This window comes from Alnus glutinosa, chromosome 12, assembly GCF_958979055.1.
Source record: "Alnus glutinosa chromosome 12, dhAlnGlut1.1, whole genome shotgun sequence".
In the NCBI taxonomy this organism is placed as follows: domain Eukaryota; kingdom Viridiplantae; phylum Streptophyta; class Magnoliopsida; order Fagales; family Betulaceae; genus Alnus; species Alnus glutinosa.
This window is the reverse complement of record NC_084897.1, coordinates 1,758,094-1,810,169: the sequence shown is the minus strand read 5'-3', so window position 1 is coordinate 1,810,169 and position 52,076 is coordinate 1,758,094. Positions and strand designations below refer to the sequence as shown.

At 36.5% G+C, this 52,076-nt stretch overlaps 4 protein-coding genes, 1 long non-coding RNA gene and 1 other non-coding gene across 8 annotated transcripts; 1 reads left to right on the top strand and 5 right to left on the bottom strand.

Moving 5' to 3' along the window:
- Nucleotides 1-2,035: 2,035 nt before the first annotated feature.
- On the top strand, nt 2,036-4,556 carry LOC133852738 (uncharacterized). The gene is made up of 3 exons (XR_009895969.1): nt 2,036-2,425; nt 2,672-2,806; nt 4,027-4,556. It is a non-coding gene; the product is annotated as an uncharacterized LOC133852738 (long non-coding RNA).
- A 1,097-nt stretch (nt 4,557-5,653) lies between these two features.
- Nucleotides 5,654-7,822, bottom strand: LOC133852496 (ribosomal RNA small subunit methyltransferase). Its single transcript, XM_062289263.1, has 2 exons — nt 7,412-7,822; nt 5,654-6,687 (listed from the first exon to the last, which is right to left on the bottom strand). The coding sequence occupies exons 1-2, from the start codon at nt 7,727-7,729 to the stop codon at nt 5,944-5,946; spliced, it is 1,062 nt and encodes a 353-aa protein (XP_062145247.1). The 5' UTR covers nt 7,730-7,822; the 3' UTR covers nt 5,654-5,943.
- Nucleotides 7,823-8,888: 1,066 nt separating this feature from the next.
- Nucleotides 8,889-27,350, bottom strand: LOC133851186 (uncharacterized). Of its 3 annotated transcripts, XM_062287516.1 has the most exons (27): nt 27,225-27,350; nt 26,990-27,069; nt 24,918-25,037; nt 23,367-23,730; nt 22,062-22,216; nt 19,473-19,712; nt 18,923-19,032; nt 18,741-18,818; nt 18,552-18,658; nt 18,228-18,322; nt 18,011-18,141; nt 16,654-16,757; nt 16,487-16,564; nt 16,194-16,272; nt 15,851-16,019; nt 14,970-15,040; nt 14,050-14,130; nt 13,888-13,958; nt 13,403-13,499; nt 13,237-13,296; nt 12,838-12,892; nt 12,346-12,746; nt 11,432-12,276; nt 10,372-11,350; nt 9,690-10,259; nt 9,492-9,550; nt 8,889-9,298 (listed from the first exon to the last, which is right to left on the bottom strand). In XM_062287516.1, the coding sequence occupies exons 3-27, from the start codon at nt 24,955-24,957 to the stop codon at nt 9,109-9,111; spliced, it is 5,229 nt and encodes a 1,742-aa protein (XP_062143500.1). In that variant the 5' UTR covers nt 24,958-25,037; nt 26,990-27,069; nt 27,225-27,350; the 3' UTR covers nt 8,889-9,108. The 3 variants fall into 3 exon arrangements, with proteins under 3 accessions (XP_062143500.1, XP_062143501.1, XP_062143499.1); XM_062287517.1 differs by lacking the exon at nt 24,918-25,037; XM_062287515.1 differs by lacking the exons at nt 26,990-27,069; nt 27,225-27,350 and having other exon boundaries at nt 24,918-25,043.
- A 1,681-nt stretch (nt 27,351-29,031) lies between these two features.
- On the bottom strand, nt 29,032-36,892 carry LOC133883100 (DNA replication licensing factor MCM7). The gene is made up of 15 exons (XM_062322310.1): nt 36,720-36,892; nt 36,587-36,654; nt 36,199-36,258; nt 35,852-36,075; nt 35,198-35,375; nt 34,788-34,910; nt 34,525-34,614; nt 33,901-34,043; nt 33,426-33,603; nt 32,911-33,102; nt 32,445-32,617; nt 32,074-32,277; nt 30,695-30,860; nt 30,027-30,248; nt 29,032-29,431 (listed from the first exon to the last, which is right to left on the bottom strand). The coding sequence occupies exons 1-15, from the start codon at nt 36,757-36,759 to the stop codon at nt 29,327-29,329; spliced, it is 2,166 nt and encodes a 721-aa protein (XP_062178294.1). The 5' UTR covers nt 36,760-36,892; the 3' UTR covers nt 29,032-29,326.
- Nucleotides 36,893-37,033: 141 nt separating this feature from the next.
- Nucleotides 37,034-37,105, bottom strand: TRNAH-GUG (transfer RNA histidin (anticodon GUG)). The gene has a single exon. It is a non-coding gene; the product is annotated as a tRNA-His (tRNA).
- Nucleotides 37,106-43,287: 6,182 nt separating this feature from the next.
- On the bottom strand, nt 43,288-44,820 carry LOC133851484 (uncharacterized). Its single transcript, XM_062287921.1, has 3 exons — nt 44,605-44,820; nt 43,883-44,114; nt 43,288-43,787 (listed from the first exon to the last, which is right to left on the bottom strand). The coding sequence occupies exons 1-3, from the start codon at nt 44,818-44,820 to the stop codon at nt 43,288-43,290; spliced, it is 948 nt and encodes a 315-aa protein (XP_062143905.1).
- Between the last annotated feature and the right edge of the window lie 7,256 nt (nt 44,821-52,076).

Sequence of the window (52,076 nt, the reverse complement as noted above, 5' to 3'; positions counted from 1 at the left end):
AGAGAGAATAGGCACTAAAAGCTCAAAACAAAAACTTCCAATAGTCATAAAACTATGTTGTACTAAAACACGATGACTCAAGAATAAAGTTTTGTTTCAAATTGGGTTGAATAAAATTCTTCAAATCTAGTCTGTTAATCTAACATTTGCTCTTTAGCGAAAAAAAACTTTGTTCATGATTCAATGGCAGAAAACAAACTAATTGAAGGCTTAAAGACTCTGGCTTATAAAATTCAAGGCCATGACCATACAGCTTTATGATTGAAATTCAATTAATGTCAATGCAACAATAAGAAAGGATAGGCAAGAAGGACCAAAATACCTCAATTTGGAAGACTAAATCCAAATTCTTACACAAGTGGTGATATTTTCATCATGCAAAGTAGATTATCAAGGCAACAACTCAAATGGCCTCCAGTTTACACAAATCGAATGCAGTTAAAATCACATAAAACAACAAGAAGAGCCATGGGAGAAGAATTCAGTCTAAAGATGGAAACAAATTCAATTTAGTATAAATACAAAAACCTACACAACATTTATTTTAAAATGACTAAATCCTTTAGAATGGAATTTTGCAAACGCTAACCTATCTTAAAGTATTAATTAGTTAATTAAATTTACTTTTTTTTTATCAGTTTAAATTTTTTAAACAACTGGTGATTTAACGTGGAATGTGAGTTCGAGCCTTGATTTCATAATTTACTTATCATTTCAGTTAAATATTCTACTTATCGGCCCTCACTTGTTGAGAAAAAGTTTAAACCTACACGTGAAGATAAATCATTAATTAAATGAATAAATTCATCATTTTTTATTATCTCAAAGATAATTAGTGATTTAATATAAAAATTGTATTAATTTTTTTTTTATGTTACCTTCATGATGGAAATCTTGAAGTTGCAATTATAATTTTTAATTCTAATGCGTCATATTTACTATCTAAGAATTTACCTTTAATAATTTTTTTTTTCTTTTAACTCATTCTATAATGAGATGGCAAATAAGAACAATCATATATATAAAATAGGGAAATCATTATGAGGAATGCATAATATTGAGACAAATGGCGTATTAAAAATGTGACAAGTGTCCTTAAGTTAAAAACAACTTAAATTTTCATACACTCTTTTTCACGCCCCGTTTGGTAACCCCATCCTCTCAAGTATGAGGGAATTTTTTTTTTTTTTTTTTTTTTGTGGTTGTAAAAAGTTAATGATGTGATATAAAGTAGAAAGAATTTATATGAAAAAGTGGAAAAAAAAAAAAAATTGTATTGTAGTGAGTTTTTTTTATTTATTTAAATAGTAATAAAAAAATTGTTAATGTGATATAAAAAGTGAAAAAAAGTTAAGAATATTTTAAAGTTGATGTTTTTTAGGAGAAGTGAAAAGAAGTGAATGGAGGGGAGAAGGGGTTGCCAAATGGGGCCCACATCTCATCAAGTGGATCTTACGCAGTATCTTCTATATTTTTTTAATGATATAATTTTTTTAAAAAAAAAGGTGCCACGTAAAATAAAGTATAAAAAAAATTGTATGAAAGATATAAGAAAATTATGATCGACATAATTAAACAGTAATTACGCGGGTGACGTAACACATGCCACATGTGACTTATTTTTTAAAAAATAAAAAATAAAAAGGCTTTTGAATGAGGTGCGTAAAGATTGAGAAATGATAGAGGGGACACTGATCATCCCCTCTCCCCTTTTTTTATTAAAAGAATATCTTTTAATAAAAAATAAAAAGAAAAAATAGTGTACTTTTTTATTAAAATTTATTTTTTTTATTGAAAAGAGCGGGAGTGTTTAGGTTTTGAATTTTTGAAATTAGAATTGAATTTTTATTCTGTTTGCAAATTTCAAAATTTGACTTTTTAAAAAAATTGAACAAAATATAATTTATTTAGAAAAAATTGAATAAAATATAATTTATTCTTGAAAAATTAAATTAAATATAATTTATTTTAAAAAAAAAAATAATCAATATCATATTTTGTTTCCAAAAGTCATTTACCAAACACTAATCGTCCCTCTCTATCATTTCTCGCGAAAACTCTGGAGTACATAGTCAAAATCCTTCCCCCTCAGAGTAACCCATTTCTCACCCAAAATTTCTCTCTACCGTGCGTCGGCCATCTTCACCATCGTCCACCGCCGACAACCACCTCCACCACCTTCCGTCAGCCCCCACCAAAATTTCCCCATCGCCAGCTCCACCTCAGCTGAAGACCAAAAAACAATACGAAGATAGAAAACCAAAACACAAAGAAGAAAACGTTTTATACAGAGAGTCTCATCTTCCCAGTTCCTAAAGTCCTATGAAGTATAAAACCCTTTTGTTGGCACACAGGGTCCGCGACAAATTTCACCCCCGGTTGTGATCACCGTCGAGATAGTTGAAGAGCTTGGAGCGCAAATTTGGTAAGAGTTCATTTCCCAGTATCTCAATCTCAAGGATTTTTTTCTCTGTCATCTGTTTATTGATTTTTTTCTGTCCCGTTTCAATTGGTTCTATGGATCTAGTCCGTTTCTATTTGTTAAAAAGATTCGATTTTGTGGAAATTTTGAGAGGTGGTTTTTTCTTTTTGTTTATAAATCTGATATGGGGTATTGGGTGTTGTTTAATTAATTTGAAATACTAACGGGCAGGCTTTGTCACTGCCTCAGTGGCTTGTGGACTCTTCAAACGACATCGTTTCGATTTAAAGTCGTTTCAATCAATAAAACCTAGCACCAGGAAAAGACACTTTCATTCTAAATCCGCCGACTTCCACAGGCTCTTCAGTCCCACGCTGATTAACGGTAAAGTCCTCTCTCATCTTCGTCGTTTGGCTGCCGAGAAAGTACATCAATTCATTTTTTAAAGTTTTTTTTTTTTTTTTTTCTCTCTGCTTTTCCTAAGATTTCTCTGGAACCAAACAGGGCCTTATCCTCTTAAGAAAATTTCGGTTGGTGAATTTTATGGTTTTGTGAGAGGAAGAGTTATGGGCAGCCAACTGGGGTTCTCTGATTTTCTTTTTCTTCGTCTTCTGTTAGATGAATAATATATTTTCTTTGGTAGATGTAGTGTGTGATTTTTGGTGTTACAATTTTAATAATTTGTACAAATTGTGTGAATTTCCCATTTGTGTGGAAGATATGGGGGGCCTGATGACCTCTTACTTTGGAATGGCTCAGTGCGGTGGGTTTTCACTGGTTATTTTTGGAGTAGTTGAAAGTTTGGAATTTGAAGATGAAAATGTTTTTAACTTCGTATGTAGGGTTCGCGATTCGTTTTGGGTTTGGGTCGAGGGCCCGGGCATAAGTGTAAGATTATATAGGTCAACTCTAACTTGACCCTTCAACCCTAAGCTACTTATCAAAAAAAAACTTGGCCCTTCAACCCTAAGCCGTTAATTTTGTGTGAGGTTCCTGTCGGGTTCGCAATTTATGTTAAAAATTGTCAGTCTTAAATGTCGTGTGTCGGGTTTGGGTTGTGTCGAGGTATGGGTATAAGACTATATAGGTTAACTCCAAACGTCTCATTTAATTAAACGGGTCAAATCTCAACTCAATCTTAACCCGCTAATTTCGTGTTAAATTTGTGTTGGGTTCGTGAATAGTGTAAAAACTGATCGGCTCTATTCCTATGCGTGCTATGGCCACTTTGGCAAGTAATTATGGTAACAACTACTGGGAACTTCTGAGTATGATATTTAGGATAGTTCTCAGTAATAATGCTCATAGCCCTTTTGAAGTGCCTGCTATTTTGCCACAAAACTATTGCACCCTTTTGTGACCACAAAGTTTTCCGAAATCTACTGAGGAAGAACTTCTTGTCCCTAAGACTTTGATATCCCTATTTGAACCCATCAAGATGTATTAGACCCTTCAAAGATAAAATTAGGGTGGATAATGATAACTAATTTGGGTCAATTTATTTCATATGTTATCGATAATATTAGTAAATGATTGTTTGTGAGTTTTAAGTTACCAAAAAGAAAAAACAAAAAGTTCAATAGTTATACTGATTAAGATTGCAGTGTCTTGAAGGTTATCATGGGTTCTCATGATCCCAAACCACTGGTTAAAGCGGCACTTCGCCTCGGGTCGGAAAATTACTCTGTCAACACCAACAAGGGTACTCTTTCCGAGCAATTGGTTTCAATGAAAGAGGAAAGCATGAGCATATTGAAGGACTTCATTACCAAAAATAATATTCCTAATGATGTCCCTGACGAAGTCATCGAAAGCTCTTCAGAAGACGATACTGAAGCCCCTGAGAAGACTCATGTGAAATCGAAGAAGACGAAATTAACCTAAAGTATTTCTCCTCCCCCCCCACCCCCATAAACCCCAAATTCCGTATGGGAAGCTTTATTAATGTGCTAGAACTGTCTTGAGCAAAATCCTGTAATACCAAGTATGTTATATGTCATGCTAGATGAAGTGCTTATGTTCTTTCCCATTTGATTTCTCTAGTTCTTGAGACTGTATGTTACAGTTGCTTTGGTCAAACATATTTCCTATGTAAATTGAATCTTCTGAAGCCTGGGAAGGTTTGTTTTAGTGATATGTAAGTCCTACTGTCTTCATATAGGTGGTTCGCTTGCTACTTTGGACTTTGGGAAACAATATACTCCTTCCTGTATGCAGGATGGTCTGATCTCTTTACCCCGCAGCCAAAAGGGCAAGCTAAAACTAACATAGAAATTAAAAATGAAAAGAAGGCTTGAATTGAAGACAACCTATGCCATGCCATTACTCGATGTACTCTGGATTCTCTTGCTTGCATTAGACTTTAGAGCATTTTCATCCTGCTATTTTGGCTAGCCGGAATGCTACGATGGGAGCAAAAAGAAGTTCAACAATCTGGAAAAATATTTGGTGAGTTGTTGTAGTGTTTACCAAATTTAATGAAGACCGTCCACTTTCACTATTCTCTTTTCTCTCAATAAAGAGTAAAGAAATCTTTGAAAAATAATATTTAAATTGAATAGTGAAAGTGGATAGTTAAAATAGAGGATATGATGTTAGTAACTTAAAAAAGTAAGTAGATAAAATAAAAAAATAAAAAATAAAAATGTAATTTTTTAGCTGAAATGGAAAATAAATTTGTTGAGCCAGATGTCAAACTGTCGTTTTCTTTGACCGCTTCCACCGGAGGGAAAAACCACGTTAGAATAATGGAGACAACTTGAAACCGAATTGGGGCCAAACTGCTCATAACAAAAGCAAATGTATAAGACTGTAAATCTGAAAGTTACAAGCGAGTCCAAAAACTCAAAATCTCATAGTTGTTTCCCTTTTTGCTGATAAATAGTTGAGGGAAGGATATGATCTAAAAGCCTTGATCAAGGTTAATTTGAGAAGGCTTCTTGGCAGGAGAGTAGAATTCTTGCACAATCATGACTGTTCAATCAGAGCATGAGCAGTATCCGATCCATGCTGCTTAATAAGCAGAAATGGATGAAATAACTGTGTTTATATTAATAGGTAAGATGAGAATATATGCTGCATAACCTTTGATGAAGCCTTCATGGATGATAGTTTTCTTAGCTGCGGCTGGGAACAAATACAAATTGTACTTTCCTCAGAAGCCATCCTGACGAATAAGAAAGATCTTTTTACAAGGAATTGAATAGAAAGTTCTTCCCGTGGATGTGCATGTAGGAAATTAGAAAAGGGAAGGATACATCATATTGATATTATTGGCATGAAACAATCAAATTACAGGAGAGCAACAAAAGCTGGTAGAATTTGTGTAGAACATCCAAATGCATCTAAAAAGTTAATTCTTAATTAACACTATAAGCTATACTATCCAACCAAAATTTTAAGCAAATTACAGAACAGAACAAAAAGAATAAGGCTTAACTTGACAAGAAAGCAGGGCTCACAAAATTGGGTATTTGTAAAAGTGGGACCAAAAAAAATTAGAAAAAGCATGATTCCTAGAATCAAGAAAAATGTATGCCAGCCTTGTTGAACAAAGAGAGCAGGTACAAGAATTCCTGTAATGTGAGCTTGGATGACCTCTTATCTTCAAAATCTCCCTCCTTCAACACAGTCAAAACCTTATTTTTGAACTCAGATGGTTCCCCTGCTGCATCACCATCTTCCACATCCATTTCATCATCCGCTCCATCGTCATCCATCTCCATGGTTTCATCCTCATTAGAATCCCCTAGGCTCGAGAAGTCTATTTCAGCATCCTTACTTTCCAATGAACCTTGTGAAAGATTTAGCGCCTGCAAGGTCTGGTAATTCTTCTCTAGCAAGGAGATGACAGACTTCTGCCTAAAAATCGAACCAAGGGTTTTGTTCTTCCTATTAAAACAAATTCTCAGAAATCCATCCCACTCCTTTTGCTTCACTTCAATACGCGGCTTCCGAGGCTCAATTCTGACAACAGAGGAATCAACCTTAGGCGGAGGCCGGAAATTGTTTCTTCCAACTTTAATGAGGTGAAAGACTCGAGCCAGGAGTTGGGTGTTCACAGTAAGACGACAGTATAGCTTGTCACCGGGCTGAGCAACCAGTCTCATAGCGAATTCCCTCTGGAACATTATGACCGCGCATCTAAATGCGGGTTGGTGATTCAATAACTTGAACGTGAGAGGAGAGGAGATTTGATAAGGTATGTTTGCCACACAAATATCAAAATATGGAAGTTCAGTCCTGAGCACATCTCCTTGTATAACCTGTTAACACCGAGCTATTTCCAATTAACTCCAATTCTCAGTATGAACAAACCAATCGAATTTTGATAACAATTATGTGAAAGGGGGCGCTTCATAACACCTAATTCATGTAAAATATGAAAAACATCATATAGTCAAAATATAATGTAAAAATATCAAAGAAATTTTTTTGCAGAAATTGACCGAGCTATATATTTATACTAGCCTTAGTTTGTCTTTTCTTCCGGTTTCTCAGCTACCAAACATAACATACGCACATAAAAAGAATCACAAGCTCAATGGTAATTTTAAAAGCCACCAGATTATTGGAGGAACACAGAAGGGACACGAGAGAGTCTTCTAGCATTACTAAAAAAGAAAACCCAATTCAGAGAAAAATGTTCTTTTTTTCTTTTTCTTTTTTTTCTAGGCAGAAAACAGGGACCTTGCACGCCAAAAAGAAGCAATATTTACCGGGAAAAAAACCCTTAATTCGAATTAGGCGAAACAAAAACCCTCAAGCATGAAAGTAATCGAAATTAATTATATAACATAGCGATAGCGATCTTTTTCAACTTCAAAAAAAAGCAAGTCAATAAAATTGAACTTCAAAGCAAAATACAACAAAGACCAGAGTAATTGCTTAGAAAACCAAACAAAATTTTAATTTTTCCCATTTCAACCAACAATTATAATACTTTCTGTCGCCTTCTCGGGAACCAACAGAAAAAAGCCTTAACCTAACCTTGAGGCGACTGGAGAAAGGGGTGCCCTGGAATCGCCGCTGCAGCTCGAGCACCATGCGAGGGTCGACTTCGACGGCAACGACCATCTTTCCGGCCTCGAGAAGCTTCTTGGTGAGGTTTCCGGTACCGGGTCCGATCTCGAGCACCACGTCAGTGCTCTTGATCCCGGCTTTCTGGACGATGGACTCGACGAGCAATGGGTTCTTGAGGATGTGCTGCCCTTTCGACTTGTGGAACGATATCCCTCCCTGGTAAGGCGCGCGTGCTCCCGCGCCACCGCCTTTTGCCTTCTCCTTCTTCATTTTACCTCCGGCCATTATTGCTTGCTTTGGCTGTAGCCCTAGCTCTAGTGCTCTCAGTGTGTTTGTGAAAAAGAGAGGCAACGGGGCTTGGAATTAGGGTTTTAGGGTGAAGGTTTGCGCTTTGTTATTAGGGCACACGTTTAAGCAACGTCGGTATGGGCCGAGTTGGGCCTCTACTCAGGGCTTCATTTGCACATCTAGATTTTTTAATATGGTAAAAAATAAATGTGAATTTTTAACAACGCAAAAGATAGTGGCTTAACGCATGGTAAATTAATTTTTACATTATTTGAATTAAATTTCACTGCTTCAGTATATAATTAAATGATATATCGAATTAAAAGAAGTTAAATAAATAACAAATTCAAACCATTTGATTAAACTATAATTACAAAGATTTTAAAAACCCCATAGCATAATTATTTTAAGAAAGCATCATTCGTTATATATGTTGTTATATAGTAGATTTGTTGTCATGCCATATTAAATTTTTAAATGACATGAAATTACGTATAATATACACCGTTAGATACAATAAAAACAAATTTTGAACCATCTAAATTGATTACTTATCAATTTTGTTGATGAATTGTCCATCTTAATCAATGTGACATTTTGTTACTGAGTCCGATAGGTTCCTCTCAATTGCAGGTGATATACTTCCAAAGGCACTAGATCGAAGATTATAGTTTCCAAAATAACATGAACTGAAATTTTGAAAAAACTTTCGTGCTTTCAGCAAATAGCACAGTAGGAGGAGCTACTACACCTAGTTTTTTTTTTTTTTTTCAAGCACAAATAGCCTAGCCCGGATAACAATTGAGATATGATATGTTTACAACTTTTATACAACTTTAACTATTTTTTTTTAAAAAAAAAATCAACCATTAAATATCTAAGAAAATATATCCAATGGTAGTTTGAAAAAAAGTTGTTGAAATTATATAAAAATTATATCAAGAGTTGTACAACAATCATTTCTCTCTAATTTGATTTGTTCTCAATAGAAATGATCGTCTGATCATCTTACACATCCATTATAGCAAGTCTTTGGGTGTTTCTGTTTGAGTAGCATAACTTATTTGATGTTCTATATCTCCATGAATGTAGGAACTCTGAGACAAATGCAGCTATACGGTTTGAAAAGTCAAAAATAAATGAGATTTTGGAGGCCTACTAAACATTGCTCCATTTTCCTCTTCATAAATGATGTACATATGTACAGGAATAATAAATGAGACAACAATATCCTTACTTTTTCTTTTGTACCCCAGGCATCTCCTTTCTTTAAAACCATAAGGATTGATTTCCCAAAATTGGATTAATGGGTTACAACATAAAAAACAAAGAAAACAGAGAAAAAAAAAAAAAAAAAAAGTTCGTTTCTGAACTTCCTACAACCTGGACAATTTCCTTGTATACCGATCTGACAGGCGTCTCATCTTACCCAGCTCAGGATGTGAGAAGTACAACTCGGCATTTGATATCATCACCCCGATGTCGTGTTTCACGGATTCCAAGCTCCGATAGTATTCATTCCTTAACCTCGAGCAAATCAGTTCGGGGTACAATGGAACAGGAAACCTGCACCAATTCGATAAAGCTAAGGATCAAAAATTGTTTGACTCCCATCTGTCCTCTCCCAACAATGAAGTCATAAGGCATAGTCCATCCTTATGCTCTCAAGAGGCAATACATAAGCGGTGAAAGGGATTGGCAGGTAAGAACATATTCAAAACAAAGAATAGGGATAATTTGATGTCTAGCAATTTCCTACCTGTTAGAGAATTCTGACTTCCAAGCAGCACGGTTCAGTTTTGAAATTCCGTAGTAGTCCTGCAAGATTCACAGTAGAGCTTTGAGACTAACAGTATCATACATAGTTGTCTCCCTTTTACTCATTTAAGCTTTTATATGTGGGATTTCTACCAAATCAAACACAAAGAGGGATAAGAAAGTGTAAAGATAGAATCACCTTATCTCCATTCACTGGCCGCTCCAATTTAGCGAAAAAAGACAGGAGCTTATCTCTGCTCTCATCATCAATGTGGGGGCGCTCCCATGAAATGTCAGGATCATGCAGTTCCCAAGGACAGTGTAGATGGTTATCAGGATCACCCGTATAACAAACAGCATATCTTTCCCATGGACTGTCAGGAAACTCTTGAGATTTGGGCTTCAAAGAACGAATTCGACCTTCCCACCATTTACCTCCTTCCCCATTTGGATTTCTCCACCAAACTAGGCATTTATCCCTATGGGTCCAATTTCTCCCAATAGCAGCATCATACCGTGTTTTCTCAACAACAAAATCAGGGAAATCAATCAGTTCAGGCAAAGTCAATTTGAATGCTTTACCAAAGCCAATGGAAGAAGGATCTACAAATCTAAGTTTGATTTTACAGCAGCTATCCCCAGAACCTGGTAGTGTGGCATAATCGAGTCCTTCAACCTTGCAAATTTCCACCGCACTTAAGTTTCTATTGATTGATCTCCAAGGACCTACTTCCAAAAAGCCACTCGATTCTATAAACTCTTCATGGCCCTGACAATCAAACAAACCAAAATTTAACTGTAAACAGAAATTCCAGAAAGCTGAACTCAAAACCAAATTATAAAGGATAATTCTCAATTAATTAAGAAAAATCAGGCATTACCTGTCTCAAATATACAACTTCATCACCTAGCTGAGGGATATAACGATAGCCCTCCTCATGCTCAGACAACATCAGCCATGATAATTTTCTCACGGAATAATTTGATTTCCTCAGAGTGGAAGAACTTGGTTCATTATCAATATACCCACTACGCCGATTTCTTGTAGACCTTGATCCTTGAAGAAGCTGATCGGACAATTCCATGGAGGATTTTTCTGCATTTCTAGATATCCCCACTAATGCATGGCCCTTTCGCACCTTAAAGCTACGATTCACAGAATTTGGCTCCCGGGAAGTTGCCTTCATCTTGATGGATCTTGTTCTGCGTATTGCATCACTAGATGCTTCAGGGACATCAGTTTCCAAATCATGATGGTCATCATTAACAGCTGAAGTATTTTCTTCCATGTCACTATCACAACCTTCTGAATCAGTTTTAGCCTTATACAACATTTCACCTGTATAAGCAGCATCAGACATCCTCCTGTCAGAATATGAATGCTGTAACCTCAAAGAACTTGATCTACCAGTATCTTCATCCCCTTCTGGTACTTTCAGAACTCGACTGGGCTCCATGCGCTTTAAATCACCTCTAGCACTTGACTGGTCTTCCACAGAAGTAACAGATTCAAGTTTAGGACTTGACGTGTCAATCACAATCCTTTTCTTCGTCTTAATTATTAACTTTGTTGACTTGAGGGGAGCATTCTCTTTCAGTTCATTTGAGTGGTTTGTGTCAACAACATTTATTTCTAGTAAGTTGTCTCTGCATTTATCAGATGCAGGTGAATCTTTGTAATCCATATTGAAATTTCCATTGGATGGGGCTGCAGGAGCATCGGCTATTGGATGGTGGTCAACCAGGAGTGATGCCTCAAATGATGATGAAGATTTGAGAGCATCATCAGGATGAGCAAGCTCTTTATTTCTCACACCATACAGATCTTGTAATGCGTCAGTTCCAAACTGTTCCTCATCCCTGCAAGAAAATATAACTCCATGATTTTCAATTAATCAATTAGCAGAAAACTTTCCAGATATGCTTTGAGGTTTAACATACCCATTCACATCATTTTTGCTTTCCTTTAGGACATCAAAACTTGCATCGAGTTCAGTGGATGCATCTCTTGGCATGACATCTCCTGATCTTGAACACTTGGATGTACGTCCATTGATCTCTCCCCACCTATTCTTATTCTCCTCATCACCTGCAGATGGCTCTAAGAGATCCTCAGTCATTCCGCATTGCACTCTATCCATGCAATCATATCTGTTGTAGGTTTGGGAAAGCGCCACATCAGTTATATCAGTGAAGGATGACACTGGATCCATGGAGCTTTTATTAGTCCTGTCTTCTTGAGGGGTTTCTTGAGGTCTAGATGATGGATTAACTGGACCAGCCTGATTGTCACATTTGAAGCTTGTGTCTTCTGGAGAGACATGCTTCTTAGAATCACGAAGTGAAAACTTTAGGACCAATCTTCGCTTGTTTCCAACAACTAAATTAGATTCAGAAAGTGCTGGAGGCTTCGCTACTCCAGTAAACTCCTCTAAAGATGAATGTTCCTCTTTAGCACATTGTCGTTGCATATTCTGCAAGTTTGCGTAAGACTTGTTGCTTTGGATGTTTGAATCTTGGAGCACTGACTGACTATCTGATGAATCATCTTCTGAGTCATTTTCGTCTCCATCTGAAGATGTTCCAGTGATTCGAGAAAACATATTTAGAGCATTGCGTGCTGCGGCTCGCTGGGGTCTCAGAGTCTTAGCTTTAGAAGACTTCCTCTTTGAAACTTTCCGACTGCTTCTTAATTTCTTCATTCTGTTACTCCCGGATATAGTGCCATCACACTCAGCCAAATTCCTTTTCTTGACTCGCCTCCCAGAAGAAGTCATTAACTCAACCTGAAAAACAGTAATAGTCAGTCCATGTAGGCACAAGAAAAAACCAGTAAAGGCGAAGACCCCACTTACTTCAGCAATGTGTTTTCTTCTTCTCGACCTGCGAAGGCTATCTGTATGACTGCGCTCAACCTCAGTGTCTTCTGTGCTGCACTCTGTATCACCAGAAGAGCTGGCATTTATACTTACCTGGTCACCTTCACTAGAATTTTCTTCAGGGACGTTGTACTCTGAATCAGTATCATCACTTATGACTTCATTTTCTGGTTCCCAGTACATGGCATCTATAAACTCCGGTGTTGGCTCAATCATTCTTTCCAAATCTGCCAAGGGGACCATCTGAATATCCTGGCCCGGACCAAAATCTAGACCAACAGTATATTTTATTGATGAAGGCTGCCACTCAATGCCCAATGCACCGAGTCTACGTTTCTGATACATACTCTGGTAGGGTTCCGGATATGGCATCATACCTGGTATTTTCCATCAATCTATGATATGAGAAGATGTATTCCCCAGAAAGATATGTTAAGCATAGTACATATATTGAATCCATAAACATACTTGAATCACAAAGAGGATCTTGAATGTTCCTGCGATATGGAGGAAGCTGTGACTCCTGCATCAGATGTAATTTACTTCAGATCATCACTCACAATACAAAATAAGCCATTAGAGATCTTTGACACTTTGCACTATTGCTCATGCACAAGGCTAATGCTTCAAAATCCAATATTTCTGAAATTTAATTACAGTGCTGTAAATCTGTACAAACATGAAAAAAAATATATATGGAGAGGGAAACTGCTTGAAATAAAAATAGGATTCCCAACTACCAAAATTCGACTACTTCTAACCTTGCACATGATGAAGGTAAGGTATGCATGGAATTTTATCAATTCAATGTCTTGTTGTGTATGGAAATGAAAATAAATTCACCACATGAATTAATTAGTTACTAACCTGATCAAGAACATTTCCCATAGAATCCCGGATAAGGGGACGATAGTCCCCAAGGAAGAACTGTTGAAGAAATTAGAGAAACAATTGTCATCACGCAATTACCTACTGCCAACTTGCATCACAAAAGAGACAGGAGAGGGGCTATGTAAATGAATTTTTCTGGTACCTGATCCAATTTGGCATCTTTCTGGGACTCGCCTTGACCTGTGTTTAGCAAATATATTTGGCCAACATCGTCCGAAAGTACAATTGATGTCCCATCCCTATGCAGTAAAAGAAAAATATGACTCATTACAAAGAACTGGCATGACTACACACTGGGAAGAAATATAGAATCATCACTCTAAATTTAGTAAAAAAATTTAATAGCAAAATGCACATAACAAGAATCTTAGACTCACTGATTTGAAAATTCATGAAAATAATTAATGCATAGTAGCGCTGGAAAACGTCAAACTACGTAGCAGAAACAGCTTTAAAAAATTATTCAGAAAGAAAACAACAGCCTGGATGCTGAAGCTCAAAATCCAGCAAGCATATGATTCAGACTGATGACAAACGAGTCAAATAGTACAAATAGTGCAAAATTTTCAATTCAACCAATACAGTAAAGCCAAAATTAAATACTAGTATGTTCTACAGCTCACTTACGGGGAAAACTTCCCGTCAACTAATTTAAAACGTCCAATATCATATGTCCATATAGGTGTGCCCTCCCAAATCTGGAAACATGATATACCAAGGAACTCAACAAACAATAAGAACTTTGAGAAAAAACATATCAGCATCTAGAATTTAAAATCAGAAACTTACATCCCATACTATAGTTCGCCCATCATACCCAGCACTCATAGCTATCCGGGGATTGAAAGGATGAACATCCAAAACATAAGACTACCAAGAATCCAACAATTAAACAGTAAGCCAAGAAATCAAAAAGAATAATAACTCAAATTCAGATGATAAACTATTAGATGGAACAGATAGGACTTAATATCAGGAAACCTGGACAACTAGTCATTAACCAAAAGAACAGAAAAAATTTGATCATTTTATAAAAATTTAGATCAATCAAGGAAAACCAGATAAGAGAGGATGTAAACTTTGAGCATAAAGTTAGATGACACTTACCAAAAAAAAAAAAAGAAGAAGTTAGATGAGAAAACTTAAATAACAGAATTCATAATGGAAAGGAATGTTTTCATAAGAATGGAAGGGAATGTTGCCTGGAGGTGTATAAATTTGATAAAAAAAAAAATATGCGTTATTAAGCTAAGGAAGGGGGGAAATCTTGACAAGGATAAGTTCCTCATAGGCTTAGAAGGATAGAATATTGGTTTATTTAAGAGAGGCACAAAAAGAGTAGTGTGTACTTAATTGATACCATGTTTATCAAAATCTATCCATCATAGATTATGTTCAAGTATTAATTAAATAATTAAATTCATAATTTCTTATTAGTTTAAGCTTTTAAAATAATTGATGATTAAACTTAATATCCGAGTAGTGATCTTGAATTTAAACATTGATTCCGTACTTTACCTTTACTTTCAATTAAACATTCCACGCGTTGAGTTAAATAATCCACGTGTTGGGTTTCAATTATTGAAGGGGAGTTCGAGTCCACACGTGAGGAGTGTTAATTAAATAAATAATTCACCATTTCCTAATAGTTTAAGGGTTCGGAAAAATTGGTAATTTAACTGGTTCAAAAAAATGTAAACACCACTTACAGATGCGCTATGACCTGTCAAAGAATGTACCAAGCTACCATCAACAGCATTCCAAACACATATTCTGCAATCTGCATATATAAGTACCCAAAGAATAAAAGACAAGTCAGAACCAAATACAAAAATTGATAGGATGCAACATCAGATTCTGTTACTTAATAAAAGCTGTGTATATTGTTGATAGATATCCATTAAAAGGGCAAGACGGGCAAATGTACCTCATAGAACTAAGCAAGATGAATAAGTGGAGATCCTACCCACACACCCCGCCCCAGCCAACAAGAGGGAAAAAAAGAATGAATGGCTGAGAACCTATCAAGATAAAGAAGATGAAATGAAATGACTAGAAGGCCAACTCCAATTTATGGTACAAAGTACTAAGGTGCTTATTTTAAGATGAAAAAGAAAAAGAAAAAAGAAAAAAGTGTAAAGTTCAAGAAATGGTTGAATTGCATCTTTGCACTAAAAGATGCAAGAGGTAGAAGCAATTGAAGAGAAGACAATTGAAAAGGTAAACAACGGTTCAGTTGTGTGCAAGGGAGACCAATGAATGCACTAAAGGGGTGATTTTGTTCAAATGAAGCTGCAATAAGGATAACAAAGAAGCCAAAAGAACAAAGGTTGACAAAACAAGTAAAAGACATCACGGCATGTGATTTAACAGGTGATGTTGCCCCAGATAAAGCAAAACAGCAGATGGCTTCCCCTGTAATTATCCTTAAGTAATTGGGATTTACGGCTTTATTGAGTTAAGATGCAGGAAAGCTACAAGCAACAGAATCCTATCTTGATATAACTTTCTCCAATAACATGCAACAGAATCCTAACTTCATATAAATTTTCTCCCATAAGTACTCATTCAAATATTTTAAGAACTTTACCCATGATAGCTGCGAGCACAAACCGATTATCCAAACTCCATACAATCATATTAACACCACGGGGGGTTGGAAGAAATCTCTGACGTGGTCCTCCTCGAGGAGGTTGAGGAGGCAATGGAGGAGGTGGAACTTTTAGATGATATGCCCGTGTCCAACGTCCAACTTTTCCCTAAATGGTGAGAGATAGAAGAAACCAGAAATCAAATTGAATTAAACCATATTAATCTTCATAAAAAAAGAAAGTGAAAAATAACCCTGGAAGAAAAACTTTCCTAAGGAAATTGAACATGGTCTCCACCAAAACTTTGGAAACTCTAAAATTAACTCGTATAGAAGAGCTCACATGGGATCTACGTGATCTTGGAACCCAAATAATTGCACTGCCGTCACGAGAACAGGTAACTATGTTGTCGTGACAAAACCTGGAAAATATTACAGTTTGAGGAATAGGTGATAACTATATCTAACAACAAGAGCATCGTAGGGTGTGTTAGAAAAACTCATCACAATAACTATTAATGAAAACATCAGATTAGTTAAATTTTGAAAGGAAAATAGAATTTAGGGGAAATGCCGGGGTGCTTAAATTTTGAAAGGAAAACAAAATTAAACGATGAAGAAAGCATATTGGCAGACCAGGAATTTTTAAACTTTGGAATATGCTCCTCCTTCCAAGAGTCAGACATTGAAGATTTTGAGGCCACAGCACAGCCACTGCATATGGAAGTAGCAAAGATGATATAAAATATCGTAAAGTTAAATTACTTACTATCCAGGTAAGTCACTAATTGGAGCTGACTTACCTGAATTGTACATAATTGACATCGTTCTCATGGCCAGACAACACATCCATCTCATGTATTGGCTGATCTGAGTCATCTGGGTTAGATTTAAAAGCACTCCAAACCTGCAAGTAACTGATTCTTGATGCACATATCCAACAAGATTTATAACAATGGTAACCAATACAAGCAAGCTAAGGGAATGTTTGTTAATGATTTTGAAAAGTGTTTTTTGTGTTTCGACTTGAAAATGTTTTTGATGTGATATAAAGTTGAGAAGCGTTTTTGGTGGGGTCCACATTTGAGAAAATGTTTTGTGTGGGATCCACTTAAAAAATTGTTTGGTAAACTTTTTGGAAGGTGTTTTGTATTTTCAAAGAAACAAGCATATTTTGAGAAAACACAAACAGGCATGGACTTGACTTCTTACTTAAAAAAAATTAAAACTTAGAGAGAGAGAGAGAGAGAGAGAGAGAGGCCATGCGGCCACCCTCAACAGAAGAAAGGGGTGGCCGCACTCCGTTGAGGGTGGCATGGCAGTGGCCATTCAGCCACCTCTCTTTTTCTTTTAAATCTTTTTGTAAATAATAATTCAGCCTATACACCTGAAAAATTAAGCACCTGTTTTCTCAAAATTCCTATAAAAAGGTGTGAAAAGTTTTCTAAAAAAGTGTATTGAATTTTGTTTTTGAAAAGTGTTTTGTGTTTTGAAAGTGAATTGTTTGTTAAATGTTCTGAGAAAAGTGTGCTTTTGATTTTGAAAAGAGAATTGTTTCCTCCTGTAGCTCTGGCTTTTCTTTGTATTTTGGGTTTGCTTTCTTGTATTTGGGGTATTGTTGTTCGGGTTTTGGGGGTATTGTTTGGGGGTTTTCTTGGGTTTGGGGGGTTTTCTTCTTTGAGGGTTTTTTTTTTGTATGAGGGGGGGTTACTTTGTATCTTGGGTTTTATTGTATCATGGGGGGTTCTTTTGTATCTTGGGTGTTTGATAGGGGGTTTCTTTTGAATCTTGGTTTTTATTGTTTTATGGGGGATTACTTTGTATCTTGGGTGTTGGATGGGGGGTTCTATTGGGTTTTATTTTATTATGGAGGTTACTTTGTATCTTGGGTGTTTGTTGGAGGGTTTCTATTGTATCTTGGGTTTCATGTGGGTTTTGGGTGTTGTGGGTATGTAGTTTCTTATGGTTTTTCATGTGGGCTAGCTGAGTTGCTCCTGTGTACTTAGGGGTGCCTTACACTTTTTTAATGAAATTTTCTTACTTATCAAAAAAAAAAAAAAAAAAAAGAGAAAAGACTTTCTAAAACCGTTACCAAACAAAGCCTAAGTTTTGGAAGATGAATTATATGAACTTAATTGAAGGGTATATGTTAGAACAAACCCTTGCAAAAGTGTCGGAGCTACCAGTAACAAAAACGGTTCCATTGGCATTGTAAGCACAACAAATTATTTGGTGGCTTTGTGGACCATTACTTGAGGAGGGTCCATTACTTGATGGACCAATGCTCTTCCCTGCAGTAAATTTCACAGCTCCAAGGTAAGTTCACATCACCTGAAAGTTAACCAATGAGACAACAATGTAGAAGCAATCATCTGACCGTTTAAGACATCTGAAGGCTTTGGGATGTATATTCGTGGCTTGCACTGGGAATACCTAGCATCCCAGATTCGACAAGTTCCATCATCCGACGACCTACATATGTTATAAGCAGCAGATGTAATAACAAAAGAAAAGAATTCCAGTAAATCATTATGGTGCCCAAAAGCTTGCTATGATTCAGGAGGTTCGTAGAATGAATAAAATACATGAAAATATGGAAACAGAATTGCATTCGGTTTCTAAATTAAAAATTAATCACAGCAGATCAACTGCACAACGAAAGGGAACCAACAAGGAGTGTAAATCTGAAGATGGGACTCACGATAAAAGCTGGTATACAGCATTTGGCCTCGGACTAAAAACAATAGCAGTAACAGCTCCAGTATGACCCCTCAAAACTGAAATCGGCATTCCATCTGGCAAACGCCACTAAGATAGACCAGACAGAACTAATCAGATTGTCAAGATATTCCAAAGAAGCATATGAAAATGTTAGGTCGGATATACTTACAACTCGTATGACAAAGTCATTTGAAGCAGATGCCACCAAAGCATTGTTTGAACTTACAGCCAAGTCAGTAATGTCACCCTTTAATTCATATAATGAGTGAAGTATATCAAAAACACATACGAAATACTAAAAGAGCAGGATATAATATCAAATTATAAGGTCCACTTATTATTACAACTCACTTCATGTCCACGGCAGCTGGCCAAGGAAAATGCTGTTTCCATTGACCAAATCTTGACAAGACGATCATCAGAACCAGTGATAACATATCTTCCTGACCTATCAAATATGGCTACAAGATAGAAGCAAAATTGTTAAAAATAACTCTCACCAGTTAACTTTGTTCTAAAGTTGGCAATATGACCATACAAATCGCAGATTCATATCACAGAAAATGTCCTGATGGACAATAGATATGCTAGAATACGCACACATATTATTACAAGTTTATGGGGACTATTGAACAAATAGTAGCAAGGTAGCAAGAAAATGCATATGTCAAGTAAATCAATCCCAGCAAAATTTCCAAGAAATGATATAAGTGCCATTTGTGAAAACATTCAAAAATTCAAAATAAAAATGCAATTATTAACATGAAAAACAGAAATTCTAAAATCATGAAAATGTTTGGAATAGTCTACATCATCAGTGTCCCAGTTACTGTATCCTTTTTCCAGAGTTTGTTTCTGCTGACTTATGTTGTAACATGATCTCATAGAATGGGAACCATACCACAATAAACAGCATTACGATGTCCCCTTAGCTTCATCTTGTTTTGCATCTTTTGAACCATAGTCAACGGTTTAGCTATTGCATAACATGCAGAGCGAATAGATGGAGCACGATGATGCTTGGTGAAACCTCCTCCGATTTCCCTTAAACTTAGCCCACGAACCTGATCAGCCTGCATGTGAGGCCAACGCAGGTAAGCTTGCAAAGGCTTAACTTGCTTGTTTTCCATATTCCTATCACCTGCAAAAGAAGGGGAAAGTTCAGAAATGAGAAAATAGATAATGGAATATTTCGTATACAGATAAGGTAATATATCAAATATTGAGTACAAAAATAGTGGAAAGAAGAGCCAAGTTCTACAATTCACTAAAAGGGATTAATAAGACATAAAATAATTTTACAAGACCAATAACTCTTACTTCCGTAGTTTCTTTCCAAACAAGTTCAACCACCTTGCAATAAATTGTCCTATGCCACATTTACTTCTTTTTGGATACCTTAATTTCCTTTTCTTTTCTTGTTCACAAGTTATAAAAACCTAATAGCTTCTATATTGATTTCAATATGTGAACCGCACAAAACATATTTAGAGCAAAAATTGACTAACTGCCCAATTGCCTATTGGATGAATCCTAGATGTCAATTATTATCCATCAATAGTAGACTCGATCAGCATCTTTAATTCCAGCCAATCACAACAAATATTGGATGGTTTAGACCTAATACAAAGCAGAAAAAAGCTTCCCAAATGAAATTGAAACTGAGAGTTCCACCCATGTGAATTTGGCTAATGTTACACCTTAATATATATCATGAATATAAAAGTTAAAAACCAGAAACAACTCAAAATATTCAAGGTTGGGCTGAACGTACTACTCATTGCATTAATTAATGCCAATTGAAATACAAGTCCCAAAGAAAAAGCAAACGAATGGGGTGACAAGGTGAACAAAGATGCAGGAAGAAGAGTCAGTTAAGGACTGATTTTTCCATTAAAATATTTAGACCTATTATTGGTTCTTTCTACAATTTTTTTTTCCACAAAAAAAAAAAAAAAAAGGAGGAAAGACTTGTTCATGCTTTTCCCACAAAAAATATGTAGGTGGCAGTGAAACGTAAAAGGGGGAAACACCCAGCTATGCTTGCATTGGTCAACAAAATAATTATCTAAAGCTCTTAGAGTATTCCTAGTAGCCTCATCAAATTTTACTCACCAAAATAACTAAAAATCACTTTTCTCTATTCTGGTGAACCACTTTTTTTAAATTTTTCCAGCAGCCTCACCATTTTAACTATTCACTATCACTATTCCATTTAAACAATATTTTTTCAGATTTCTATATTCTTTTTCTATTTAATCTTTTTATACAACAAGCTACCATACACCTTCATCTTTTTTTTTTTTTTTGAATTCCATACACCTTCATCTTGAGATTAGATAATTTCTAAAAAATTCACAGAAGTTTTCATTTGCTTCTCAACCAAAGTCAAGAAAGAAAAAAAGAAAAGATAAATGAAAGAACCACAACGTTTATGTCAGGAACAAAGAAACCTTCATGTCCATGAAATAAGAGCATCATCGAGTGTGAGAGATGGGAGATGGGAGAAAAAACGAAAAAAAAAAAAAAAAAAGAAAAAAAAAAGTGTGCTGATCGTGTGAGAGAGAAAGGAGAAGCAAAATTGGTGAGGGAGTTGGTGAGTATTTTTACTACCAAAACTTTTTGGTTAAAGCGGTGAGGCTGCTGGGAGTGGTTTTTTAGTGTTTTCATCAAATTAGCTCACTAAAATAGCTAAAAAGTTATTGGCGAGGCTACTAGGAATGCTCTTATCCAGGAGCAAAGTGCAGATACAGGCTTGAAATAAGCACTAGATTTCAATAATAGGCATGAAGAGGCCAAGATTTAAAGAGATTAACAGCTTCTACGAAGATAATGGTGCAAACAAGATAAACTCCAAATATGTTCCTTCACATGCATGCTCTAGCAGTGTGTCTCTTAGATTTATATTACTTGAATTCAATTGGGTAAGGAAAGTATCTTCAAAGAAGCAAAGGGTGGAGACAGGCTTGGAGCTGCTATCTAACATGTTGAAGAAATTTGCTGTCAGTGTGGAATCCACTTTCAGCTCATTATTTCAGAACTACTTTTTTTTTTGGATAAGAGAACTACTTAAAATATACTAGGAGTATTTTGAAACAAGCAGTGGAAGTTTTCGTGCATTAATTTAAACGATCATAGCAGTCTTCTTTATTTCTGGAAACATGGATACAATAAAAGCATGCCATCAGAATTCGGAATTTATAATGGAGCTTCAACACAGGATTTTGAAATTCAATCCATTTTGGAAAACAGTTCATTATGTCAATCAAAAGAGGAAACTTTGCTGTGGTGAGTTGCCAAATAATGGTGTCAGCCTCCAGATGATCATCAAGAAAAATTCTTTCGCAATAACATAGTTGTTTACTGAGAACCATATGCATCCTAAATTTTCATGCTAAAAGCCATTGTGTCAAAGGTATACAAAATTCTTCATTTAAATAGGGTAAACTATATAAATATATAATCAATAAGAGTAATTTATATCACATACAATCCAGAAGCGAAAAGGGACCAGATCCCAGCAATGTAGGAACATCAGCTGCATTTGGAGGGTTTCGTCCAACCTTCCCATGCAAAGGAGGGGCTGCCCTCATAATCAGTTGCTTCAGAAGCTTTACCAAGTGATCCTTCTCAATGTGAGGATACCTGGGGGTTATACAAATGGCAAATATGTTAAACTGTATACAGTATATACGGAAGTAATATAAAATAAGTACCATGAAAAAATTTCAAAAGTACAGAAATAATTTTGTGCAAGTCAAAGAAACCTCCAGAACAATAAAGCCAGCTAGCCCTGAGATAGAGCATCTAGGTGGTTGCATCTAAGAAATGGGATCAAATCCCCAGTCATGAGGCTTAAGGAGGTTTATGATAACAGAAATGAGAAAACACGGACCTCCCTTCAATTTTGGCATTAACCATATCCATGTGCCCTCTTTTGATATCCGTTCACTTACCAATTCTTACAAGTTTGACTATTTAAGAATCCATTTGTCCATGTTATTAATTAATTAGGTCAATGACTATGTACAAGGCAAATCAAATGCTAGAGGAAAAATATATTACAAGAAGAAAAAAAAAATACTCATTTAGATATTTTCAAAGCTATACAGGAAGTAAAAGGAAATATGCGATGTTAAGAACCATAGGGCCGGGCAGTGTGATTTAGGGAAAAGAAAAAAGTAAAGACTCAGAAAGAACAAAAGAGATTTTCCATGGTATGCCCATTATTCAATAGACTTCCATTGCGTAATACTAGCTTCTAAGTGAGCAGCATTCATAATAAAATTTAGTATCAGGCTATGATAAATGAAAAGTACAGATATGACTAGCATTAGGACATATAGAACTCAATGGAAACAGAGACATATGCTATGATCTGGAATTATTAAAAATTGAAAAGTAAAATAACAAAAATAATCACAAAGTTTCTTACCCTTTTAATTAGAGTCCGTTTGGCCCTGCGATTTTGCAAGCCAAAAGTGTGTTTTTTTAAACAAAATCGCGAAAAATGTCTTGTTTGGGAGTGCGCTTTAAAAATATGGCGGTTTGTAAACATGAAAAAATCTACATTTTCAAATCGCAGGCACGGGGTGTGTTTTTAAAAACGCATAATTTTAAAGGTCACGTCGCAATTTTACTAAACACTTAACTGCGTTTCTAAAAATTGTATTTTCAAATCGCCATTTTTTAAAATTGCACGTTTTGAAACCACAAACCCAAACGAACCCTTAATTTTTTTATAGGCTAAATTTAGAATTTGACTGTGGTGGAACAATATAACAAGCGTATATACCTCTCCACCAGATTATTGTAGCTCAATGGAAAAGATATGCCATCATCACTGTCATCCCCACTGTGCGCACCACTTCTTGAAAACCGAGCATGATATCTTCTAGGTAGAAGACGATGTTCCAAAAGTTCATTGCAGAGTTGCCCAAAAGTCTTCTGGCATGGCCCAGAGGACAGGAAAAGCATAATTAAAAAGTAAACTTCTCTATGATCTATATCAACTTCAGTCTCAGCAACATGACCAGTTGCTCCTTTTTCAGATTGAACCTTCTCATGCACCTTATTTGAAAAATTCAAAGGTGCCATAATAGGAGAAGGTGCACAAGCAGGAGATTTGCACTTCCAATTATCCATATTATGAACACAACCTGAAACATCACAAAAGTGCTGATTCAAGACCACTTATCACTTTCAATGGATCTTGGTGATATGTGCAGACAAAACAAAAAGGGCCTGGAAAATGCCAAATATAATCCTCAAGAAGACATATGAGAGAGAGAGAGAGAGAACGGTAAGAACCCATAAAAAATAAGGGGAAAAAAACCAACCACAGTAGATATATTCAAATGATATTTTAACTTGAAAAATAGTAGATTTCTTAAATAATATCAGCAAAAAAGCCGTCAGAAAATAAATAAGGAAATCATTATCATTAATAAGACAAGTGATATTTCAAAGATAATGTCAACAAACTTAAGTACCCAAAAAGGAAAACATGACGTGCTAGACAGGGCAACTCTCCTAAATTTGTACACAGGAAACCATATGTATCAAGATTACATCTATACATCCATTAGAAAATAAAGATTTTTCCATTTTTGATTGGTAAGTTACACATGCATCTAGTGGGTCTTGAACCCACGACCTCACCCTCCATCCCATTATTATGGGAGGAAATAGTGTCATCTGAGCTAGAACTCATTGGCATTAGAAAACCAAGATATTAGTATTAAATTTGCAGGGATCCCATTATTAAAAAGGCATTATATCTAATATCTTTTACACACTACCAGAGTTGTACACCTGTTGTCAAACAATATACTGCATGGTGGAGTTGACACAACAGAAGTGGGTAAGAGTGGTGTACATATCATACCAGAATCACAAATGAATTTGAGACCATTTCAAAATCTTCTAGGATCAAAATAAATATCTATATCACTGATTGGGCAAGATATGAAGCCAAATACAACTACAATGTATAACTTAGAATAGAATATTTGGTTCCAGTCTTCCAGATCTCAAATCCATGGCCATAAGCATAGTACATTGACACCAAAAGCCAGAAATATAACTAAAGAAGCTTTTGATTCTTTTTCATATCTTCATCATCTAGGACATATTTGGGTCAAGGCTTCTCAAACAGAAAATGCCTGCCCAAGGGCAGGGGTTGATTCATTAAATTTCAAGGTCCATAATAGTTTTCCTAATGTAAGGAATATCTATAACTATGACCTATAGCCTTTCTAGATGTAAATGGAGTATTTAAACAATAGTGGAAAGTTATAAAGTATATTATAGCTTCTCTATTTATTGCATTTGACACGTCAATTACCAAATCGGATCATTTCAGTTGTCCAAGGCTGTAAAAGCATAATCTGACAGACAAAGGGGATAAGAGTGTCATCAAGCTGAGCTGAGCTGAGCACAGGGCTGTTCAAAGTTGGCTTGTTGGCTGAACGTTCAAAACCCAAAGGATTGACCTTAATCAGCATGTATGCAAGCCATGAATAAACATTGACCTCATGCTTCGACAAAAAAAAAAAAAAAAAAAAAAAGGAAAAGAGATCAATGAAGTAGAAAGCCTGCCAAGAATATAAGTAGAAGAAGAAAAACCATATGCAAATAAGACACTCTTTCCTTGCTTTCCATTAGATGACATAGATTAGGCATTACCTTTTTTTCTTGAAATTTCCTAAGAGTGTTAGACACGAGATCAGAAAACATGAACCTCAACCATTAGTAAAAGTAATCATGCTAAACCCCAATAGTTCTCAAGCTTGATTACTGAAACTAATGGATAAGCTCGAACAACAACGCTACATATATATTCACGTTTTCTTGTTTTGGTGGGTAGTTGCACTCCAGCTAAAGATAGAGGCATATGGCCAAAAGTAACTATATAGCTGACCAATTTTGGCATGAAAGGTGTCATATCAGCAGTCACTAAAAAAACTTAGACTATTAGAGAATGTTGTTAACGTTTTTATTTGTGTTTCAACAATCTCCTCACTTCGGCCCCTTGAGGGGGCAATCCATGCAAGAACATGTGGCCTCCCATATGTAGACTATGCATATCATTTTTGGGGCAAGTGTCAAAATTTTTATCTCTAACATCATGTTAAATACCTGATTACTGAAAAAGTGCTGGCAGTTAGTGGCTAGTCCAATAATGGGTTCCTATATAAAGCTTTGAAATTTAAAGCAAACCTTTTATTATTTGTTAACCGCTAACTTTTTCATTTACTACCACTAGACAAAGTGACGATGAGGAGCCCTATGACATAACTATGTTTCTATAAACATAAGACTAAAATGCTATTAACACTTTTCTAGTAGCACAACCAACAATAAATGCACCAATTTTGTCAGCACATGACAAGCAATTCTTATCGCCTTCGGAAATTATTATTATTAATATTATTTTATAAGTAATTGAATTTTATTAAAATGCAAAAGGGAGCAACTCAAGTATACAAGAAGTATACACAAAAAAAAAACATATATATATATAACCAAAAAAAAAAAAGATCAAGAAAATCATAAAAAATAGAAATATGAAAACAATTTTATTGAAAAAGTGTAATTATATGCTGCCATCCAGTGGTAAAGGGTTTTGAAAAAAAGGCCTTTAATTCCACCACCTTCCTCTCACAATCTTCAAAACTTTGATCATTTATTTCTCTCAACATACACCACATTAAGCAAGACAAAATCATCTTCTACACTGTTACATTTCGACAAATACTAAACTGTCCTCTCCAACAAGCGAAGAGATGCATAACTCGTCGAAGCATGACCTACTCTACCCTAAAAAGACCGAAAATAAAGTTTCATAAGGCACTAGCTATCTATCTCGCAATAGAGTAAAAGATGATCAACAGCTTTCCCACTCTTCTTGCACATGTAACACCAATCTACCACAATTATATGCATCTTCCTTAAGTTATTCATAGTGAGGATTTTCCCTAAAGCGGCCCCAACCCAAAAAAAAAAAAAAAAGCCACTGCCAATGGTTATTCGGCGAAATACTCCTCTAATGGAAAGGAGTAGTTTAAAAGGAATTCATTATATGGGTTTAATTACCACATAGCGAAATTCTACAAAATTTTAAAGGAATTCATTTTCCCTTCTTTTTCTTTATTCGGGCAAAGCTAAGTTATAAACAGTAGAAATAGTGCACCCAATTACAAAGACAAACAGAGAAATGAAACCCAAAAATTAATTGTGTCTCCGAGGTGTTACTTGTGTATAAATCAAGAAAGTAACTTAAAGCATCAACAATACAAACTGAAATCTCTAAACACAATCTTCTTCAACTATAAATACAACTAACTAACCAGCAGATAAAAACAAAGAAAACAGAAACAGGAAAAAAAAAAAACAAAAAAAAAAGAATTGAAGAACCTGTGGATTGCTTCAACGAAGTGAAAGAGATGCACGGTTGGCCACAACGGTAAAGTCAGCCGAGCCCATAAATGCAGTTCCTAACACACAAACATCAATCCCAATGCAATTTATCGGTAATTACATTCCATATATCTACATTCTGAATAAAAAAGCAAAAGATCTAAATCGCTGAAATAATAACGGATTAAAATAAAAAAAGCTTTCGATTCGTATCCGAACAAGGCCTTGTTACCTTAAACAGAGGAGGAGGCTTGTCTCAAAGAGCTCATTTTTTTTGTTCCCCTGTTTTGGGTTTTAGGGGAAGAGAGAGAGAGTGGTTGAAATGGAGAGGGATTAAAAGTTAAAACTAATTTTCTTCTATAAGATATTAATTGAGAGAAACTTTATTCGATTAATGGGGTTAAAATGATTGAAATAATTAAGAAGTGAAGTGTGGAATTAGGGCGCTCTAGGATTTACTGATCCGAGCGCCCGACACGAAATGACAGTTACACCCCGTGTCCTGTCAAGCATAGTTGTCAAAATATGATTTGGATGGCCGAGGGCTACCTTTGTCATTTTATTTTGATGCGTTACACCCACTTGTGTTTTTCTTTACTTCGTGAACTAATTTTTGCCAGACTACACGTAATTATGCATGACCCGCTACTATGATTCTGTGCCCTTTTGGGACAGGAGGTGGTGAAACCAAAAGCCACTTTAATCGTGTCCCCCCCTTTATTGTTAAATTCCTAAATCTCAAACCTCGAATAAACATAAGGAGAAAGTTTTTCCTCAAATTCTTTTAATTCCATCTATTTAACATCATCTTTTTTTTTTTTTTTTTTTTTAGAGCATATGATTTCCACGTAAAATCACATGAATTTTAAAAGCATGAAATGTCAAATTTAATAAATTATATTTAAAAAAACATGTCACTAGAAATAATGTATAAACTTCTATGACAATAGAAATCAAATAATTATAAGCATCATATTATATCATATATAAAAACTGAGTTCTTTCTTAAAATGATATAGAATGACGACACGTGACATGAACCCATACCTTTTTGTGACTAAACCGGTCATGTAAGTAGTGAATCGGTCTATTTAATATATGTTAATACACTTACTTAAAAAAATCAAATATAAAATCAAGAGTTATATATGTTATATAGAAACTCATATATAGGAAAACAAAAACCCCCATATATAGTTATATACGTTACAATAAATACACGTCTCTCTTTCTTTCTCTCCATTAACGTCTTAAAATATAGAAGCGTTTCAAATTTTATATATATATAAAAATTGAGTTCTTCCTAACAATTTCATGCATTTCGCGGGTTATGAGCTAGTATTAATAATACGCAAATTTAACTTGTTGAACAAAATATAAACAAACACACGTATGCTTTTGTGTGTTTTGTTGGTCTTAGTTAGGAGGTATGTTCCTAACTAATTGACTTTTTCTTCCAGAATTTTCTCGAGTGTACTTTTGGTGTGTTTGGTTTATAAATGTTTAGTTCATCAAAAAAAAAAAAAAAAAAAAAAACGTATGCTTTAATTATTAACTTACGTCTAGTATTAAAATTTACAAATATGACATACCCCTTTATGTCCCATCCTCTCTCTTTGACATCCTTTTTTTAATCGCTTTTAATTGGAGGACGAGGAAAAAATTGCCTTTTACACTCATTGTTAAGGATGAAAATATAATTTTAAAGAGAAGGGGTAAAAGGAACAAAATCCCACAAAACCAACAACTTCACTCTTATGTAATCATAGATTAATGAACAATAACGTTTTCTACTTATTTCCCCAAGAGAGGAAGAAAGCTTGTTGACAGGGAGAAATTGGGTGCATAATGGTACAGAGAGATCAATACAATACACCAAGAGTAATGTTACACCCACAACTTTTTTATGACTTTTTAATACGTGTCAACATGTGATTGAAATCACGTCAGCGGCTAAAAAAGCTTTAAAACCTTCCAATTACATGTTGATACGTCAGCCCTCTCTACTGCTTCATTTTCTCCTGTCACAAACTACTTGGTAAAACATAATTCCCCAAGTTGCATCATAAAGAAGAATTAGGTTACATACAAATGAAAATTTGATTCCTTTTTGCCTAATGCCTAGTTAACAGTGCAAACTAACGACTGCTTCCAGTTTCGATACAGTACTAACTCTGGCAACTGATGCTTAAATATGAAACCCTAGCTAGTTCTAACAATCCAAAGTACATTGGAAATTCTGTTGAATCAAAATTACAACATAAGCCAAATATCACCAACTAAACTTCAAATGCTGATTGATCAAAGGCCATTTCTATACAAGGAAAAGGCACATCAGGCATCAATAAATCGGATGTCAAAGGTGTGGGGGTGTATCTGCCACACATTTAAGGCTGCATATTCCTCCAAACATTCTTTCAATTGGGCTTCGCTGTATCCCTGTTCAAAAGGAAACGTTTGCAGTCAGAGACCCAATTGTTATCAGGAGGACAGAATACGATTTGGTTTCCAAGGGACAGAAGCATTACTGTGATCCAAGATAGCTATTAAGAAACAGAAGAACCTAAAGTTTGAACATTACAACTCCCAAATCCTTTCGTTTCAAACATATTTAGATAATTAGATTGTATGTCAGGGATATTCAATGTGCATGCTTATATATATATATATATATATATATATATATATAAGAATGAATGATCTAAAAACATAGCTTTGCCAATCACACCTAATTAGCAAGTAGCAGTCGGTGACAGAAAAACAAGAAATGTCCCTGTTCCAACTAATTCGACCCTCGAGATCTCCTGCAATTTCTTAAAACTTGGGAAGGAGAAAAAAAAAAAAATTCGTAACCTTTTTCAATTTCATCCTGTCCATTAGATGGCATGACGAAACTGTATTGACTTTCTCATTGGGTTAATATTTCTCTCTTTTTATTTTATTTTATGTTTTAATTTATTTTGTCATATAATTCACTTTCTAAAAAGATACTCAATGGCAGACAGGCGTCAACCCTGGTTTCCTGGGAACAAACCTTCCTAGAAATCCAGTTGAGTGCATGGGCATAGCTCACATCCATCCTGTTAGTCCTAGCAGCTTCATCTCGCAAGATTGAATAGATATCAGAGATAGCATCAAGTCCAGATTTCTGACGCTCATCTGAGTACAAAGAGAACTTCGACATCTGCATTAACCTAAGTGCCTCATCCACATCACTCTGAGCCACAGTATTAGAGAATCGGAGTCTTGCTAGTGCCTGTAAACAAATGAAGTCAATGTCAACTGTAACTATACTCTTGCCTGACCCTACGGGTGAATTCAACACTTCCAACTAACCAGGTAAAAGCTTGTTCAATCAGTATAATCAAAGGACCATACTGGTATTTGTCAAAAAAAAATGAATGTATTTTACAGATTATCTATTGCTCCACCCTAGGGATGAAACTTTCAGACAAGCTGTCCAACTAGCCAGGGAAAGATGCTATGAACAATATATGCAAACCAAATTTATAACTTACGTTTCTAACCTGAGCATCTAGCCCAGTCCATATCTAGAAAAACGTGAGTTAAAAGTGTACAACACTAAGATCTAGACCTAAATTTGCTTTCTCCTGGACCAAATATTCTGCTAGCCTAATTCCATTTTGACAGACAAATAACATATACTGTGTCTCCATGTAAAATAATGAAATGAGAACTTACAGCTGATATCCGGAGAATGCTGAGCAGAGTTCTGACAGTTGTATAGGAATGGGGAGTATTAGATTTAGCTTCTTCTTGCCGAATGCTTGAATAGGCACTAGCAAGATACTCCTCCAGTTCCCGTGGGACACAGGGAGACACTCTTCTTGCTGCCGAAATGTAAGCACTAGAGAAAAAGGGAAAAAACACTTCTATGGTAAGAGTTATACATGTAACTAATAACAAATAGACAAAATAAACTATTAGAGTAGACATTTCTTTTGATAAGAACAATTAGAGTAGACATTTCTATTAGAGCCACACTTGAGGTAGTCAACTTGTACCCTGAGTTACACACATGAATTCAGCTTATATAGCCACCCAAAAAAAAAAGACTGAAGAAGCTGGCAGCAGAAAGTTCGAATTAAAAACCTATGTAGCTTCTTTCTTTTTTTTTTGAAGGCGCAAAGGAGCACAACGAAGTACACAAAGAGTATACAAAAGTAACATCCAATTAGGGAGAAGAGTAAGAACACATATATAGAAATTCTCGAAAATTAGAGAAGCGAGAACTGTGTAGAGTAACCATCCACCCATAAAGAGTTTTGAAAACTCTGCCACCATCTTACACAATTTTTAAAATTTCTGACATTTTGTTCTCTCCAAATACACCACATCTGAAACCATCCTCCCGACATCTATGCAACGATGGCTACCAAACTGACTCCTCTAACACACCAACAACTCCACCACCCGTTGTGGCATGACCCACTCTACCCACAAAAAGACTAAACAAAAATACCCACAAAACTCTAGCTACATCGCAGCAAAGCAGAAGATGGTCGATGAATTCTCAGCTTTTCTTGCACATGCAACACTAGTCCCACAATGACATGCCTCTTGTTCAGGTTATCCAAGGCCAAGATCTTTCCTAACGCTATTGTCCAAACAAAGAAAGCCACTCTTAGAGGGGCCTTATTTCTCCAAATGCTCTTTCAAGCGAAAAAAAAACCCACGGGAGGGCTAAACACACAATACAAAGATCTAACCGATGTAGCTTTACAAGGAGAATTAATGGTAAGAAGCATGTTTACTGGTATGCCTTTACACAACATTGTCAACCATTATAGTTAACTTGGCTACAGTTTAAAAGGCAAGCAGCTTTACAATCAAAGAAACAAAATACATGCAGATTTATAAGCATCGACACAAGTGGTAATTATAGGGAGGCATGAAAAGCAAGATGCATGGATGCATCAAAAAGATTTTGTAGCATAATTTACATGCTAGAAATAATGTAAAAACAGTTATTTAATCAGGCAGATACATCGGAAGCAAATCATTCCTAAGATTTTCGGTCATCACTTTGTTTTCATCACAAAATCAGCTGTGAGACATACCGAAGAACAGATGGCTCAAGTGGAGTGAACCCAAGAGCAGGAGATTCTTTATTCTGGTGCACATAGACAATATGCCTAGCCATTTCAAGATCATTATCCATATCTGCTCGATCCAGAATCAACCACATGAGGTCAAATCTTGATAGAAGGGCTGGAGGAAGATTAATGTTTTCAGCTGGAGTTCTACGTAGGTCATATCTTCCCCTTCAGCAAAATATGAACTACCGTAAGTGTTTGCATACAGACTAGTTTATTTATATAACAATAATTAGATGTTCTGTTTACAGTAGAAAAATCTATAAGAGCAGGTGTAGTAAAATAAGAGAAACAGTAAAAAAAATGACTTTGAGAAACAGAAGAAAGATTTGTACCATGCTGGATTAGCTGCAGCAAGAACAGCAGTTCTTGCATTCAGAGATGTAGTGATTCCAGCCTTGGCAATGCTGACAGTCTGCTGCTCCATAACTTCGTGTATGGCTGTTCTATCTGATTCATCCATCTTATCAAACTCATCAATAGCACATATGCCCATATCCGCTAGCACCTGAAATGTAGTCAATGCTTCTGTATTGAATCACAGAAATCCTTGAAAAACAACTAGATAGGAGAACATGATGATGTCTGAATGCTTTAGTTGTTTTAATGAAACCATCACATATTTCCTGTCTCATATTAAAAAGTACTAACAGCAAAAGGCACCATTTTTGGATACTATACATATATTTCAGATACTATGCATGTATGCCAAATATTCAGAGTTTTCTATGCTATCTAAGGCTAGTATGAGTTTAATATGAGTGACAACTAAGATGGAATGAAAGAAGAAAGTTGTCTCACCAATGCTCCTCCTTCCAGAACGAACTCATTTGTTACTGGATCTTTCTGAACAGCAGCAGTTAGACCAACTCCACTGCTTCCTTTGCCAGTAGTATACACTCCCCTGGGTGCTACACTAATTATGTGCTTAAGAAGTTGACTCTTTGCAACACCAGGATCCCCCATCAAACATATATGTAAATCTCCCCTAATCTGTGATGAAGGAAGATATCACAACTTTTTCTAGTCTATTTATACAAATAATACAGCATGATTTGTTAGCATGTCATATGTTACTTGCCAGAAAAAAAAAAAAAAAAAAAAAAAAAAAAAAAAAAAACTTTCTCATATGTATATAGCATGAATATACTTAATTCGAATAACAATAGAGTGGGACCATATAAGCCAGGTCACAGAGGGCTGGGAGTGGGTAAGGGGAAGAAGAATGGTAATCTCGTAATGCTTGTGAAAACGATAAAGGAGCATATAGCCTCCAAGTTGGCTATTTTAAGTAGCTGGTGACATAATTCATTTACCTTCATTCCATCTTTCAACTTCCGGTGAGGAGCACCCACAAGGAGAAGAAGTAGAGCTTTTTTGATGTCTTCATGTCCAAAAATTTCAGGTGCCAATGATCGGGACAGCTTATTATAAATATCACCATCCTCAGCTAAACGTGCAATTTGTTCTTCCTCATCTCCTCTGAGTTCATAACTGCAGCATAATAAAACTGAGTACACAGAAGTCTTTTGTTCTCCCATTGCGAAAGTTATCTTAGCAGATAAAAAACAGCTCAACTTTAGCAGAAAATGCCATGAAGAATATATCTATAATTGGAGATGGTAGACGGAGAGAAGGTGAAAATTATTGAGCTGGATACAGTAAAAAATGACGGGTAAAGGGAAATTTGGAAGGATGACTAAGGGTAAGTTGTTGAAATCATTAAGTGCCTTCAGGTAACTGAGAACTGAAAAGGAACGAAAATAAAACTGAGAACTAGTAATGGCTTACTCCTCGTATTTTTTCTTGAAATGTGTGACAGACATGGCCTCTAAGTAAGTATCTGCAACTAAGCCAGCACGCATTGCTCTAAAACCAGTGTATGGAATAGGGAGAAAAATCCCAGACAACTCAATAACATCACCTGGAGCTACCTGATAATGTTCAAAAAAAGGTACAGGTAAAAAATGTAAATAAATTATCAGCATACAACACTAAAACTTGAAAAGAAGCAGGAAATCAATATCTGCTACTACGCATTTTCTGAAAGGAACAAATGAAAATATTCACTGTAAGCAAAGGATGCAAAGTTGAAAACTGAAATTTCTCTCACCACTTCATGTTCACTAATTTCTATCTTTCCACTAATTTCTACATTTGCTTATAACAGTGGTCAATTCAAATCTCCTCTGCAATATTTTCACCTAATACTTAAGTTATGGTTTGGACCAAAACTTGTTTCACCATTCACACCGTTATGAAAAATGATGATAGATTAACGACGTCAATATCAGCTGCGGAGGTTGAAATTGTTTTATTGGCTTTACAAAGTAAAAATAAAAAATTATAATAATAAAAAAATAAAAAAACCCTCCTCGAAAGGAGTTCATGGAAATTGACATAAAGAAAATCAACCTTTCTTGTGAGTTCTCCCCTCAAATGGACTGTCATTGTCCGTGGAATGTGGCCTTTTGGGACATGTTCAGCTAACTCTTGAATTTTGGCCTGCAATTGGACCATGTCACAACGGTATCATCAGGAAAGGGAAACAAAATTATCAAATGAGAAGACCAAAAAAAAGTGCATTTGTGTTATAATAGAAAATCATGCACATAGAATGCCTGCTTGCTAACATGATTTTTCTCCTTTTATTGACTGAATGATTGTTAAGTAGAAACCTCTTGAAACTTCAAAAACTTTGATGCCCTGAGTTGCAAGATAAGGTTCCCCTTTGTTCTATTTGTTACACAGCGGTTGGATGGACACTCAAATAGGGGCATGAAAACTCGAGCAGTTACTTCCTGTATGGCACAAAAAAAAAAAAAGAACAAATGAATCAACTAAAGCAGTGTACAAACAAAAAGAGCCAAGTGGCATTTAAAGTTCACAATACTCTGAAACATTAAAAAGCAATGGAAAAGAAAGAACGATTCTGTAAATGTTTGGGTTGGATGTGACAGTTTTAGAATTTCAAATAGAAGAAAATTTATCGGTGGAAGGGGAATATACAGACATGTGACACCCTCACGATATCATGCCAATATGATACTGTATAATAGAACTAAATTATGTGGTAAAACAAAATTACCTGGTAAATTTCAAAACCACAATCTTCACACGTATAAACGGCTACCTGCATTAGGGGTTTAACATCTGAACATCGTGTGACAATACCAGATATCCTCACAAGTTGGCCAATGTATGAAGCCTTGACGTCCCTAATGGTAAATGGTCGTCCCTTTGAAGATGCTCTTATATAAACTTCACTGGATCACAAACGAACCAGCAATTAACCACATCACCGATATTCACCGTAGAATAGTTTATATAGCAATCAGAAGCATAGTACCGATACCATATATTAATCCAAGACGTCACTTGTATTGAAATAACAATTATATTCAAAATACAAAAAGCTCACAAACCCAAAATAGAATTAGAGCTTACCCACCTCTATTAATCAAAGAACACTGAAAATACTCCAATTATGACAAATTTGGCTTCAAGTAATCGGTCATTAGTTATGTAAGCCAAACAACTAATAGACTAAATAATTGAATCGGGATAGTTTCACCAGTATTGAAACACAGATACTACATCCTTACTGCAAATTCTATCCTCAGATAATACTCAAGCAATAACAATTTCTCCATTTGCACACAATAGCTACGGATTTCTATATGCTAAAGAATTTAAGTAATGATCAAGTAGAAAATGATTGGACAATCGCCTTTGAACTCACAAGTAGCGTTTGATTTCCGGAGGCATCTTTTGATGCGGATCAGAACCGTCTATATTCTCTGGCCCTTCATCAGACCTTTGTGTCATCAATATGTCATGATCATCATCCGTAAAGGCCTCCGTGGGCTCCGGCATCAGCTCATCAATCGCATCAGAAAAAATCCCAATATAACGTCGGGTATTCTCAGTAATGCGTCTGAGAAATTCCTCATCCAAGTCCTTGTACTGAGAGCGAGAGAGAGAGAGAGAGAGAATGAAAAACAGAAGGAAAATTAGGGTTTTTTAAATCAAACGAGCAACGATCGAATAATTTCACAATGAAAAAGGAAAATAGGTAGAGAATTTTACATTAAATAAGTCCTCGAGATCAATCTGGATTGCTCGGATTCTCCGGTTCGCAACTTCTTGCTGAAATGGGAAGAAAATCAGGGTTAATTTTGGTGCCAAACAAACTGCTAAACTTATATTTATTAACGAGCTCCATTCGGTTGCTGAGGCAGCTCAGTGAATGATATTAATCTATTATTATCATATAATATGGCCAACAATGCCGAGGCCTTTTTGTGCTCCTACTTCGAGATAGAGACAAATCTGAGACCGGAGATCTCGGTTTCGTTGTTCTGCTTCGTTTTTTTCCCCAGCAGCCAAACGGAGATCTAGGGCTTTCGATTCGCCTATTCGGAGAAACAAAAAATAAAAAAATAAAATGAAAAGAGAGGGAGGGTGGGGGGTTTACAAGGATGTTGATGTACTTCGCCTCTCCATTTGCATCTGCGAAGTTCGAAAGGAACTCCTTCGCCAGAACTGCGAAAATGAAGTCGAATAATTAAGAAATATCAATCACAGAGAGAGAGAATCGGAAGGGTTACCTTTGTCTGTGTTGAAATCGAGGTCCTTCGTCAGGCTCATGGTTTACCTGGAGAGAGAGAGAGAGAGAGAGAGAGAGATAGTGAGACAGAGAAAGAGAGGGAGAGTGATGGGGATGGAGATTTGGCGGCAAAATGATGAAGAACTTGGCGGGAAAATGAGCGGGCAAAGCAAGTGTCAGTGATGCGGTGTAACATGCCATATACTATGATGGAGGTGCTTCGACAGTGATGAACGCTCCTGATTGAATCTTGGGATGTGGTGTCCAGAAATGGGAAACGTGCAAAAGTTAAATGTGAAGCCAAGAGAAAAAAACTGTGGCTGCTGGGATTCGAGCCCAGGTCTCCACGGCCACAACGTGGAATTCTTACCACTAAACTACAGCCACTTTGTGTTATAAGGCATATCATCCGCAAATATTAACTGTTTTAGATACTTTATTCTCGTATGAAGTGGTATCAACTAGTATGCCTGTCCAATTGCGAAGGCTAAAGAGTAAATTTATGCGATTTTTTTTAAAACATTTTTAAAGAGGAAAGTAAACTACACTTTTATTTTATTATTATTTTATCGGTTGATATAGGAGTGTCAATCAACTCATGTTAATAAAAAATTCAATGACTAATTGGTATTACGGTATTACCTCATCAACAATACAAGATAATAGTGAGATAAAAATGTAGTTTTTACTTTTTAGCTTATGTAATTCTTATTGTTTTCAGTTTTTTCTTTTTTTCTCTTTTTTTTCTTTTTTTTTTAAGGATGAAGATTCTCTAAAAGTTTTAGGCCATTATGACTTGTAGATTTTCTCAAATATTAATCATTGTTTTTAAATTAAATAGTTGAGATTTTGTTATATCAACATTTAGTTCCATTAAATCAATATTTACCATCTTAGTAATTAATATTTTTTTATTATTTTAATAAATATTGATAGAACAAAATCCTTACCATTTAATTTTAAAACTGTAATTAAAATTTGAGAAAATGTCCACGGTATAATATTAACTCTTTAGTGTATATACTTTGTGATGTTATTTTTTTAAGAAAATAGTTTAATTCCCATACCAAAAAGAATATATCCAATAGTCAGAGATAATTGTTTCAGTTTTGCAAAAATAATAAAAGGGAAATATATACAACTTATAAATCATAGTTTATATATACATATTTTTTTATTATATAATATTTTGATAATTAGACATAAATTGTCTTTTCAATGAGATATTTAATTTTATAATTCCAAGGTATATCATTGCCAAAGATCCCTACTTGAATCCTAAAGTTCCCAACAAAGAGTCTTTGTTATTGTTGTCAATAAATGCTACTTGTACCTAAAGTTTTATAAATGGGAGTCTTACTAGCTGATGTGGAGCTTACTCATTATAAAAATGATCAAAACAATTTTATTTATCTATTTAGAAAATTATCTTATATTCCATATCAAGTATAAGAACCTTACTCAGCAAATACATACTTTGAATAAATGAAGGATAATCCCCGATCCAGACTGTAACTTCCATAGACATTAACGTATTTTTAGCTAAAAGATGAGCAGCTCTATTGGCTTCTCTCCTTACATGACGAACATTAGAAGATTGCAAACTTTGCAGCAATATCCTGGAATCCTCAATAAGTTGGCCAAACCGCTGCCATCATCGATCATCTTCACGAAGAGCCTCCACCACATGCAGAGAGTCACCCTCCAGAATAACCCGTTGGATGCCTCTATCACAACAAAAAGTTATTGCCCACCACGCTGCTACTGCCTCTACCGCATCGAGGTCCTGAACATAAGGGATAGAAGAGGAGAAGGCTGCAACAACCTCATCCCTACTGTTTCGAGCCAAACCGCCCAATCTCATCCTCTTTATGCTTTTATCAATTGAAGCATCCCAATTTATCTTGACATAGCCCTCTGGAGGTTTTGTCCGGACCTTGTCATCTTCCCCTTCTTAACTTATGTCGAGCGCCTTACTAAAGAATTATCACGTTCATGCACCTTCTTATATAGCTCCATTGCCTCCTTTGTCTAGATGATCAGTTGTTGCGGGGAGGCAAAGGTTCATTCAAAAACAAAAGATTTCTCCTTAGCCACAATTGTCAAGCTAACATAAGGGTTGTGATGAACTCCTCCTCTTCTAGTCTGGTTTGTAATTGCTGAAAAATGTTCTTGCCATCATAAGCCTCAAGTGCCAGCTTCTCTATCCCCCTATGAGCTTCCTGCCACACACTCATGGAATAGCTGCAGCTCCACAAAATGTGCACTATGGTATCGGGTTCATGCTGACAGATGGGGCATAAGGGATCATCCATAATTTTCCTCTTGACTAAGTTCACCTTTGTTGGGAGGATATTATTGCATACCTTCCATATAAAATGCTTTGCCACCCCTGGGACTTGCATCTTTCATACTGCCCTCCAAAAGTTCCTATGATCCAAAGGTGCTGAGTACTCACCCACATTTGGTCTCGTTTGTCCATCTCCATGTGGATGCGCTTTTAACCGAAAATTGGCCACTAGTTAAACCCATCCAGACGAGTCGTCCGGGGCCTCTAAGAGGACTAATCAACATACTACAGATCTTCTCAGCTTCCTCTCTGTTGAAATTGGAGTGAACAAGCTGAAAATTTCACCAACCTGAGGACGGTTCAATAAGAGTTGATACTTTGGCAGTGGAGTCCAATTCATTGATCGACGATTGGATCTGATGTGAAGTAGTGTTGTGAAGCCACTTATCATCCCAAATTTGAATTTGCTCACCATTTCCAACTCGCCACACCAGTCATTCCTCCAACAATTTCCTAGCTTAACAAATACTCTTTCAGGCAAATGAGGGCCGCCTTCCCACCTTGGCTTTCAAAAACTGAGTTCCTGGAAAATACTTCTATTTTAAAACTTTTGCCACCAAGGAATTCGAATTTTGTAGTATTTTCCACCATGCTAATAAAGCTAAGTTGAAAGTTTCCAACTCTCCGAACCCCATACCCCCCTCAAGTTTGGACCTACCCAACTCTGTCAAACTCATCCAAGAGGTCATTTTATCTTGATTAGGAGCACCCCACCAAAATTTGCATATGAGGGAGTTCAAATTCTTGCATAGTATTTTTGGAAGAGATAAAACACTCATGTAGTATGTTGGAATGACTTTGATGACGACCTTGAGAAGAACTTATTTCCCAGCTTTAGAGATAAACTTTTCCTTCCACCCGCCAAGCTTTTTACTCACCATTCCTTGGATTTCTGCAAAAGTTTTAAGTTTGGATTGACCTACCAAAGCAGGCAAACCCAAATACTTCTCGAAGCACTTAATTGTTGAAACTCCTGTCACAAAATTGATGTAATCCCTGAACTCCTTCCTTGTATTTCTGCTATACAAGATAGTTGTATTCTCATAATTGAGCTTCCGACGCGAGGCTCCTTCATACACTTGAAGCACCTGTTGAATTTGTCTCCATTCCTCAAAATTGGCTCGGCAGAACAGAAGGTTGTCATCCGCAAAAAACAGGTGGCTGAGTTTGAAACCTCTCGAAGCAATTGGTACCCCCGTGATCCTGCCCTCCACTTCTGCTTGCTTCAACAGATAACTCAACCCTTATGCACACAGGAGAAAAAGATATGGTGATATGGTGAAAGGGGATCCCCCTGTCAAAGACCCCTAGAGGGAATAATATGACCATAAGCGACCGTATTAACCAATACAGAGTAAGTTGCTGATTTGACATAGGTCATGAGCAAGGTAATCCATTATTAGGTGAAACCCAACTTTCGTATGACAGCTTCGAGAAAACTCCACTCTACTCTATTGTAGACTTTGCTCATATCGAGCTTTAGGGCCATGTACCCATTCTTCCCTTTTCGTCCGAGTTTCCATGGTGTGAAAAGCCTCATAAGCAACTAGAATGTTGTCAGTGATCAAGGGCCCAAGGAGGAAAGCGCTTTGCTGTTGAGAAATAACCATAGGCAAAACCTGTTTCAAATTGTTAGCAAGAACCTTTGCAATGATTTTGTACAAAGCATTGTAAAGACTTATAAGACGGTAATCCCCAACACTATAAGCATTTGCATTTTTAGGTATCAGTGCAAGGTAAGTATAATTGATAGAACTATAAAAAATACCTAAATTCATAAAATTTAGCACTACTTGCCTCACATTTGGACCGACAATTCCCCAGTGAAATTGAAAAAAACATGCTCCATAGTCATTAGGTCCTGGTGCTTTCAGAGGATACATATGTGAAAGTGCCATGTCTGCCTCTGCATCAGTGAAAGGGCTTAGGAGCTTATGATTCATATCACTTGTAACAACTGTGCCCATAGCCGATAGGCAAGCATCCACACCCACGGGGTTGCCAGTAGAGAAAAGGCTTTGAAAATAAGCTGTAAAAGCACCTCCTATATCATCGTGTTTATTCCAGATGTTGTGGTAAGCATCTATGATGTGGATGATCTTGTTGTTTCTTCTTCTCTGGTTGGCCCATGCATGGAAATACTAAGTGTTGCGATCTCCATGCATGTACCAATTCTGTTTTGCTATTTGCTTCCAACGAACGTCCTCCATCTCCAGTAATTGGTTGATCCCTTGCTAGAGTTAATTAATAGTGGTATGTTGTTCTGTGCTTTCATACATTTGCAAGCCTTCAAGCCGTGAAGTAAAAGTTTTGATGGTTCGATCAGCACCACCAAAATAGGCCGAGCTCCCAAGCTGTGAGACATTTGTTTACATTGTTCAAGTCGTGTCTTAGCTTGTTGTAGGCAGAAGTCTCCTTCCCAGTCCTTAGTCCATCCCTCTTTCACCACTTTCGCACATGCAGCATCCAAATTCTAGGCCGCTTCAAATTGAATTCATCGAGGACCAACTGTGTGGGCAGGAGGGCAAAATCAAATCCACAACGGTTAATGATCAGAACTCCTAGCAGCAAAATCTCAACCACCACCTCCAGAAAATGACTGCACCAGTCATGAGTAGCAAGAGCTCTATCGAGTCTTTCCTTGATGAAGTCACCCAAACCTCTTTTGTTACACCAAGTGTACTTTGATCCTTTATATCCCAGTCTCCCAAGTTACATGCCTCAAGTGCATCTCTAAAAACGGCCATCTAAGAAATGCTTACAGCTGCTCCCCCCCATTTCTCTGAAAGAGGCACAATTTCATTAAAGTCTCCCAAGCAGAGCCAAGCCAATGGGTCCAAGTGGGAGAGATGAGATAAAAGCTACAAGAAGCCTCTATGTGCACACGGTTGAGGTGTCCATAAAATCTAGGCCTTGTTTGAAAACCCCCTTCCCCCTCCCCCCAAATTTTCCCCCCACCCCCGGGCCCACTCAGCAAGCTTTTGGAAATTATTTTTGACATTTTTTGCCCCTCCACTCGTTCATCCAGCTTTTCTTTTTGCTTTAAAAAATCCAAAGCTGCAAATGATAGATCAGTTTAAAAGACATTATTGCCCTCCAAGAACATTGCATCCCTATACCAGCAATCCGGTGTCCTTCGTCTTTCTCCTTTTTCCTCACCCACCGAATGGTTCCTTCATCTTTCCTCTTCCATTTTCATCTTCCAGTTTCAAGCTTCCCTGTGCAACGGCCATACATTGCTAAGGTCTCCTTTGTCCTCTTCCAATATTTTCAATTGTATTTCTCTGCAAAATACTATGTGTACCCCTTCCCTAAAAGTAATAAGCATCTCTTCAGAAGGATTCTTCTGTAGCATAGCATTCAGTCTATTCAAATCACGTGGGAACCAAACGCTCCATCAATGTAGTCCGGCCTGTTACCTACCCTATTTCAGAGCGTCATAACGCCTCACTTTGGTCAGTTCTTTTTCGATTCTCATATCAACCGTGCGATACGCTGCAGAGCTTTGGCTCACCCATCAGCTCACCCATCCGCTCAACTTATTGAGTTTCGATTTCAACAACCGCACATCACTCTCCTATAAGTGATTCTATCATCTTGAAAAACACAAAAAGTATAGGTCTTGAGAGCAATGAATACTAATGAAATGATCTAGGAGATTTCAGGTAAGTAATTGTGTAATGAAATATTTATTTGAAAAGGGTTTGTTGTATAGTGATTTTTTTTTTTATTTGAATAGTAATAAAAAATTATTACTGAGGTGTAAAAAATGTACTCACACATGAGAATGTTTTTTATTTGATTTTTTTGAAAGAAGTGAAGAAGTGAAAAATATATATTAAAGACTGCAAATAAAGTGTTTAACCTTAAAACAAATTGGTTTAGATTATAAATTTGTGATCGAAATAAAGTTGAATTAATTTATATAGAACATTGAAAAAAAAAACCTTCTAAAATAAATAAATAAAAGAAAAAGAACTTTGTATTGTACTTGATTTCTTCATTTCAATAATAATAAAAACGTATTAATATTATATAAAAAATATCTAAAATTAATAATGATTTGAAGAAATAATGATAAAAGAAAAAGACGGGAGAAAAATTTGTCCCAAGGCTCACTTTTTTGACCAGTTCAACAACAAATTTTAAACAATGCTCACTACAAAAACAAAAAGTAGTAGCTCACATTATTCAATACAAGCGAAAAAATTGCTACGGTTTAGTCGCCATTAACCGCGCGCCACATATCATAACACATTGAATTCCGGTACATCCCCATGAACCTTGTGCCAGCCTCGGATTGATCAGGTCGTTGTCCAGGTGATACGTACGATACACCTGGCATAAGAGCCCGTTGCGATACATCGATCCAAGATTCACCGTACATCTCCTGCAGAGCGAAACTAAATAATGGATCAATGTCTGCACAATCCTTGCGGATGAAGTTGTGGACAGTGCAACATGCAATCACCATTAAACGTTGTGCTGGGATTTCGTATGGTGGCATATTTTCTAAAATCTTAAATCGATTCTTCCAGATCCCAAAAGTTCGTTCCACCACCGATCGTAGTGAAGAGTGTCTATGGTTAAACAACTCTTCCTTCCTCCAATGTTGGGCTCCACCGCCACGAAAGTTTTGTAGGTGGTATCGTTCGTTGCGGTACGGGGGCAAGAACCCCTTAGAGCAAGCATATCCAAAATCCACCAAATAATAAAATCCTGCAAAGTTAGGCGTTGTATTTGAGTATTCCATTCTATAAAGAATACATTAGAATTGAATTTGGACAAACAACAAAAGATTGATTTCATAATACCTTCGGCCGGTGTTGGGAAACGCATCACGGGATCGTTTATAGTGGATGTGAAAATTCGTGAATCGTGCGCACTGCCCTCCCACCCACTACAAATGAACGTGAAGCAAAGGTCGAAGTCTGTCACGCACATAACATTCTGTGTCGGGGTTTTTTTGCGACCGATAAATGGCACCACGTTGTGCTTGGTTACGCAGGCCATTATATGTGTACCATCAATGAAACCTATGCAATCCTGAAATTAAATAAAACTGTATAGATGAGTAATAGCAATTGCAGCAAATAAAATGTAGTTATTTATCAAGAGTATTAAGAAGGTTGCGCACCTTAAACTAGGGGTAGCATCGCCTGTCACGGGCAACGTATGGGTGAGGCATCTCGGTGGCACACGGTTGTATCAACGTATTGCCCAATCTACATAAGGCTTTACATACTTGCCCAACATATGTGCTTATGGTGTGAGTCGATCTTTGCAGCCTGTCGGCCACACTCCTCTGCGAGTGCGCTTAGCAAACAACTAAGAGAAATGCTGCTACTTTCTCAGTGATCTTAACATATCGGCTATTCCCTAGATAGCCATTATTTTTTAATGTGCTGCATAGCTTCATGAAGGTACAGGGATACATTCGGAAGTGCTCATAGCATGTAGTACGGTTGGGGTTCGTCAGGACCCAATAGATCCACATATGACCCGTCAAAGGGGACGTGCGTTGCGGAATACGCACAATTCGAGAAGCTTGTTGTATGTTAAAGTGAAGTTCTTCAATCACCCTAAATAGACTCTCGAAAAGATTCAAGATTTCAGCATAGTCTGGTTCCGTGTTCGTTTCCTCGTCATACTCATTGTCAGGTACTTCAGTGGCACAATATTGGGGGTCGTCAGGGGTATCACCCCAGTTTTCATAGTCTGAGTTCATACCAGACGTTCCACTGCCATCCATGTTGAGTACTATTATATTGAATTATACCACCTGCATCAAAGCTCCAAAAATTGAGTACGATGAACATACTCATCATTACACTGCAAATTCATAATTTAAATATCTTCTACGCAAACATTCATAAGTCTGTGCATAAATAAAAACATAAATATACGAAGTCCGTGTATAAATAAAAACATAAATATACGAAGTCTGGTGCCCTCCCCACATAAACATAGTCAATTATACTAATTATCGTCAAGTAAAACAAAACTCATAAGCCAGGCTCTCTGAACTGCAAGTGTCATGTGCATGAACACCTTCGCCACATGAGTCCCCTTCAAGGCAGTACACGCTCTCAATTGCACATTTGTAGACAACCCCATCTGACCGGATAGTGAGTTCATTTGGGTCATTGCCTCAATTACCTAATCTCGAGGACGACCGGTGTCGGGGTAGACATTCCCCACGGAACTGGCTGTCGAGCTTTTGATCATGGTACTCTGCAACTGGTCCCGAATCTCATAGAAAGTGTTGGTCAGACCTACCATTATCTCCTCACCTTTGGACCCCCGCTTGCTCGACCTTGGTGAGTTGCTTGTCGGGGATGCAACCCTTTTACCTTTGTTTTTGTGAATGCGCGGTGGAGGCCGTTGTGGCTCTGTGAGATCAATTACTGCCGGTGAGACAGTATTGAGGTTGAACACGGCGACATTGTCATCGTTTGGCGGGTCCATAGTGCTGGCATGCCTAAACTGCCCTGTAGCTCGCGTCCCCGTGAAGAGGTCATTCAATTTTGCGTAGTTCGGGGGTCCACCCTTCTTGAATCTGTAATATTTTTTAGGCTCGAATTTCTGCACAACATGGTGACTGAGGTTGTCAAATAATGTTAAGTGCAGTTGTGAAATTGACAAGGTAATATTCAAATTGTAGAAATTGCAAATGATGATAAAGTATATATACAAAATCGATATATTTGTAGATTTCAATATCTCAACCAATGGTAATTATATACTGTCAATTGAGAGAGTTACCGATTTCAGTTGTTCCCATTGATGTGCATGTAATGACAATGTATTCTTCACATCGTCCCAACCCTCTCCGGTGACTATGCTACCATCGAGGAGTTCGCTGAAATCCTTCCAATCGGTCCTGAATTTTTCTAGCTTCTTGCCAACTTGCTTCTGGGTGTAATGGAACCCATCCACTTGAATAGTTTTATTAAAATGCTCAGTGATTGTGGCCAAATGCCTCGCATAAGGCGGGAAAATCCCTCTTGGGGTTAGATCTACGAGGGAGTACACTAAAGCTAACTCAGTGTCGGGGGTCCATACCGCTTTGGGGGGCTTCAAATGCACCCCAAAAGAGGACGGGGATGGTGAAGGGTGTTTTCTTGGAGACTTCCGTGGGGTTGATGAAAATGACATCTATTTAAGGACGTGATTAGAACAAATGTAGGAAAATTATAAAAAGAGATACATACATTTCGGTTCGTCTGTCGTGTGCGCAAGAAATAGGGTTCGTGCTGCAGTGGACATTGACAATATTATGGTGCAGTATTGAATCACAATTTTAATTAGCATTGAACAAAGAAAACAAAAACAAGGGCCCTTGCATTCTTTGACTTTTTCATCAAGATTTTTCTGGAGTGCAATTTTTTTTTGGCAGTGTTTTGCTTATAAATGTTTAGTTCATCCAAAAAAAAAAAATATGTAAAAATCATTAAGATTAAAATAATGTATGCACTCTTTGCTCTGGTTGCCTTCCAACGGCTAAGAAGAAGACAAACATTGAAAATCAAGCAACTAATGACAAACCCATAACAGGTATTACAAGTGAGAGCTATAAAACCAACCCAGTAGAGAGATTCTTAAAACATTGCATAACAAAACACACCTAAACAAAAAGTTTTTAAAACAAAGAAGACCCATTTGAGGACTGACCAACTAAATAAAGTGGGTAGCTTGATTTTTGGCGTTAATGGGTTTCCTTTCGAAGAAACTAAACCCGAAGGACCCCTCATTTCCCACACCCTGACTCTATCAAGCTTCAAAAGAACAAGAATTTACTCACCCACCCATTTGGGTATTCCCATCACTTGCCTATGTTTACTGTAACAAAATGGTGTCTAACAGTGACTTCTCCCTTATAGAAATACCAAGGAAAACATACGTAGCAGTATAATCAATCTGAATATTTCAGAATGATTTTAATTCTTCTACGAAGAGTGTTAAAATGACCCCTAAAAACACTTCAGCTTTTAATAATGACTTCAGTAGCAAAAAGCTCTGCTATAACTGATGGTAAAGAAGCAACTTACTAGTACTGCAGTATTAAAACTTTTGTAATTCATGTTGCCTATTTCTGGATGTTTGAACAAGCTAGTGGCAAAAAGTTCACGAGAAACAAGGCTCATTCTTCATGTGCCTTTAAACAGAAGATCATTCAAATCAGGTATTCTTTAGGCAGCCTAAAGTTAACTGCCAACACATTCTTCTCCCCACCCCCTTCCTTCCAAATCGAATAACAAATAACAAATATACCACGAAAACAACTAATAAATAGAAATATTGTGAAGAAATCCATAATTTTCAAACTGGTTAACCGTTTCCCAGTAGCCATACACAGTTTCAAACACATGCCCATCAATGACAATTAAAACCAAAAAAAGAGACCACAATATTAGGAAACTGGGAAAGTTGAAACACATACGAGGACTCACTAGTAAAAATATATATACATTAGAGGGAAAAAAACAAAATTACCACCTCAAATATACACTCATCGAGACATAAACGAAGAAGATGAAAATTTACCTTTGACCGTGATCTAGTAGTTGGACCCGTTGTTGTCTGCGTCTTGGAGGGCCTGGGTCAAGATGCAACACTGGGGAAATTCCTCTTGGGTCGGAGATGACCGATTTCAAGGGAAAATTCCTTCAAATAGGTTATGACCATCGTCCCTTGGGGATTTCTGGAAGATGATAGATTCACTTATATGAGAGTGATGTGGGGTTGTAGAAATCGAAACTCAACAGGTTGAGCGGATGGGTGAGCTAATGGGTGAGCCAAAGCTCTGCAGCGTATCGCACGGTTGATATGAGAATCGAAAAAGAACTGACCAAAGTGAGGCATTATGACGCTCTGAAATCGGGTAGGTGACAGGCCGGACTACATTGATGGAGCGTTTGGTTCCCACGTGATTTGAATAGACTGAATGCTATGCTACAGAAGAATCCTTCTAAAGAGATGCTTATTACTTTTAGGGAAGGGGTACGCATAGTATTCCGCAGAGAAATACAATTGAAAATATTGGAAGAGGACAAAGGAGACCTTAGCAATGTATGGCCGTTGCACAGGGAAGCTTGAAACTGGAAGATGAAAATGGAAGAGGAAAGATGAAGGAACCATTCGGTGGGTGAGGAAAAAGGAGAAAGACGAAGGACACCGGATTGCTGGTATAGGGATGCAATGTTCTTGGAGGGCAATAATGTTTTTTAGACTGATCTGTCCTTTGCAACTTTGGATTTTTTAAAGCAAAAAGAAAAGCTGGATGAACGAGTGGAGGGGCAAAAAATGTCAAAAATAATTTCCAAAAGCCTGTTGAGTGGGCTCGGGGGTGGGGGGAAAATTTGGGGGGGAGGGGGAAGGGGGTTTTCAAACAAGGCCCTAGTTAACTTCCACTAAAAATTAGATCCCAACAAGGTGACAGTGACATTGATATGGCGGAGGGAAAAAATTTGTACAACCACCTCCCGGTTGTCTTGCCACATAAGTGCCAATCCCCCACTTCTCCCAATAGGATCCACTGCCAGTAGCCCCTAGAAGCCAAATTTAATCTGTAAAGCATCAAATTTCCTCCTCTTCACTATGGAAACAAAAGATTGGGTCTCTTAACCTTGACCATTTGGTGGAGGTTCAAGAACTGCTCGAGGGTTGCCAAGCCCTTGAGTTCCAACTTATGAGACTCATGGCTGATAAAAAGAAATGATACGAGTACTAATGAATAAGCTTCATATTATCTTAGCATTTATCATTGTTGTCAACACTGCAAATAAATTAATGGCTCTTCCTATGGTCAGGAGAAAGACTAACCACTTGCCCGAGTAATAACCCCTTTGGCCCTTTGTAATCTCTCTCTCTCTCTATACATATGAGGTTGTACACTTTTGTATTTTTGTTGTCCCATTTTATTATACATGAATCTCTTTAGGTTATTATTATTTCATTTATTTTTATTTTTATTATTATTTTAAAATACAAACAAAGAGATTTACCTAAGATGGGTGTGACAACAAAAATACACGAGTGTACAACCTAACATTTCTCATATATATATTAAAAAAATACATATTTTATAAAAGATAGAGGAGGTAAATGGCAAAAAATAAAGTCCGATGTAGAATTCTTACAATTATTTGTCCAAAGGGGATAGGAAAAATTGTAAGAGATGAGTAAGAAGGGCCTCTTTGAGTGGACATCTTGTTAGGGCAAAAAGTATATCTTTAAAGCATTTTTATTAGCTTATTTTGGCTAACCTGAATGTTAAAATAAAAGCAAAAGAGCTTTATTTAATTTAACAATTTGAAAAAATATTTGGTGAGTCGTTATAATGCTTACCAAATTTAGTGAACATTGTTTATTCATCAAATATAAATAATAAAATATTTTTAAAACTATAACATTATTTATCCTCTCAATAAATAATAATAAAAATATTAGAGACAATAATATTTAAACTAAACAATGAGAGTGAATGGTCAAAATAGTTTTGCAAAGGTGAATAGAAAAAATAAAATAAAAGTAATTTTAACAAATTTAGTGTAACGACCCACCCTTAATGACATAATATTGTCCGCTTTTGGCTCCCCAAACCAGACTTCCCAGGAGGTCACCCATCATGAGATTGCTCTCGCAGAAGCACGCTTAGCTGCAGAGTTCTGATAGGTTTATAACCATCACAGCTTTAAAACGCGTTGTGTCATAAATGATGCATTTATACATACAAGCACATCCTCATTCCCAGGCGATGTGGGACGTCGCTTGATACCATAAATGTTAACCTAATAATAGTTTAGACACTTAACTAGTTTTAAAAGTGGATAAAGCGACGTGTGAGAGCGCGGGTAGTTTAGGCATCATAAAGTTAGGAGTTCATAGCGTAGCCTAACGATACCAATGTTTGCAGGATAGTGTCCAGATTGGAGACTTCAAGGGGTTCTCCAATGTTGAGTTCGAGTAAAGAGTTCAATGCAGTTAAGGTGGGTATTTCACTCATTGAGCAAATATATATTTTTATATGTATTGGATTGATAAAAATATATATATTGTTTATGAAACCGAACCAACCATATGATGAAATGTATATGCTTCGAGATGATTTGTTTAGTTTCAATTATATTTAAACTATATCAATGACGTTTAAGAGATAGTGCAAGAGTGAAAAGTATTGAATTGTTTTAAAGTGTTAAGTTCTGCGGTTGGGATTTAAATTATGTAAAATTGTTTGAGAACATGTCATGTTGAAACTGTTTATGTTTTATGAAACTATGTTTTGAGTTTGAGAACATGTCATATTGAAATTAGTTATGTTTTATGAATAAAGTATATTTTGAATGATTTCAAATGGTTGGATAAAATGATGTATTTGTTTAGTTTTAAGAGGACGTGATTTAGCAACTGCATGATTTCAGCATCATACAGTAGTGAAATATATACTGGTCAAGCACATAACATTGAACATGTAATATAGAGCATACATACCAGCAGTATCAGTATATCAGCAGCATAACAATATCAGCATCATATCAGTATCAACAGCATATCAGTATCAGCAGCATATCAGTATTAGCAGCATAACAGTATCAACAACATATCAGTATCAGCAGCATTATTAGCCCCAGTTCATGCATATCATATATAACATTGTTTTATGAGTTAAGTTTTTATGTTATGAGTAGCTTTTACTAGACGTGTTGATATGCATAAATGTCTTCATGGAAAAGCGCTTATGTATATTTCTATCGGATGATTGCATGTGTTAATATCATACATTGAACTTGAAAGTACATGGATACATGACTACCCGGGTGTAAGTAATGTCATGTCTATGAATAGAAATGTTGACTGTTCTTGTTCTTCAGGAAAGACTTGTTAGCATGATTGAGTTTAACTCTAGTGCTCTCATGATCTACTGACGTTCAAGGCACGAAGCTGAAATACGATTAGAGATGTTGTTGCGAGTATTTTGTTGAAGGATGTTATCCTAGTACGGAAGAGTAAGATGCCATGTTTCTTGCTTAAGACTTATGTGTATACGTGATATTTGTGATGGAGTGATCGTGTGCATGTATGTCTGAGCGATCGATGAAAAGTATTATTATAGATGGGACTATATGTAGAAACTTTCAAGAAGGGATGTCTGGAACTTCTACATATATTCACAGCTATATAGTATGTTTTAAATGATTTCTGAATAGTCGGTGTTTGCTGCATTAGCTATTGGTAAATTGTGGTTAATATAGTGCTCGTACGACTAAAAATAAAATAAAGGTTGGTTCTTTGCGAAAACTCAGTCAATCTTATACCACTGAGGTCTTAGTATGTTTTATATTAAGGCGATGAACTCATCATTTCACCTATGCGGATGTGGATACCACCACAACCGTGTAGATGATGTTCCTTTGGCTGCAGGTACTTCGGTATAATTGATGGGTTAGTGGCAGTGTACTTGGGATATTATGATTGAAGCTCGCCGCGACGGTTGTAATTGTCGGACCACGGGTTGTCCACTATTTTATAGGTCTGGTATGGCTTGTGACGCTTGTGTCACTTATTCTTTGTTAAGCCATTATTGTTACGTAAATATTGTGTTAATAAGACTCAAACAGATAGATGTTAAATGACTCTTGTTGTAGTTAATTTGTGATAAATGTGTAAATTGTAATTTCCGCTATTTGAGTTTATAATTTCCGCTGCATAGTTAGATATATGTTATACTCTGATTATCAGGTACATGTTATGGGTGCCATATGTTGGCTGAGCGACACATAGTCGTGCCACTGCGATGACTCGTTTATATTTGTATAATTTTTTTTTTTTTAAAAAATAATAATAAAAAAACGGGTCGTCACATTTAGAGAGCCGAAAGAATACTCTCGTACAAGGAAAACCTTTATCAGACTTGCCCAAAAAAAGTGGATCAGGATCCCCTCAATTTTCTGCTCGAATTTGAAAAAATTCAGACAAGTGATTGTGAGAAATTACTTATGGGACCCA

Coding starts and splice junctions, on each gene's coding strand:
- LOC133852496 (XM_062289263.1), bottom strand. CDS start 7,729: ATGGCCGGAGGTAAAATGAAGAAGGAGAAGGCAAAAGGCGGTGGCGCG. Junction 6,688..7,411: donor CTTTCTCCAGTCGCCTCAAG/GTTAGGTTAAGG, acceptor CGGTGTTAACAG/GTTATACAAGGAGATGTGCT.
- LOC133883100 (XM_062322310.1), bottom strand. CDS start 36,759: ATGAGCCTGACGAAGGACCTCGATTTCAACACAGACAAAG. Junction 33,103..33,425: donor AGTTGAAAGATGGAATGAAG/GTAAATGAATTA, acceptor CCTTCATCACAG/ATTAGGGGAGATTTACATAT. Junction 32,618..32,910: donor TTCTGGAAGGAGGAGCATTG/GTGAGACAACTT, acceptor ACTACATTTCAG/GTGCTAGCGGATATGGGCAT.
- LOC133851186 (XM_062287516.1), bottom strand. CDS start 24,957: ATGCTTTTACAGCCTTGGACAACTGAAATGATCCGATTTG. Junction 18,323..18,551: donor GCTGTATACCAGCTTTTATC/GTGAGTCCCATC, acceptor TAACATATGTAG/GTCGTCGGATGATGGAACTT. Junction 12,747..12,837: donor AGATCCTCTTTGTGATTCAA/GTATGTTTATGG, acceptor GGAAAATACCAG/GTATGATGCCATATCCGGAA.
- LOC133851484 (XM_062287921.1), bottom strand. CDS start 44,820: ATGGATGGCAGTGGAACGTCTGGTATGAACTCAGACTATGAAAACTGG. Junction 44,115..44,604: donor TACAACAAGCTTCTCGAATT/GTGCGTATTCCG, acceptor ATTTAATTTCAG/GATTGCATAGGTTTCATTGA. Junction 43,788..43,882: donor TTTCCCAACACCGGCCGAAG/GTATTATGAAAT, acceptor CTAACTTTGCAG/GATTTTATTATTTGGTGGAT.